This window comes from Ixodes scapularis, unplaced genomic scaffold (assembly GCF_016920785.2).
Source record: "Ixodes scapularis isolate PalLabHiFi unplaced genomic scaffold, ASM1692078v2 PGA_scaffold6__148_contigs__length_123643588, whole genome shotgun sequence".
Taxonomy (NCBI): Eukaryota; Metazoa; Arthropoda; class Arachnida; order Ixodida; family Ixodidae; genus Ixodes; species Ixodes scapularis.
The window spans coordinates 68,994,828-69,066,314 of record NW_024609881.1 but is presented as its reverse complement, the minus strand read 5'-3'; the positions used below and the strand labels follow the sequence as shown (position 1 = coordinate 69,066,314).

General features: G+C 45.7%; 2 protein-coding genes across 2 annotated transcripts; one reads left to right on the top strand and one right to left on the bottom strand.

Annotated features, from left to right (window-relative positions):
* Positions 1–16,751: 16,751 nt before the first annotated feature.
* Positions 16,752–43,120, bottom strand: LOC8038816 (WD repeat domain phosphoinositide-interacting protein 3). The gene is made up of 10 exons (XM_029977608.4): positions 42,968–43,120; positions 38,639–38,713; positions 36,829–36,930; positions 34,752–34,839; positions 32,581–32,675; positions 30,487–30,677; positions 29,538–29,623; positions 25,326–25,427; positions 22,351–22,472; positions 16,752–18,193 (listed from the first exon to the last, which is right to left on the bottom strand). The coding sequence occupies exons 1-10, from the start codon at positions 43,032–43,034 to the stop codon at positions 18,081–18,083; spliced, it is 1,041 nt and encodes a 346-aa protein (XP_029833468.1). The 5' UTR covers positions 43,035–43,120; the 3' UTR covers positions 16,752–18,080.
* On the top strand, positions 42,941–69,877 carry LOC8038817 (enoyl-CoA hydratase, mitochondrial-like). Its single transcript, XM_029977609.4, has 8 exons — positions 42,941–43,623; positions 45,811–46,005; positions 54,165–54,292; positions 56,302–56,401; positions 61,281–61,385; positions 66,305–66,424; positions 68,005–68,072; positions 69,711–69,877. The coding sequence occupies exons 1-8, from the start codon at positions 43,533–43,535 to the stop codon at positions 69,774–69,776; spliced, it is 873 nt and encodes a 290-aa protein (XP_029833469.3). The 5' UTR covers positions 42,941–43,532; the 3' UTR covers positions 69,777–69,877.
* Positions 69,878–71,487: the final 1,610 nt, after the last annotated feature.

Sequence of the window (71,487 nt, the reverse complement as noted above, 5' to 3'; positions counted from 1 at the left end):
TGCCAGCCCATGGATTTCCAAGGTCATCGTATATCAGGATTAGAAGGCAACCCGACTGAAGAAAATGAAAATATGAGCGGTGGTTTCTTTTCACATTTCGTGTATACGTTTTCAGATGTATGGTGCATACTCGTTGTAGCAGCTTTGAAGAGAAGAATCGTCGTTGTCCACGGACTGTTTCCGTTTTGCGACGTCGCGCATGGATAAGCCATAATGTACGCACTAATAAGAAACGAGAACGTTGACTCTAATTCTTAGTCCCCGATCAGACGAGATCGGAGGAGGATTTACAGCGTCCCAGTGGGTTACCGACCTGAAGGCAAAGAACCGATATCTTTACGTATATCTCCAAACGGCAGATAACTCCTCTCTTTGACCGTATTAGCATTGAAAAGACGAAGCAACACGAAACGACGATAGGTCAAGGATCTCAGCGAAGGACGCTGTTTGAGAAATGCGGCGCTCGAAACTCCCAAGGTCGCAATTAGATGCACCTGTTGGTGTCGGGCGGGTTAGACGCAAAGGTGTTTTAAACAGTATGACATCCTGAGAGGACGTCGCCTTGCTAATAACGGGCCTTTTACGTAACCACTTCGAATTATGATAAGACAAGTTCGATTGCTCCGATTATTTCGCTAATGTTCCCATTACTAAACCAGTTATCAACGTTTAGTGCGATTTTGGACATTGTTCTCAAACTCAGCCCCTGCTGTAGCCGAACCCCTAGAGGGTCGAGGACCATGTGCATGGAGGGACGGATGAATGGCATTAGATATACCCTTTGTAGCGGATGGTAGCTTGCGCCACCAAGAGGAGAAAATGGAAGGATTTTTCGTTGAAACTAAAAGGAAAATTAAATATCAAAGTTTTATGTCGCATCAGAAAGCTACGAGCGCAGTACAAGAGATCTTCTCGGGCGTAGACCACCCATTCCCAAGGTACGAACGCTCGCTCTTCGGAGTTCAAGACACACCTCCGCGTCGCGCACGCTGTCACGTGCCCTAGGTAATAAAAGCATGCTGCTTCGTGATTTTTTTTTTTTTCTTGGGTAAGTCTTTTCGAAACATTCATGCACTTAACTAATTCTCGAGCGACCGTTGATTATTTGCCCGGCTTCTTGGAGATTCTCCTGTTTTGTCGGCTTTGAATTTCTTTAATCACTGTTGTTGCCCATGATTTGATCAAATTTAAAATGGCACCACGAACAAAGTGAGAACGATGTCGAAAAATGTTGTCCTGCCTCGAGCGGGACATCAATTTCTACATTCGACAGCGCTTGGCATCTCAAAAAGTGAAAAGTTAAATTGGACGTTTTGGTGTTTATACAGGTTAACGTCGGTCTGCAAGGATGGGGCGACACTGGTTTACACTGTAAATGTGCAATTCTGCCAGTGGTACGACTGCTAACCTGGGGTCTTTAACGTTCTCACTCAGTAGTGATACACGACCGCACGCCGGTACGATGCTCATCCAGATCGAAAAGGGCAGGGTTGGGGGTCGAACCCAGGATTCCTGGGTTATGCAGCGTGAGTTTTCGCTCCACGCGCGTCGAGCTCGTAAACCTCGAGCGCGCACGCGTATTAAAAGCTCGGTCATACCCTCCAATAAAATTGACAAAAGTCTGGCATATCTCCACAAGAAGCGACCGCCGAAGTGGAAAAGGTGGAGCGGCAGACAAAAATGAGAGGGGAGCCACGTGACTGGCGCCCCGCTGCGGCAAGACGCCGAAACACACGTCTCCCGAGTGAACAAGTGTGTTTCGGGTCCTCACCACTGCAAAAGCTGTGCGCTGACGTCCAGGTTCCCCGAGAAATGGCTCTTTGATGCTCTTTACGTTTTCGCACTCTTATAACAGTGCCCAATAACCAGGGTAGAAAAACAAATCAGGATTAAAGAAAACTCACCTAAATCAGATGATTTTTTTTATTTAAAACAGATTTATTTGATTTCAATACGATTAATTTCATTTAAGTCACTGTAGCTAGAAAATTGTTATACCTTATTTCTAGATGTATTTTTAAACATGGCAGTGTGATTAAACATCCGTCCAATAACTGATAGTGATAACAATGCAGGATAGATAATGACCGTAAATTAAAAGTAATTTTGGTTGCCAACTTTTTGTTGATCTAGAACTTGTCATACTAGAACAAAAACAACTTGATTTCTTAAATTAAAAAGCGTTATTAGTTGTTTTTTTTTTGTTTTTTTTTTGGCATTTTGACTGGTTTCCAACAGGACGTTGCATTTCTTTTTTTTTGTGTATTTTTCTTCCGCGCTCTGATTTGCTTACAGTAGGATATTATGCGACTGTCGAACGAAGTGTAAGGTAGAAGGAATGCTCAGCGCCTCGTGTTGAGCATTGAGCATAAAGCATCACATGATGAATTAACGGTGAATAAAATACCTTTTGGAGTTTATATTTGCGGGAAAGGTTTGATATAAATCGTTACAGTAAAACTGGTCGGATTTAAGTCCCGACTTAAATCATCATGATTTTTATTCTCCACCCTGCCAGTAACTATATATATAGAGGATTTCATCTAAACGCAGGCAGAAATTTTTGTTCAAATTTTTAATTAAAAAAAAATACGTGGTATCGGGCAATTCCTATAATAAAAGAAGACGCAAACGGCGAGTTCGTAGGGTTTTTTGTTCTCAAGTTATGGACCGTTCTAGAGGCCAAGGTGGAAACTGTCGTTTTTTCATGCTTATGGGGGTTGCCATTTTCACTCCATCCCTTTTCCTTACTTTTTGCGCTACATCAATATAAATTTTTAGGAACACTCTCGACATATGATTTTTTATGCTATTTAAGCGTCTAGGTCATAACGTTCTTAATGTATTTTTTTTTATTTGTCAAACCGCCTCTCTGCGACGATATTTGACGAAGTTCAGGGAGCTGTGCTGTCTGACCTAATCAACATATATTTATGATCTTTACATCACCGTAAAGCTCCAATTAAGCGCTTTCTTCTGAGTATTATGGTCGATATTGTGCAATAAATATATAATGTGCTACATGTGCCTGAAAAACGGATATTTCGCAAAAGGAGCAAGTTTGGAGTCGATTTTTCTAAAAAAAACACCTTTATTTTTTTTTTTTTTTTACTCAGAGTTACGTATTATAGTAGTCTATCAGCAACTACCAACAGATATTGTAATATATTGTTTGCATGGACGCTATTAAGGATCGAATCTCGTGCTATGAGCGTTTCGAACGGGACTTCGCACAGGCGCTCTGCTGAGCAGACATTTGGCCTATGTAAGGTTTTGTACTTATCGTTAGCAGTTCCCTCAATATCCAACCATAAACATTAACCAAATTTGGAGTAGTGCCCTTTAAAAAAGTTACTTAGAAGTCCGTATCCACAAGTGCGGGCACCCAGCGCTTACTTCCTCTCAATACGGGAGAATTAAGAATGTTATGGTGGTTTCATCTCACTTAGGCACGGGGTTTAGGGTCGAAATTTTAATTTTGACAAATAAATTATATGTTTTGGGGAAATCCCTTCTGTAACAGCGAGTGCCAAGCGCAAGTTTGGGCGATTTTTCGTCCTCGAGTTATGGACATTTTAAGCAGCCGAGGCGCAAGCTGACCTTTATCTCGCCTGTCGGAGGTGTCATGTTTCACTCCTTTCTACTTTTGCCATTTTTTTGGTAGTGTAGTGTAATTTTTTTTTTGGGCCACTCTCAGAACAGGGATTATTTATGGTCAATAATTTATTGTAATTATTTATCTTCAATTTTATTTTAAATATTGTCAAGGTGCATCCCTTTGACAATATTTGTCAAAGTTTGACCAGCTCTTCCGTGTGGCCTATTTGAGATATCGTAATATATTTAGTATTTTCAGAAAGCTAAGAGTTTACTCTTTCTATTGATAATAAATTTAGCGTTGTGTGTAAAAAAGAAAGGGTAGTGTATTCTCGTAAATCAAGGACTATTTCAAAATATAGGCAAATTGGAGGTCCATTTTCTAAAAAAAAAAAAATTTTATTTGGCTGATTTTTTTCTCTAGCTAGCTATTGCGGTGCTTTATAAGGTAACATAAATGGAAAATGGAAAATTTTGTTTGTATGGCAGCTATAAGAGCTTGAATTCAGATATTGTTTTGACTGTTTTGTCAGTAAATAAACTTACTTGCAAAAATACACTAATTCAAAATTGCCGCCTCTTGTTTTTTGTTTTTAATAGATACCTGTGACCACACTTATTCTTTGATAAATATATATTAACGCGATTATTTATATAAAATATATTTTAAAAAATTTGCCAATACGACGTTTTTGGAGGATATTTGTGAAAATTCACCAGCTCTTCCGTGTGACCTATATGAGGTGTCTTAACATATCTAATGTTTTCAGAAAGCTTATAGTATACTCCTTCTAATGGCAACAAATTTGATGTTGTGCGTAAAAGAAAAAGGACAGTAATTTTTTCGTAAAGCAAGGACTATCTCAAAAATTGGGGAATAGGAGGTCGATTTTCTAAAAAACCCACCTTTTCTTTCGGCTAATTGTTTTTCTCTAGCTACCTATTGCAGTGCTTTAGAAAGTAAAATAAACAGAAAATGTAATATTTAGTTTGTATGGTGGCTATAAAGGCTTATATTTTGGTTTTTGTTCACTTGCCGCCCAGTAATACAAGTGACTCGCAAAAATACACTAACTCGTAATTAACACCTCTGAAATTTTTAGTAACTCCCTGTAAATGCCTTTAATAAAAGAAGATGCAAACGGCGAGTTATGCTACTAAAGCGTCTAGGTCATAATAGGTTTAATGTTTTTTTCTTTAATTGTCAAACCGCCTCTCTGCAACAATATTTGACGAAGTTCAGCAAGCTGCGCTGTGTGATCTAATCAACACATTTTTATGGTATTTACATCACCGTAAAGCTCCAATTAAGCTCTTTCTTTTGAGTATAATTTCAATATTGTGCAATAAATATGTAATGCGATACATGTGCCTGAAAAACGGATATTTCGAAAAAGTAGCAAGTTTGGAGTCGATTTTCTAAAACCACCTTTCATTTGTTTCATTTTTTATTTACAGTTAGGTGATATAGTAGTCTGTCAGGAACTACCAACAGAAATTGTAATATATTGTTTGTACGGCCGCTATCAAAACTCGAATCTCGTGCTATGAGAGTTCTGAACGGGACTTCGCATAGACGCTCAGCTGAGCAGAATTTTGACCTATGTAAGGTTTTCTATTTAATGTTAGTACTTACCTCAACATCTGAGCCTAGAAGCCAATGAAGCGACATTAATATCCTAACACTATTTATTCACTTGGCACAGGCGTGATTTGCAAGGTGTGTTAGCTTGGCCCTGTGTATTGACGGAGAGGATACGTATACCATCTAGACTCCCGGACAAACTTAAGTCAAGAGGAAAACGTCTAAGTAACCCGGCATGAATCACTGAAAATATAAATGAAACCTAAACACATGACTAACACATTTCAAGTCTTGCACGCTACGAAATGCTCATTATTTCACGAAAGAGTCCGTACGTGCACAAAATAAACCGTACTTCCTAAGCGTCAGGTAACAATCATACATATGGATATGCACTGCCTATCTGCTTGACATAAGAAAATATGACACTTACATATCAAGTTCGGTATTTACAACTCAAAGCGGAAAGCAAAAGGCCCCAGAGGAATTCTCTAACGATCTGCATTCCCCCGTATTGAGAGGAAGTAAGCGCTGGGTGGCCCGCACTTGTGGATACGGACTTCTAGGTAACTCTTTTTAAGTACACTATTCCAAATTTTATTAATGTTTATGTTGGATATTGGGGTAACTGCTAACGATAAGTAGAGAACCTTACATAGGCCAAATGTCTGCTCAGCAGAGCGCCTGTGCGAAGTCCCGTTCAAAACGCTCATAGCACGAGATTCGATTCTTAATAGCGTCCATGCAAACAATATATTACACTATCTGTTGGTAGTTCCCAATAAACTACTATATTATCTAACTGTGAACAAAAAATTTGTTCACAGTTGTGAACAAACTGTGAACTCTAACTGTGAAACTCTAACTGTGAACAAACTCAAAAATACTCGCACACAACGCCACTGGCCAAGAAACTCCTTTGTTGCGGTGTAATTTCAAGGACAAAAGCGATCACTTGCATTCACTTTCTCCTTTGCAAAATTTGATGACGTAACGTGGGGATCGCAGTACACCCATATGACGATATTTGAATGCGGTTCATAGATTGGAGCCGAGAATTGCGTGGGCACTTGATTTGGGCTCGCGATAATTACTAGCTCGAGAAGCATTCGGGTAGTGGCCCGTGTCCAATCGCTGCAACGACGACAATAGCCGAGCCATAACAATGTCTAGAACTCAGCGCGTGTCCTGTGCTTTGCCAATACCAGCCAATGATCAACATTGGCGGCATATAATCGGCTCCAGATCACGTGGCCGCTTGTTCTGGCTGCGAGTTGAGGAGGCGAACGCTGCTCGTTTTTCTTTCATTTTTTTTTTTCTGGGACTTCTATTGCGTGGGGTGAAAAACGAACGCGTGTTTTATAGGTCCTTAACGTCAGGCATCCGTTCTAAGCGCTATTTGCGCAAAGTACAAAAATTGTTGCATCGCCCCTTTAAAGGAACGGCCCGAGAACATGTTTTTTTTTTTTTTTTTTTTTAATTAGAAATTTGACCGAAAATGTTTGCCTGAGTTTAGATGAAATCACCCATATATATTGGTGAAGTAAGAAGAAGGATTCTGAATGCACCGCCGGCCACCATCGGGTGCCCGGCGGGCATCGGGGGGTGGCCGAAACGGCTTCGGTTTCGGTCATCGTTGGGGGCCCGTTGACCCACACTTCCAGCTTCGCCTCTGATGACGTCATATGTCCCTTCCAGAAGCTTCTTACGCCCACGGACTAAACCAATCGCGCACAGTGAAGGCGCTGTGATCTTGAGCTTTTTTTTTTCTCGGTGCGTCATTGGTTTAGCCTGTCACAGGAAACCCTTAAAGAAAACTAGCGCTGCTACTATTCACTTTTGAAACTGTATTGATTACTTAAAGCGAAAGGGAGTATAAGATCTGTTTTGGATTTCTTGGTTTCTTTAAGGTGCATTCATTTTATTTGCGCGACTGGACACAATAATAAAAGAAGGGTTACCCTGAGCTACTAAGCCCTGAGCGAAAAAAAATATAAACGTTTGTCGCGCGAAAAAAGAAGAGCTCGAGATAGGAAGGGCGTGGGCTAGCAAACGACAAAAGAATTGTTAGGTCGTAGGCTAACGGTTACCCACATAATGCGGTCGGCACACACGCCGGAGCAGGTTAAAAAAGATGGGCGATAATTAAGAAAGGTCGACAAAAACCTGGGAAACGTCCTTGTCCCCAATCCGTAATGAAGACCAAGGTCCAGGTAGTTCCCGTCTGGTAATGGCGTCGCCGAGTCGTGTCGGGCCTTTTTCATTACCTCGTAATATGAGCTGTCTATTCAAAGTAAGACCTCCAAATAAAATGAATGACGCCGTACTTAACAAAACGAAATCTGGCTGTATTTCTCGTTTAGAATTGTTGGAGAAGGAATTGCCCATGTCCATAGACGTTTGCCAGAATCCTCAGGGTACCGCCATTTTTCTGCTGGTGTAGATAGATCGTCTGATAGTCAAGCATTAGTGAGGGCAACTAGGGGTGTCGCGAACCGGCCGCGGTTCGAGTTCGACCAGGTTCGACTTTTTCGAACTTTTAGTGGAAAGTTCGACGAACCTTCTATTGAGGTTCGACTCGTGTGCGCATGCGCGACAAGCTGGCCAGTTGGCTTCGGATTGGATGATAATGGCTAAGAGATAAATTAAGTGCAGCGCTGATTGGCTGTTTCAGTTAATACAGTACTAAAAATTAAGTTATTAACTTCTTCATTGATTTGAATTAGTTTCTTTTAATTGCAGCTGTTCACAATATAAAACAACCCTTTGCATAAAATTTTTTTTTCCAAACCTAGACATGCTTGTATCAAGGCCTGGCCACACTGTCCACAAAGTCGAACCGGTCGAATCTGGTGAAAAGTTCGAAGGTTCGTCGAACCGGTTCGACCCAGTCGACCCCGAAAGTTCGACCAAAAAATCTGGTTCGACAAAAGTTCGCGACACCCCTAAGGCCAACCTCGTTGGGTGAGGCGTACCCACGGTCTCCAGACTGGCGCCCTCACAAAGCGTTTTACGTCCGCGGCGGCCGGACTATCTCTCGAAGCGCCGTTGCTTGCAAACGTCTACAAAAGGGGAGGGGGGAGATGGGAAAGGAGGGGGGTGCAGCTTTCTGAAAGCTGACACGTGGTTACAAACATAGCAAAAAAAAAAAAAAATATATATATATATATATATATATATATACATTTTATAAATAAACAGATGAGAACATATAAGGCCGTATAAGAACGTATTTACGCTTTGTGTAATTTATGCAAGATCTCGTATGCTTATTGAAGAAACAAAAAAAATGTTCTTTATTGTTGTGCGAATAACTCCCGTTTGATATAAATGCAGTGTTGTAAAGTACATTGTTATTAAAGTACTACTTCAAGTAGGTTTAGTAAACTTGATCTTTACCTGAAGTACATTCTCGGAGTTTCTTGTTGTACTTTCTGTGGATTTTGGACACCGAGAACTTCGACGACGATGAGGCGAACGCGCGAGCAGCGAGCGTGGGACCAAGGCACGTGGCGCGAGGCACGTGGCTAGGGAACAGGACAGTTTAGCCATGGCGGCGCAAGCCTGGTAAGCCGCCGAACACAGGGTTCTGGTAACTATTAGACAGTTTTAGTGGATCGTACGCTAAAGCCTTGCGTACGCAATAAAATTGCGGGTCGTGAGTGCGCTTGCGCAGAACGCAATAGAAAGGCTAGCGTATTGCGTACGCACGCAACGCTGGGGATTTTGCGAGGCGGGCTAGCGGGCTTTGCGGGACGCTCTCGAAAGATCTCGGACCCAACGAGAGTGCCAGTTTCAAGATGGCGGTTACCTCGACTGGCGCAGCAAGGGCGACGTGGTGTTTTCGAAGTTCTGTGTTACGTGAAACTGCGTGGCGTTCAGCTCGGCAATTCTTTCTGGGACCTACCGCGGTCAAATCAGATCGTCGTGCAGCTGAAGGAGTGCACAGTGAAAATGTTCGCCGCTCGGAATATGCGTCAACGCTGCGATCTGCTCAACGCTAAGCCTATTCGCACAGTTCATCGCCGACGGACGAGCGACTCTAAAAGAAATCGCCAAAGATCTCGCTATGCACTGAACATCAGGGTCATGAATTTCATTCCGCGATAGCATTGATAAAAGGTGCCGTTTCAACGGGACGATTGACGGAGGCTCCGTGTTCGAATTTGGCTACGCACTCTTAAGCCTGGTTCAGACAGTTGCGTTTGACTGCGTCGCGGCAGCGAGAAACCAGGACATCCCTGCTACTTATATCGTGTGCTAAGATGATTCTTTGAATTGGATTGCACGCTTCATACGAAACACAGATGTGCCGGTGACTCGCTTCGGTTCTCAATGCAACGCAGTCAAACGCACTCAAACGCAAGTGTCTGAACCGGCCTTTAAGGTCCGTTCACACTCTTGCGACTGCTTGCGACCTCTTAAACCTGGGTTCCTTAAAGCGCGATCCAAACCAACGCTTCTTTTTGCGCCTGTAGGTCGTGCGGCTGCGGATGTGACGCATTTTCGTGACGTCGCGCCGCTTCTTCGCTCCTTCCGGGCGCGCACGAAGAAGTTGGATGATTTCAACTTCTCTCTGGACGCGCACAAAAACGCGCGGTGACGTAGCAGGGCGCGCCTGTGTCCCGGCCAATCGGTGGAGGGCAAGCTCGTTCCGGCTCCGCGTTTCTCGCCGTCTGGCTGCCCTCTCCTCCCCCCTTTTATTCTCTTCCAACATGACAACGCGATCTCTCTCTCTCTCTCTCTTTCTCTCGCCGTCTGGCCGGCCAGTCTGTCGCAGTTGCACCTTGCTTGTGCGCTCGTGCCTGCGTGCGCGCGTGCGCGCTCGCCCGAAGTTTCGCCCGTCCAAACCAAAGCGCACGGTTCTGACTCAGAAAGCGCGCCCGGAAACAGCAAAAACGCCACGAAATGCGTCACATCCGCAGCCGCACGACCTACGGGCGCAAAAAGAAGCGTTGGTTTGGATCGCGCTTAAAACTTCTTAAACCAGAGAACACACTGGCGCCATCTATTGGGAAGCAGTGTAAACTCGGCGGTCCGGCATATTTATTTTTTATTTCTCGCGCAATATCCTTTCTTTTTTGGCTCGAAAAGCTTTTGTCAATGTTATAAACCAGCCTTTCTATGGGTATTACGCACATTTGACCTCGGAAATCCCGCAAAACTTTCGCTTTTGTGAAATGCAGTTCTAGGGTCACCGCATAGATGGCGCCACAATGTCAGTGTGTTCCCTCATTCTAGAAACATTTAAAGGGGCCCACCAACAATTTTTTGACCGGTTTGAAGTTCGCGCTGAAACGGAACTCCATGAAAGCAGAAACACCGACGAAAAAAAAATATTACAGAAATTCGCAATATTTTGTGAGTTATTAGAAAACTAAATATTGCAGAAAACAACTTTAAATAAGCAAAACATTGCGCTTCATGACGTAAAATGAAACAGTTTAGCGATTGGAGCAAAGCGGTTGGCCAATGGGAGCAAAGCGTCGGCCCGGGCGATTGGAAAAGCGTCGGCCCGGTCGGCTCGTCGGCCATTAGGCCTAGCTGCAACCATCGTAGCTTTGGGATCGGGTTGCCATCATCGGATTTTTGAGTGCGGAGCTGGGCGTCGCGCCGTACGAAGACACTCCACACAAGCGCCGCGACGCGTCTCTGCCTCAGTCCGCTTCGACTGCCGCGGAAGACTCGTCTCCCGCAACTCCGCCACCGGAGCCAGCTCGGCGAGTAGGAGCTACAAACTGGTGAGCGGTCCCGTTGGGCAAAAGCTGGGACCCGTCGCCGCACTTCACTCGAACAGTGAAAAGTCTGTCACAGCATTAAAAGAAAATAAGGGTTCCCCTGGCTCCTCTTACTGCTTTTAGTTGACCGGGACCGGGGACACACAAGTGAAAATACGATGCGCGTTGACTGCACGGATCACTTGTCGTCTGCTCGCGATGGTACGTCGCGGACGCCGCTGGGAGGCGCGGATGAGCGACAAGGCGTTGTTTTCGCCCTTTTTGAACTTTACTTCGCAACTTTATTAGCTCTATTAAAATGACTTGTTAGAGAAATAATGACGGCTAACGTGTGATATACTTTATTTCGCTTCAAAATTCCTAGGACGGCTCTGGCCAATCACGAAACCCAGAAAATGTGACGTATAGTGAAAGGGAGCGCCGTTATGCGCGTGCATTCGGCACCTCGCGGCGCCACCGTCGGAGGAGGTGTTTCCGAGTTGTCAAATTAAAATATGATGCGCTAATATTTCAAACTCTTTCGTTGTCCACTGGGTTTCCGGGACCACTAGCGTGTAGAAACCGCAAAAAAAAGTCGACGCTCAAATACTGTTGGAGGGCCCCTTTAAGAAGTTGTAAGAGATCTCGTCTCTCTCAAGGCCCGTTCACACTCTTGCGACCGAGTACGACTGAGAGAGACCAGATCTCTCACAACTTCTTAAATGTTTCAAGAATGAGGGAACACACTGACATTGTGGCGCCACCTATTCGGTGACCCTAGAACTGCATTTCACAAAAGCGAAGGTTTTGCGGGATTTCCGAGGTCAAATGTGCGTAATACCCATAGAAAGGCTCGTTTATAACATTGACAAAAGCTTTTCGAGCCAAAAAAGAAAGGATATTGCGCGAGAAATAAAAAAAAATATGCCGGACCGCCGAGTTTACACTGCTTCCCAATAGATGGCGCCAGTGTGTTCTCTGGTTTAAGAAGTTTTAAGGAACCCAGGTTTAAGAGGTCGCAAGCAGTCGCAAGAGTATGAACGGGCCTTCAGTCGTACTCGGTCGCAAGAGTGTGAACGGGCCTTTACTCGTAGCCTCTGTACCCCGCAGAAAAGCACGCTTGACGAGGCAGCTGCGGCTGGGTTTAATTTGAAATAAAATGATTGGACACGTTTTCATTTTCAATATTTCTTTCCAGGAGCATGGTTGCGCTGTAAGCACGCGGAATTCTGCAGCTCTAGCAAATCTAACCAAGATCATGCGCGGTGTTCACTCGAAAACGTAACGCACAACTAAATTCGGTCCGAGCAGGTCATTTTTAGCGTACGCTATACTATTGCGTATTGCGTACGCAAGAGCCAGCAACGCTATACTAAAGGTACGTTTATACTGCAACGTAACTAAAACTGTCTATTAGCGGTGAACTGTTTTGGTTACGCCCTCCGATGGTTCCCTCTGGTTAAGTCATTACCTTGCGAACAACCAGTTCGGTGGTGTTTGTAATTAGCATGGTGAAAACTTGCAATATTTGCTCTCCGAAACCAACGCTGCCAACACCGCCAAAGTTTGAAATTCTTACATTATTCTTATTTCAGTCGATGAGAAATCCTTTGCTGAGGTCATAGTCAGCACATGGCGAATCGTGGAAGGCCGACCACAGCGACGCTTTCGATCGCGCACGTGCTTGTAAGACCAATTAATCGCCTACCTTTTACATCAGACTTCACTGTGGAGATGAAAAGACTGTCGTTATTATCCTTTTACCCGGAGCCCACAGATTTCGCTGTCATAAGCGTGAGCGGGGGACCATGACGTTAATTGCATTGCGTGAGCTCACGCACACCGGTGGCTGCTGGCTCGTGGAAAGTTCGTGCTCCGGCACATTTTATTTTTTCAATCGACGTTCGAATGCTTGAAATTTTCCGATTCGATCTCCAAACACCAGATACAATGATCGCAGCCAGGGACGGATTTAGAGGGGGGTCGGGATGTCCTGACCCCCTCTTGATTTTTACATGTGTAAAATTTAGGGCGTAAAACAGGGGAGAGGGGGAGGAGGTTCCTAAACATATGGTACGCTGACCAACACCTGACCCCCCCCCCCCCCCCCCCCCTCTCAGGAAATTCCTGCATCCGCCCCTGATCGCAGCTCATACTAAGATTAGTCGCATTCGAGCACCGCGTACAAGCTTCAAAATGCCTACTTTTGTGTTTCTCTCACAGACTTGTGTGTATTGCCTGGTGTCAAGCAATGGCTGCCTGTGGTGCCACCGACGGGCCCCCGATCCGCGATATAGACACTTTCAGGCAGCTGTGCAAGGGCGCCGCCATAGCCGACGTTCACTTTTTGTTCCCTCTTATTCCGTTCTCTTCACTTCATCACTACCACTGGAGTACAGGTTATTGCCATTCTAGGTGTTACTGCGTCATTCTTCCCAGCATAGTCCTTTGTGGAGGCTGGTCAATGCCCGCTTCAGTGGCTCGGCATCTTGGTAAGACAAGAGGAGGTCGGCTATGGCGGCTCAATCTAGCGCGCGCTGAAAGCGTCTATATCGCAACTCGAGCCCGCCGCTCGCCCTCACGCGGACGAACGGAGAACCAGAGGACCGGGGACGGCAGCGGCGGCGGCGGCGCGTAAACGGTGGCAGGGACTGTCGGCCTCGATGCGTGAGGCCGTTTGAACGAAAATAGTGAGCGCGTTAAAATAGGAATTCTTGTGCTTCGCCTTGCAACAGCGTTGCACGAAGGACCGGGATGTCTCATTTCATTAGGAACTTTTCGTATATCGCATACGCTGCGGATTTCTGGTCTTCTGCATGGCCGCCAGCTCAATCTGTGCTCAACGTGACAGAAGACGCTCCCGCTAATATTGTAGAGCTCTAGCGCACGGTCTACGAAAAGTGTATTCTTTGCCACAAGTATGGCAAAAACTCGAAACTCAACGGTATGTCGAGCAATACACATCGGGAATGGGTTTCCGTTTTAAGGCCGTTACAAGGAACATGACAATTTATTCCAAGCATTTTAAAAAGACAGAATACCCGTACTTGCTTTCAGATCATTATAAAGAAAATAAAGAAATGTTCGTAGCATTTTAAGCGCGTCTGTGTCAGCCAGCCGTTCGTGACGAGAGCTTAGAACGGGCAGTTTTGGCGAGAGGGGCCGCAACGCCGCAAATAACAGGGTACAAAAAATGTACGGCATATATTTATTTTTGATAGAGCAATAAATAAAACCCCTAAACACGTCGATTATGTTAATAGGCAGTTTTAGCATAGCGTTACCGCACGCTACCGTTGGCTAACGTGAGCACGGCATCGCTCCTGGCGCGCGCTGAAAATTGTGCTTCAAAGGCGCAGCGCGAGCTTCCGGTTGTAATGCTACACCACACGGTAGCCCGCGGTAACAAACTTTCTATCAATAACCATAGAGCAGTTTGATCACGCGTTGCTATAGACTAAAACCGAGACGGCGAGCAGGTGAGCAGCTAGTTGTGAGCCTGTGACACGAAGACATCAATACTGAGAACGCTGCTGTCACCGTGCGCGGGTCACTTTTTAGAGTATACTAATGGCCAGGCAAAGCTTAACCATGATATATTCATCACCCTCAAAAATATTCTGCCACAAACATTGACATGGCCGCTACCTAAAACGCGCTCGCTCTTTAACGTTGAGGTTTCTGCAACTTTTAAATATCAGCATGCTCGTTTTCCTAACGTGCATGAACATCTCCGTCAAGTGTAATATGATCCCTCCCTAACCGCTTCGCATTTGTAGACAAATAAACAATTTTTAGCGCGCAGACCAGCGCCAGCGAGCAGGCACACGACAAATCCTGGAGAATCTATCCCCTTCTCTTCCGTCATCTTGGAACTTCTGCCCTGGGTGCCTTCATGTGCGCTTCGCATCGAGTGATGCCAACTGCCTGTTTCCCTTTCCCACACCCTCTTCCACCGCCATTTTGTTCCTCTCATTGTTTCTCCGTGCGCCGGAAAGTGGCCTTTGTGTCCATCGGTCCTCTCATCCGAGGGGGGAAATGCTAATCCTCCCTCCGTGGGTTCCACAACGCTGCTCCAAACTTGTGAGATAAGGTGCTCGTTTCCGGGAGGGTTATAAACCCCACAAATTATCGCCGAGAACCAAAAGGGCGGCTGGTTTGCCGGCGAGTGGCATTACAAAGGGTGGCAGCAACCTAGCAAAGCGCACATGAAGGCTCCCTACTCCAAACTTGTGAGAAAAACCGAACGTGGCCACACTGGCCACCGTAAACCTACCGACGTCGTAATGTGTCCAGCGGGATCGAACAACTTTTAGTTTTTTTTTTCTTATTCGACTTCCCGGGGGACTACCATCGGGCGAACACCATCATCGGTCGTCACCATCCTGACCGGGCCCCTTTTCCCCCGGAAAGTTGACTGTGCTTGTGAGACAAGATTGGGATAAGGTGCTTGTTTCCGGGAGGGTTATAAGCCCCACGGATTATCGCCGAGAACCAAAATGGCTGCTGGTTTGTCAGCGAGTGGTATTACAAAGGGTGGCATCACCCTAGCAAAGCGCACGTGAAGGCTCCCTAGGGCGTTGGAGTTGCGATATAAACTCCGCCTTCGACGCAAGCTTTTCTGCCCTTGCTAACACAAGTGTGAACGCGCAGGCACGCGCAACCAAAGTAGGAAGCCAGCGAGCTCGTGCCGAAAGTACCGCTGAAGCACCTCCTTCCGGGAGCGTGACGTCATATTAGGAGTTTTCAGAATCTCCGCTCTCACGCATTTTCAGCACCTATTAAAGCTATGCACGCGCACTATTTTCAGAAAGGTTAGAATAAGACGCCACGACTGGTGTCAGTGCGGGGGAATATACACGGCAAGCTTGCAATTACACCTGGAACTGCATTTCACCACAGGGAAGGTTTTGAAGTATTTCTGAGATCCAATACGTGTGCCATCTATAAGAAATTATCGTTCACAACATTCTCAAAAGATTTTCGAGCCAATAAAGCAAGAATAAAGTGGAAAAAAAAAAGGAAATATACAGAAACTGCGAAAGTTCCATGGCTCCCCAACAGATGGTGCCAGTGGGTTCTTTCGTCATAAGAGATCACAAGCTAGCAGTGATTTCCCTAAACACCCCCTCTTGTTTTTCTGAAGGTACCTCCTTAATTCGCAATGACTCCTCTATTCTCAATACCTCCCCCCCCACCCCCTAAAAATTTAGACCCCCCCCCCCCCCCCCAATTTCAATTCCTGGGGAAACCGCTGCAGGTCACTTGGCCGAAAGCAGTCGCATGTGTGCAACCCAACATTTAAGACTACCCAGAATGATGGATAAAAAAAGTGTTAGGTGGAGAGAAAACAAATATGTTGTGCAATGATATGCTGCTGTTGAGCGGTAATTTTTTAAAAGATTCGCCTCACAAATGGAAGTTTGTCAAAAGCAAACTGCAGAGAGCCTCCCGCTGTTCAGTTATCACGAGAGAGTACTCCTGGCAAGCGTTGATTGACCGAAACGGCCAATAATGCCGCATCTGCACGATGGTACTGGCGCAGTGTATGTATTGCTTTTGAAGTGCAACAAATATCTACTGAAACAAAGTTAGAATATGAGAGGTCATTAAATTTGTAAGAAAGCCACCTTCTTGAATGGGATAATCAATTATAGCCAAACGTGGCCTTCCCATTTGCTGATTTGATGCAGATCAGAGAAAGAAGTTCCAATGCAGAAAGGGAAAGTACCTAAGAGTTTCGGTTTCAATTCAAATGTTTTGTTGCCTGTACTAGCTACACAACACTAAGATTCCAGCGCGATAATTCTGCCTTCCCCTAAAAAAAACAAAGTGATCCACAAACGATAAGCCTCTTTGCTATAAATATATATTATGCATAGATACAGAAAAAAACACAACAGAGCAACATGTCATCAAAAGCCTAAAACAACAGAGTTAGAGTACTCCCAAGAATGCGACATGTGTTCCACAATGTTCGAACCCTCCGTGAGGAAAAAAAGCCCGTCCAAAAAAAAAAGAACAAGGAACCCAAGGGATCAGAAGTTTATCAAACATGTGCTTGATTTCTTTCTCCCATTTGGCTCTGACCAAAAAGGCCAGAAACTGTTTCTAACTCTCTGGAGGTTAGCTCTCTACCCAACGGTCCAACAAACAGAACAATATCAACACCCGTAACATTTAGCACGTCGCCAAGGTGCGGACCTAGCTTCGGAAGATGTCCTAAACGTTTCCTGCGGCAAGGAACGCCACTTATTTCGCACCAAACGTGAGGTGATATGGATTTTGTGCACTTAACGTTCCTCTAACCAGTTCGATTTCAGCCGCTCGCTGGGTCAGTGTTTCATGAAACGCGACTCTCAACTCGAAAATTCGGGCGTTGGGCAAAAACGAGTGCTCCTTGAAACCGTCTTCCCGCTTTTTGAGCCTGCATACCCGACAATTTTTGAAATACTACAAGGTCCCAACCTCGGAACGCAGAAACGCCACTTGATCAGTCCGTCCCGAACATCTCGAGAATCCGATGCTGGACACTTTAACCCTAGTCTCGTCTTCGACGTCGTATGCTCACGCAACGCATCACAAAGTCGCGAGCGTCTCACATCCGTGTTGATCCTCGCACCTCCCACGTTGTCGTCCACAAAACACAACGCATCACTTGGGGAAGACGCATCGTCTTCTCCCTGGAATCGAGTCAGTCTAGGTCGACGCACCTCTTGCCATTATTGGGGCTTCTTCGTCTGCACGACACTACTTTTATTTTGGACAATGTAATACGCCATCCCCCAAGTCCCATTTGATGAGGAGCTGACGACCATGCCTCAATAAGCCCCATCCGTCAAAAACGCTTCCCGACTCCTCGCACCTTTTTTCCGATTCCTTGGGTCGCTTATTGGCAGAACGTAGCCCCAAGTCGAGACGCCGCGTCGCACCATCCGTCAAATTCCGCCCGTCTCAAATCTGGTGTCCCAATTGACCCACACGTTGCTGCATCGGTGCTTCGATGCCTTGTCCCGTGGAGTCTGGGCAAACTGTCACGTCGCTGCGAGCGTCCAGTTTGTCCACAATGTCCCGGTCATTGGGGGAGCCTCAGGGTTGACGCTGTTTATCACCGAGTCCGCGGAGGCGACGGTCCGATGCAAGATCTTCGCTCGAGGTTCCTACGTCGGTTGTGAGGAGTCCTAGGAGCGTGGGTCGTCGTCCGACACGTCCAGGAACTGGGCGTAGACGTCTCTTGTGCACTCCCCTTTGGAGTTGAAGACGAACTTGTAGTAGCTGCCGTCCGCGCAGATGGCTGTTGAATCCACAAAGGAAAAACCAGGCATGAGTACTAATGACGCTGCTGTATTCTTTACTCGAAATAGAGTTTTTTCTCTTGCTACGTCTCATGTTTGCTCATTAACAAGGTCTAACATTGCTCGCCTTGAGGGCACTTATGAAGGAAGTGGGGAAAACTACTCTCCAGTCTAGAAATAGCTGCCACGATTTTGTCCACATCTTCTGTTTGGACAGATATTCGAAACCAATTACTTTGTGTTATGGCACTATTAAAAGGCATTATGAAAATGTGTTGCCACATAAGAAAAAGCTGGTTTCGGGCTTAACTGAAAATAGCCCACTTCATTAACTCTTTCCTTACCGCGCCTATCCCAATCGGTCACCGGTGTCCGATGCCATTTTCGATTCAAATTGCGCGGGCTCCGCGGAGTTTACGGGCACGTGGCGACATCTAGGAAGTAAAACCAGAACCAAAGTTTTGTTTTCTGTATAGTTTGTGCGTTTTCCGTGAGGCGGCAATTTATGAGGAGCATCCTTACGCTCCCCACTTGGGAGATTGGTATCTGTCATGGCGTCGACGTCACGTTACGTGCCTCGCCTGAAACAACGCAAATACAGCAAAACAACTGGTCCTGAAGTTGATTTTGCGGATGACAGCTCTAGTAGTGACTCTGAGGAGGACGTTGCCTCGTCAGACTTTAGTTCCGACAGCGATGATGGGGCAAGCCGGCCCGGAACGTCAGCACCTCCTCCGCGGTAAGTTTCGTTTTTACGAGCGTCGAGTTTCTTTGTTTTGTGCTTCGCGTTAAAATTTTTGTGAAGGTCCTAAGCATTTATTTTCGCATCAATAGGGTTTCAACATCACTCGGCGGAGATTCCCTGCCTGTCCAGCAAAAAAAACTGGAGTTCCGCCCAAGAAGGCAACTTGGTGCTCACTTGCCGGGGGTGCTTCACCGCAGTGACTCGCGCCGTTTCATTCGAGCGCTTGACTTTTTCCTGATGTTTTTTACATCAGAAGTCATTCGCACGCTGTGTGACAACACGAACAAGTATGCATGGACTCATATTTTTGAAAAACCATCGTACGCCGAGAGAGACGGTTCTTGGAAGGAGGTGACTGACAGTGAAATGACGAAGTTCATCGGCCTTCTGATATACATGGGAATTGTAGAGTTGCCTCGGCTGCACCTTTACTGGAGTGTGAGCAACATGTTTTCCGGCCTCGTTCCCTCAAAAATAATGTCACGAAATCGATTTTTCGCTCTGCTAGCCATGCTTCACGTTTCCGATCCTGACCGCGAAACCCATGCATCGGGAGGGAAACTACACAAAGTGTCCTGGCTCCTAAAGCACATCAACGACACCTCAGCTAGTTTTTTTCAACCGCACCGGGATCTCTCTGTTGATGAAAGAATGGTAAAATCTAAAGGGCGCTCTGGAATTCGGCAGTACCTTCGAGACAAAATTACTAAGTGGGGTTATAAACTTTGGGTATTGGCGGACTCCACGACTGGCTACACTGTTCAGTTCAGTGTTTACACAGGAAAGCGTGAAAGTCCGAGTCCCAATGGACTAGCTTTTGATGTTGTGACGCAGTTGTGCCAAGCCTACCTCGACCAAGGGTACATAATTTACATGGACAATTTTTATACGTCCACATCACTTTTCCTCCACCTCCTGGAGCGCAAAACACTAGCCTGTGGGACAACGCGGAAAGATCGCCGCGGATTTCCGTCAGCACTCAAGGACACCAGCTGGGAAAAAAAAGCAAAAAGAGGGGATGTCCGTTGGCTACGGGAAAAAAACATGCTCTACATGCAGTGGAAAGACCGGAAAGTGGTGCACCTGATGAGCACAGCTCACACTGCTAACAAGCGTACCCTTGCCATACGCAAAGTCAAAAGTGGTAATACATGGACCCAAGTCACTATTCAGAGACCACAACTTGTAGGCGACTACAATGCTGGCATGCTGGGAGTGGACAAGTCGGACCAGTTGATAGGGTCCTACAATATTCTGATCAAGTCCGTTAGGTGGTGGAAAACCTTGTTTTTCCACTGTGTTGACATCGCCGTTGTGAACAGTTATATTCTTTTCAACTAGCAGTGCAAGCAGCACACTGACATTGCTGAGCTCAAAAGAAATGCTCGATTCGACCAGCTTGCTTTTAGAATAGAGTTAGCCCAGCAACTGCTTGAACTAAGTGATGGCGAGGTAAATCGTAGCGATTCTGCTGCAGAAGTGCCACAACTTGAGCCCGAGAGGCACAACAAGCGGCACAACTGCAAGAAATGCTATACTGATAGAAAAGTCGAAATGAGAACGAACGTCTTCTGCAAGAGGTGTGGGATATATCTTTGTTTTACGAACGCAAGAAACTGCTTTACAGAATGGCATGATTCTCAGCAGGGTTAATGTTTTTAGCAATAACTCTAAACGTTTTAGAGACACACTTTTGACATTTGGATATGTTATTCACTGATAAATTTGTGACATTTTGTATATTCTCCTTTCTTGCTTTTCATATTTTTTGCCACAATGCAAGTACATCTTTTATAAGTACCTTCTTTATTTTACAGAATTTTTCAGATTTGATTAATAAAATATATTATTTAAGAACAAAAACCTTGTTTGTCTCTTACGCTGTTTGATAAAGGTTTTATTTAGCTTCATTTTGATATAGAATACTGCGTTCTTAGTGGAATATTTCCCCCTTAAAAAAATCTTAACGAAGACCGTCTAAAAACAAGCGTTTTTCCGCGGTAGGGATTTTGTAGTAAAGGCATTTGTCTGTACAACAAATTACAGTCGAACCTCGATGTAACGAACTTCAATGTAACGAAATCCTCGATTTAACGAAGTATTTTATTTTTCACAATTTTTTGCCCATAGACCCCATGTATTTTTAGTCTCTATATAACAAGTCTATTTTGCTGCTATTTCAATATAACGAAGCGCCATTGCCATAGAAGGCAATAAATAAATAGACTCTAAAAAACAACTTCGCAAAAAAATTGTGGTTAAAAAAAACATTATGCGCAAACGCGAGCGCTTGATAGGTTACTTCACGGGGACAGGCCTTCCAACGTTCCTAGGCTGCCCGAGGGTGCGGCGCCGGTAGCGCCGGCGAGGCACCCGGCAAAGCAGATTCCGCGGGGCTGGACAGAAAATGTCGAGCAAAAAGTTAACATGGCATAACAGCATCACCACTGACATTCACTGATCATCATAGTCCACTGTACCGCGGGTAGCGCGGGAGCCAACTTCAGCGGGGGAGCGACGTGATGGCGCGACCGCACGGGCAGTGCCATCTAGGAGAAGACCGAGAAGACCGATTATCGCTGGATTATCGTCTTGCTAGCGTGATGTAAAGCAAAGGCGCAAGCACACTGTGGGCCCTGTGGGTGCTGTGGGCGCAAGGGGGCAAGTAAACTGTGCGGGCAAGAGTGCTGTGTAGGTTGGAAACATTGGCACCGCCTAAACTAAACAGCTTTATTTTTTAACTGGGCGGTTCACTCACGTGCTTGCTGCCATAAGGAAACGTAAAGTTCTTTCTTTGGATGAGAAAGCAAACGTTTTGGACGCCATCCTGAAGAAAGTGCCGAGATCACGAGCACTCGGGAAGTGCTCGACGCAATGGACGTACTGAGGAGGTACACGGCGTCGCATGGGCAGCAAGATGCCGTGCAAGCGCTCTGGGCGCTCGAACGCCGTATGACGCCGCTGCTACTGTCGGACAAGGCGCAAGCAAAACTCGCGGACTACTTTGCCCCTAAATAAATGTCATTTTTGGTGAGTTTTCATACCCGTAAAATGTTTCGAAATTTGTTTTTTTGCATGCTAAAGCCAAATTTCGATTTAGCGAAATTTCAATGTAACGAAGTAAATTGCGAATTTTACCGACTTTGTTACATCGAGGTTTAACTGTATACCTATCCGACTGCGGGAGAGAACCTGGAAGAACCAGCAATCACTTGTTCCGGCCAAACTCTGTCACATTCTGCACAAGTTTCAGTAAAAGTAATGTGATCAGTGATCCAAAAAGGTTGTGTGTGATTGAAAGTATACAGGTGCTACGACTATTCAACTTGTGTGTCCAGGTAGAACATGAAAATTACGATTTGCACACACCTAGAAAATGAATGGAGAAAAGATTAAGAAAAAGAAGCGTACCGATGACGGAATTTGGCTCGGAGCCGAAGGCACAGATGCAGTGCGCACCACCAGGAACCTGGAACTTGCCAAAGCTCCACTTGGAGCTGAAGTACTTGGGCAGGAACGATGCTGATGCCCAGCTTAAAAGTGGAGAGAGAGAGCAAATAATGAAGTGAGCACGCCTCCTTTTGACACCTCTATCTTTCTAAGAGCCCTTGGTTCCAGTATAAATAACACACTCCGTTAGTTTTCCATTTAACATGCATGGAAAAAGCATGTCCCACACAGTTTCTTTCTACTGATATGCAATAAATAAGTGTCAAAAGTGCCCAATCAGTGCCGACTAAAGGTTACCGTCAGTTCCTAAGCTTTTATTTGAGAGTTTCATACATTCACCATATGAAGCTAATCACATACAATATTTAACAATGTTACTTGAACGCAGAGCACTGGGGGACATAGAAGGATGTATAGTGAGCCTTGCCACAGACAAGTACTGTAGGGTTGTGCAAATATTCGAAATTTCGAATAGTAGTTCCGAATAATGCACTATTCGATATTCGCTTCGAGAAGAACTGCACTATTCGCGTTTTTTTAAGTGTTGATTGCGGCGGGTCAGCCCCGTTAAGTGCGCTTCTTACCAAGCACCGGTGCGCTGCCGAGAAGCAATACCCGCGGAAGCGAGCTCCGCGGGTGTTGCTTCTCTGCATTACATCGGTGCTCGGTAAGAAGCGAACTCAACGGGGTAGCCCGCCGCGATAAACACTTGGAAAAGTAGGAATATCGTAATCGCATGCTTGGAGGAAAAGCATACATTCAAAGAGGGGTGGTGCACCCGTGCCGACTGTATTTGAAAATAAATGGAAACTTTGTGAATTGGTATATCTACATTGTAGTAACAATTTCAAAATTAAACTGCACACTATGTTAGGCAGAGAGGCCCTTACAAGCTGCATTCATCATGCGCGATTCATTCTTTTTTAACTCGAGATTAAATAATGGATATTTTATAGAGCAAGATTTGTAAATTCACTTATTTGGGTATAGTTGGCCATCTTTATAGGATTCATTTTATGTCAAATCCGTCGTTTACTTGCCATCCCAAGACACCAGGCCTTCCGAGGTCACAGTTCATAAATATAGATAGATTAAACTTAGCTTATAAATGAACAAGTGGAACAATCTTCACACGTTTAGCTGGGTTGTCATCTAAGCATTATGCAGTGCTTGTGAAAGCAACTATAAAAGCGCCAAAAAAAACAAAGACCAGGAAGTAGACAGACAAGAGCACACTGTCTACTTCCTCGTCCTTGTGTTTGTTTGGCACTTTTTTAGATGATAATGGACCAACTGGCTTAAATCGCTACCTTAGGGGTAGTGAAAGGCATGGAAAAACTATTCAATATTCAAATCGAAAATATTCGGCCAAAACCACTATTCGCTTCGAATTTGCTTCAATCTCAAAATCCACTATTCGCACAAGACTAAAGTACTGCCAGATTACTATCGTAATATTCCAAGTCATCGCCCACCCGGCCACGTGAAATTTGTAAAAAAAACTGGGGTGGGCCATGTCTCGGTGGGTAAGCACAAAAAGTTTAGAAAAAGCCAACAAAAAAACCCCATTTTTCTGTATGTATCTAGCGTGGCTGCACAAGAGATACATTAAACTCAAAACTAGAATTAGTTTCATTGTTTTATGCAAGAAATGCTATTGAAAGAATGTTTTCCTATCGCAAAGTTCGTCATTTGCATATGCGCGATGAACACCGCTGATCGGCATGCAGCGTGAATCTATGTTCCACGAAAGCACGTTTCTAACACTGCAATGTTCTCTTCGTTAGTGAAAAAAAGAATCAACAGTAGAAAAATTTATTTGGTGCAACGAGCGAGTGAGCAGGCAAACGAAGCGAAGGAGAGTGATGCTGGGGAAGTGGAAAAGCCGGGGATTGCGTTGGCAAATACCTTGGCGTCGGGCCAAGCCGGGTCCCTTGTCAATCCCAAGGAGCAAGCTCTTGTGCAACTTTCTTGCTTGGTGCATACATGCGCGCCTCTGTGCATGCCATACTATCAACGCAGTTTGAGGCGGCGTTACTGCGTGGCGTGGACAGCACCATGAGCGCAGAGCTCGAAATGGTACGCTCTACTAATGTCTGTGTGCCGTGTTCCAGGAAATCTTTATTTACCCTTTGGCCTTGTCTTAAACATTGCACGACCTTACCGACCACGGTCGCGACGTTCCGGGAGAAGGAGTGGGTTCGCGGTGACTTCACTTCGGTGGAGATGAAGTTTGACCTTACACTCCGTCGTTACATTCCAGGATATGGGGGGCGTTCGCCGACCTTGTGATCCCTGAATGGGTTACTGCTTGTGTTATCTTTCTGACTTTGCTTTTTTTGTCCGAACAGAGTTTTTTGTAAGCAAGTAAAGTTTCATTCTGTTATCGCCATCGTTTTCCTGTTGCACACATGCACGACTACAGCGTCGCGGAAGTCGGAGAGGAAATGCGTAAACAAAGAGACGTGTCTTTCCCTCCTTCGTGTCACTTTCTCACGGACGTCCTCTAACTGTAAGGTCTGTTCGGTTAGAATGAATGTTTGCGGATAGCGGAGTTTGCGTTGGGTATTTTTAGAGGTCAGCGATCACTTGGCGTTTTTTTGGAAATCGATATTCACCCGAAACGTGGGGTGGGCAACGACTCGGGATAGCTTGGTAAATGTTTACTAAATTTTGCAAGCAAGCAAAAAAACACTTTTGTTGCTCTACTTTCTAACTATTTAGGTATGAATCAAAGTTCAAGGCTTATAACGAGAGGTACTAGATGTTTGCAATTGGGCATTATTTGCACAGAGAAGTACTAGTAGATGCTCTATTAAAAAAAAATGTTTGTAGAGAAGCTCTTTGGTTTCCTAGCAATGTTCCTTCGTGCCCACGAACGTCCAGGAACTAAAAGGGGCCGTCCAGGTTTCATGCAAAGTGGCTTTTGTTTGTACCTTGACTGCTTATTCCGCTTGGAGTCTTCCACGGCAAAGATGTGCACAGTGCCGTGATCGCTCGAGACGCACATCAACGAGGAGTCCATGTTGAAGTTGATGCTGCGAATGAAGGACACACCGAGCAAGGCGCAACTTTAGCACCACTGTTGCCAACTGCAACACACAAAGTCTGCCTCGGCAGGCCCCTCACCCCCTCCCACGAGAGGAAAACACGCACAAACAGAAAAGTGTTTTAACAAGAATCGACGATGCATAAGCGCGAGACTGAACTTGCGCACCACATTGTATACGCACTTGAGGGAAAAAGGAAGCGATTTCGGCGCCACATTTTAGTCCTCGCACGGAACAACACGCACACGAGGAAAGTGCCCAGGAATTGGCAGTGAAAACGTAAAACAAACAACCTGTCACACAAAAGCCGGCAGTGGACGACTGGGCGACTCTCCTTTCCCTCGACCGATCACCTCGTCGTACCACGCCAGTTCCTACACACGAAGCGTAATGCTTTGAAAGCAGTTACTGACTACGGCAGTTTTTCCTGCTTCGTTTGCTGTACGGCTCACGGTCCACTTTTTGCAAATTCTAGTGTGTGTAAACAAAAACTAATTCCTGTGCAATGGTTTAAAAATGGGAAGAGTTTATTCTAAACGCTCGATGACAAGAGTGAAAAAATAGTGGTCCCATAAAAACTGTTTCATGTTTCCACTTTCACGGTTCCTTTCTAAGTGTTTCGCGGCCCCTTAAAGTGACACTGACAGGGTATTTAAGCTCGCCGAGGTTTTAAGTTGTGCATGACAAATGAGAGCCCAACTACCCAAAACACGATTTGCGGCTCGAAATTCGGTTTCTTTCCACCGGAAAACCGCCGATCAAGAAGTGGGCAGTTCGAGTCTTGCTCACTTTCTTCTCCACGGTCACGGGCCGTCTTCTAAGGTTTAGACACAACCACCAAATTTAATCAAAGTCGTTGGTCACTGAAAGCACACACTCAATATTAAAAATAGAAAAAAACATGAAATCCATTTTTTGTGGCTTCTAAAAAGCTGCAAATACGTTGATTGAAAAAAAAAAAAAGTTCCACAGAGAACCGGAAGCATTCTGTGCGTTCGTCGTTTGGCGTATCATGGGACTCGCAGGGACGGCGATGGCAGCAGACGACGGGCGTGAGACCTCTACTTCAGAACTGTCATTTGCGGTACCAGCGAATTCTGTCTGCCCTTGAAAGAGAAATTTGAGACCGATCAAAAGAAATGGTATTCATCCCGTACGACACGGCCGACCACCAAGCCAATTTGCACGAAGACGTCGCCGAGCCGTTGCTCCCTTCTCGTGGCTGAAGACATTGCTCGTGCAAACGTCAAGCACAAAGTGTGTACTTCGAATTAATACGCATGCGTACGATTTCTTTTTAGGTGCAAATGTCGCCGATGCGTGGTGCTTCCCGCCTTCGACCCGGGAGAGCTTTTGCTGGAGGAACATCGGCAGCAAACGTTCCAACTTACAGTTGACCGGCTGCATTACTAAAAACGAAAGAGTTCCCTCAGTAGCTCAGAGGAAAGACGTCCGCCTCACACACGGCGGGACCGGGTTCAATCCCCAGTGTAAACATGCCGTTTTCTTTTTTTTTTTTCCTTTTTCAAACAATTTTTGATGTTTACATTTCTTTTTCTTACAATTATCACTGAAGAGAAAAAAAATGTTGTGGACGAAACCTCGCTGATCTAAATGGTATGGGATTTCCTTTTTGACACCTGCAAACTCAATGTAATCACTTTCCACAAAATGCAAGGAGCATATATAAATCGGGTGGCATCCGCTTTCCGAGGTGCCCGTAAATCTTCTACAGGAGTCGCAGCCAGCCATTGGTCCCCATCCCGTTGATCTTTCGAAAACTCTGCCGCACAATGACACTTTTTTTTGGACGCAGGACCATGTGAGCTAGCTCTTCACGCAACATCTTGGGGGTATTCTTTTCGGAGCCGATCACAGAAATTCACCACGGGCACTCACTACTCATCTCAACTCCTCAATGTACAAAACAACTCATCTTGAAGTACAGAACAGCGAGCGGAACAAACATAACTGCAAAGGAATCGCATGGCAAACAGTTTCTGCCACGCATGTAATCTGCTGCGCAGAAAGAAAAAAAAAATTATTGGAGGGGGAAAAAAATTGCATCTCCACGTGGTGAATGATGTTGATTGGGGCGAAGCTCTGGTGGTGCTTGTCTGCGTAGATGCTGAGCCGCAGCATGCCGAGCCTTTCGTTCGTTTTCATCTATGTCACGCTGCGGTCAAATGCTCAAATGCGTATATAACCACGTTCCATACCACACATTCTCTTTCTGACATGGATGAAAACGAACGAAAGGCTCGGCATGCTGCGGCTCAGCGTCTACGCGGACAAGCACCACCAGAGCTTTGCCCCAATCAACATCATTCACCACGTGGAGATGCGTTTTTTTTTTTTGTTGTTGTTGTCTTTTTGCCTTACAGGAGCGCTGGAGCACGTGCTCACGTGCTCGTGACCCGACGGCGGAACGACATACGGACATGGCTAGCCCCTAAGGAGCTTCGCTCCCTAAAGGTGTGCGGTCGGGTGTAACCACTTGACTTCTGCCACTCACTCTATTCTCTCCACTTCTCCGACCTCCGTGCGCGGGTTTCAGTTTCGAGCAGTTGCGTTTATTGGCTTTATTAAAAATATACATGATTCTGTTGCAAAATATTAATTGGGTAGTCCTCTGACACTATAATGAATCACCTGGCAAAAAATGAAAAAATATTTTTGGGGGGTGTCAGTGTCCCTTTAAGGGGGCCACTACATGGGAATGTCCACTCTTGAACTGCTCACTCAGTCGGCGTGATATTTGCGGGTGGTCTTTGTAATGATATAGAAGGAGGGCATGCAATGTTTCAGCCCTCTGAACGAATTTTATGAAGTACTACACCCCCAGAACGAAGTAAAGCTCAATGAATCTATTGAGAAATCGTGTTGATACCCACATATTTTTCTGGTGGAACGCATACTGGAATATACCTGTTGCCGGTTACTATGAAAAGAAATTTCAAAAAATATGACTTTTGCAAATAAAAACAAGTTTATTAAAAAAAAATCTTTTTTTTATTTACTAAGTTTTGCTCATTACAATTTTTTATATAAAAGAACATGAAAATGCAAAATCTAAGTTCATAGTAACCGGTTCCATAAAATTTTGGTATATAAGCCGTAAAAATGAAGTCTCTCGATAGTTTCACACTTTCTGGGAATACCCTAGATGTTGGCAGATGTAAATATTGCATTTTCCAAAATCAACATTTTTACAATTTCATTTTTTTTGGGCAGTGTGCCCCCTTAAAGGGCAACTCCGCTTCTTTTCCAGTAGTGCAAAACTATACAGTTCTCTTTGTTATCATCTACAAAACCCCCATGGCGAATATTACGACGAAATTCCGCCTAGAAGTTCATTAAAATCGCTGTCAAAGTTTGACAAGCACGAATCCGCTGGTTTTGGATGAGACGTGCGGGCCAGACAACACTGCCCGGCTGCATTTCCGCTTCTTCCAAATTCCTTCTCCCGGCACGTCCGCGACGTCATCAAGCATGTACAGCTTCTTTTTTTTTTTTTCAATTTTGTTTTCTTTCCCGGGGAGAGCACGGGTGGCGCCAGCGCCGTGAAAGACGTGAGTGACGCGCTCGGCCGGCCCGGCGCTCGACTATTGATACTACTGATAAGCCGATCGCCTCGTTGAGCGCGGCTTGTGTTACATCGCATACTTTTGAACACCAAGTAAAAGGAGGAGAGGGAAGCTGCTTTTGTAAGAATTTTGAGTGAAAGGTTAATCTTCTATAATCTTCTGGGAGGAGAATAGCGACGCCTGGTGTTAATCCAGGAGGCACAAAGGAGGATCCTGATAAGAGGGGAGCTCCTTCTTCCCCTTGTATATCCTGTGGGTGTACATGCTTAGTGATGCCGAATATACAATGTTGTCCGGCTTTGCCACCGTTTCGGTTTCGGTTTGTGATCATGGCTAGAGTAAAATTACATGAAAAATATTTTATTTTTCGCGAAACAAAGGATTGGGGATTGCTTTTGAGTGCTTCAAAAAGCAAAATCGGCCACTATCTCAAAAATTTTGAAATTAAGCGGAGTTGCCCTTTAAATGGGCTGCATCGCAAGCTGCATCCCTCAAAAGGCACCGCACTCACCAGTAAATGCTGGCTGTGTTGGCACCACGGCGAAGTTCATTGACAAGCTGGCCCGTGGACGTGTCAAATACCCTGATGAGCGTGCCCTGCGTCCAGACGGAAAGCATTGTAGAGCTGAGCAAACGGGAATCAGAGTCGTCACCAATATCATTCCATCCCACGTAAAATCCGACTATAATAGAGACCTTGGTCAACAAACGCACTATGAACTTCACACTGGCAGAAGTTGTTCTTGTGGCTGCCTCTCCCACTCAAAAAGCTCAAAGTTGCACAAGTAATTGGGCGCAACGGTGACACCTCGAGCCAGTGCGACTCACAGTTGCTGTCAGTGCAAGTTTGAACTTTGGGTCCGTGTCGGCCTGAACGCGGAGTTCTCGTCAACCCCTTCAACAGCTGTAGGTTACACCAACAAATGGTGCAACTTGCAGCTGCAGTAAATGCAACTCTCAACACGAAGCATTGTTAGCCAGCAAAAAAAGTTGTCGCCCCCCCCCGTTTCTGCATCCCAAAGTTACACCGATAATGGGTGCCACTAACTCTAGGCCATACTGGCCAGCGGATGGAGTCGTTGTCACCCTCCTCGACAGCTCAAGGGTGCACTGACAAATGGTGCAACTCCAGACTGCAACCTGAAGTTGACGCAACTTGCAGCTGCGGTCGGTGTAACTCAGAACTTCGAGATCTGTCGGGCAGCAAAATAAATCGTTGTCCCCCCCCCCCCCCCCCCTCCCTATCTCAAAGTTGCACCAATAACAAGTGCAACTTTGAACGGCAACTTTGAGCCGGTGCAAACCGCAGCCGCAATCGGTGCAATTTAGAGTTTTGACTAGAGTCAGGCTGCAGAGGAAGCGTGTGTCCCCCCTCTTCCAGAACAGCTTATAAACCAACAACCGGCCTGACTCAGGAGATAACGGAAAGCTAGAGAGTCGGTGCAGCTCCCCGACTGCACCTTCTCGGAGGCCGTGGCCAGTCGGCTGCCCAGCAGGTTGAGGGCGATGCAGCTGAGGGGGGCTTCGTGGGCTTCCACGTCCAGCGGGGGCTTCTCCGTCTGCCCCAGGTCGACCAATTGAACGTGGCCGTGCTGCCTGCCCGGGAACGCCAGCAGGCTGTTGTTGCTGTTCGGGCACAGCACGCACAGTCCTGGAGACACGCGCAAAGACAGAACTCGGGGTCACGCGGCTGCACCGACATTCCAACGCTGTGAACTTGTCACGCGACCACGCGCCATGTTACACGATGCTCGAGCGGATCTGGATTGGCTCTGACGGTTCTTACCGTCCGCTGCAATCCGTTGTAAGGTGAAATGGTGCGTGCCAAAAGCGAAACTCTTATGTTTCCAAGCTCACGAAACAGAAAGCAGGTGGCAGAGATGCAAACCGTCGGACGTGCAAGCGTGCAATTCTAGATGTACGGGCTGCCACCCCCAAAAAATGTACAGGGATTTCTTCTATTGAAAAAATGAACTACCGTAAAGTTCAAAGAGAAGGCCCACCACATACATTGCCCATCCCGTTTTTCTGGCTAAATTTCTGTAACATAAAAATTCCGAAACATCGCCCACCCCCCCGATTTCTGTCGGACATCACGCAAAGTCCGACAGGAATCACATCAACCGCGCAATTTTCTGTACCGGCACATCTGACAAGCGAGTTCATAGCTGGTTCCCACATTTTTGCCCAGAATCTGTGCGTCTGATATTGACTCCCGCAACATGCCAGTTGTTCCCACGTGCATGTTGCACCAGAAAATGCGAATCTGCTGTGTCTACCATCCGCGGTATCCATTCCCACAATATAAAGTTTGTAGCGGATTCTTGCGTTTTTGTTCGTGATCTGCACACGCGATATCAGTTCCCGTGACAGGCAAGTTTGTAGCGGGTTCCCGCATGCTTATTGCACTGTAAAACTTGAATCTGCCGCGTCCCTGATCCGCTGTCTTCGTTCCCGTGTGATGCGAATTCTTGGTGGATTTCCGCAAATCTTTCGCACCGTGAAACGTGGTGCAAATACCGCACCGCATTTCAATCAGGAATTTGTAGCGAATTCCCGCGTGTTTATCACATCATGGAACGTAAATTTGCGGTGTCCGCGATCTGCGGCATCAGTTTCCATGTCACGCGGTTTGTAACCAGTGCCAGAGTGTTTATCATAAATTTTTTATAAAGTTTTGCTGTGGCATCCCCAAAGATAGCCCATCCCATGTTTTTCACCACTTATCTCTTCATTTGTGGGTGGACATTCTTTCAGAACTTTACGGTATGTATTGCCAAACGCTCATTCCCTGTCCAAGTATAGTGCTACCGGTCCAAACCAGGTGCCAAACTTTCAGCATTAACCCTTATCTTATTCAAAATTTACGTTGTGATTATGTGAAAGTTTCAAAGGGAAAAATGTATGGCAAATTTCTAGACGACTGTATTGCAAACGTGAAACGTTCGAGCATAACAAACGTTTTAGGACGTTCCAAGTTTCACGTATGCAGGGATGATAAACTTGGTGATGCCTTCCACAGTCTCGAGCTCCTCTCCCTCAGTGCGCAGAGGTGGTTCTCCTCCTCCCTCTCATCACGTGACCTCCCCCATTAACCAATCAGAGTCGAGCTTCGTGGCTATACTTGTCAGGCTTTTTGAAATGCTGAGCACCTAGCCAAAGAACGTTGCACGTTAAAAGGAAGGCTGACGTTAAAAGGAAGGCTCTTGAATACATGGAGCTCTACAGCACCAGTTACAGAAAACAGGCAAAAATGCAAAAATGGATCCCATTCTGCCATTAAAATTTTCAGAATATCACTTCTACCTTTTAACGGTTAGCAATGGTACTCTAGTGTCTGGTTCGGACCACTAGTACTAAATTTGGGCGGAGAACGAGCAATCGGCGATGCACCGTTTATTTTTTCGGTGAAAAAGGATACCCTATGAATTATTTTTATTTGAGGGGACAGGCTGTGCTGGTGGCATAGCAGGCAAGTGCCACAGACCCAAAGGTAAGCAGAAGGAACCCATAGAGTCACCGGAGCCAATAGACAAATGACTAGAGTTGCTCACCTTTCTCGTTGGGGCACGTCTCAAAGACGTGCAGCTGTTGAGGGCTCTGGGTGAACGTGTACACCTTGATCATCGACTCAAGCACCACCACTATCCTGTAAAGAGAATACTTCGGTATAAATTCGAGCTGATGTTATAGACTGAATTCACACTCCTAAAATGCAGACATTTATCCTCATAATTAATTTAACAACGGAGCTGTAAAAAAAACAAAAAAATACTGTATTAATGAAATTGGTGGGACTGAGAGAGAGGCGGGGGGGGAGGAGGAGGGGGGGTTATATTTTAAGCACATTAGGACTGCCTTTCAAGCACGAGAGAATTACGTTCTAAGTGCAAGAGGATTTCATTCCAGGCACGGTTACGTTCGTCTGCTAGCTGGTTTTCTTGTGCCTGGTACTGTAAAAACGAAGGACGGCCGAGAATCGCGTAAGTATGGTAATTAAAAGCATGTGTAAGTGATGCCCTAACACGCATGAAAAGGAATCAAAATGCAAGTTATCACTTTTTACCAGTAAGTGCACCTCTAAACACATGCAGCGCATTTTTTCTCCAACTGTAGCTCTAGGTACAGCATTTTTTCCCCAGCCTCTACCACCGCGCAAATGGCAAATAAACAGTTATTGTTATTATTGACCCCATTGATACATTCTGGGCTCATACATTTTTCCGACTGTTACGATCTCTAACACCGGTACCACTGAGTTCCGATAGGGATATGTGCATCGATTCCTCCAGTCTCACGTTTGTTTTTTTGGCTTTTGCATCCAAACACAGGCACCCAATGCAGCCGACGTGATGCATTGGGTCGCCACGTCGTGAATTCCCTCTTCCCTTTGCTTTGTTCGCCCTACCTTTCGCCCCTTTGCCTCCCCAGCTGTGCTTCACACCCCGAGGGGGGAGCCAGACGTAGACCAGGATTGAAAGGGAATCGGGTCTTCGCTACAGTTCGTTCCACCTTTCCATCTCTTTCGTTGTTCCGAAATATTTGGCATTTCGAAATTCGTTTTACTGAAATATTGTTATACTGAAACTGTAGAAAGTCGGAAAGGGATACTGAAAATTTTTTTGCAAGCCTGAAAAATTTGTTATCTGATGTTCACAATAACGAGGTTCGACCGTATCACTTTCTACAACCGCCGTGGCCTTCGGCGTCTAAGTTTCGTTACGTGCAAGTTTAAACTCCAAACTGCACATCTGGCTGAAGAGATATCGTCTCCAGACAGGTAAGCACATTTAATCACCCGTGTGCACATTTTGAAACAATTGATTTATATTGTGAAAGGCTCAACTCTCGCTCTTTTCTATCTGAAAAGTCTGCTTTAAGCGTAAGTTTGCAAAAAACACCTGTTCCCTAGCTCTGCAATACTCTAAACTCAGAATTCTGCGGGTGCTGAACGAAACCTTCGAAGAGCTCCAAATTTGAGGCAAAAAGTCCAGTCAAAAAACAAACCCTCCAATGGTTCTTTACAGTAAAGGGTTGAAGTTTGAAGTTTATTTGGGCTTTCATGGGCCATGTCCAGCAGAGAGGTAGAGACAAAAGGCACTGCCTGACTGGGGCTTCTGCAGTGTAACTTTAAAAACACGAAACCCTTACTAAAGCATGTCCCTCCCAAAAATTATTGGTGTTTCTTTCACCGCAAATATAAAATATGCGTCACCAAATGCTCAGCCTCCGCCCAAATGTAGTGCTAGCAGTCGGGACCAGATGCCAAAGTTTCGGAATAAACAGTTATGTTATTCAAAAGTTATAAGTTCTTGTCTGGAACTTTCCATCAGGAAATGGGGTCCGTTCTCAATGGTCCACTCCATTCAGCCCCACATAGTATTCGCCCCACCTTTTCCCATTCAAAATTTCCAAAAATCCCTTATAATTTTTCAATAAGATGAAGGTCTCTTCAGAAAGTTTGGGTTCGACGAGGTTGTTTCTTTTTGCGATGAAAAACACCGGAATTTTTAACTTGAGACACCCTGTCTAACTATATTAACCTAATCTAGGCATACAAAAGAAAACCTCCCTTCAAAAAAGTATTCCAGAAAATAAAGACATAGATTTTCCGAGATCCTCTACCTTTGTGTCTCGTCGGTCGATACCATAGGGCACAAACTGCTCTAACTGCATCGAGATCAATAGAGTCGCTAAAAAGAAAAAGAGGAAAAGCAGAGCTCACCGATCCCGCCGGAGCTTAACTGCCTTGACCTCGCCCGTGAACTCCAGCTCAATGACGTGCTTCTTCTTGAGGTCATCCCACACCATCACTTCGGCGACCGGGAAAAATGAAGACGGGGCAGAGGGAGACGCGCCAAAAGGGGAAGGTCAGCTTTCAATGATGGGTCATTGCAGAACCGTTTAAATGAATTTCGACTTCGCATTCACCTGGTCGATCGACTGAAATGCGTTGGGCATTTCAGCGAAGACTAAAAAACCTATACAAATAGGGTGTCTGAGAAAATAAGAAACTTCTCCGGGAACAAACTGCCAGCCACTGTGAACATTGGAGAGTGCAAAAATATACTAATTATCTCAATAATTCAGTAAAATTTACAAATTAACTTCTTAATTAGTGAAAACAAATGTATGGTTCCAACAAACACCTTCTCAGCATCCAGGAAAACTACTAAATGAACTTGTTCCAGAAAGCTATAAGGTGTGCAGACCATTTTACGGCATTAAAAAAAAAACTCAAGTTGCACGCATTCCTAGGTTTAAGCTTCCTGTCTGAGCGCATATTTGCGCCAGCGGTTTTCCTCTCCTGTGGCCAAAGCATGAAGCCACAGGCACCTTGTCTCCACAGTGGTGCACGTGCGTTGCGCGCCTCGGCCACTGTGGAGCAGGACCACTGGTGCCAAGACACGCTCCGACGGAAAAGCAAAACCTAGAAACGTGTCCAAATTGCGTGATTTTAGAAACCCCGAAAATCCCGCACCCGCCTTAAGGACCTTTCGGGCAGCGGTCTCGAAATGCGCGATTTACAGCGAGCTTTCCCAAGGTACTGAGAGACTGGTCAGTGTTGCCTGACCGCACCGGGCCGTGGGTTTTCTCGTCAGGGGGGCTTGGCAGCCTGCGTAGGCACAACTCCCAATGCCGCTAATGGCTAAATTGCTGCATTCTATCGATATCTGTGCATTTTGTGTCAAACGGAATGTCTCGAAGCTTTCAACAAGGCATTCCACCATCTCTGGGAACAAATGCGAACAAATAAAAGCTGGTTTTAGCGAGCCTGTGTGAGACAAAACAAATACAACTAAAATTTTTTTTTTTTTTTGCATTTTAAGCAGATTTTTTGTGCTGCCAAACGCTGAGCAGTGCCAATCTGCAAAGGTCTCGAGTGTCGAAGATATATGATCACTCGAGATAGCTGAAAGACACGGGCCTTCTCGGCTCACAATGTAAAATTCGCTGACTCCCGTCGACCGAACAACACATGGAACGTACTCCACGCTGTCGCCTTATCTGAACGGGGTTCGTTCAAGAAAGATCTCGAACATTGCGGCACATTCAATCTACGGCGTCAACGATGGTCGCTTCCCAATGACCGGATGGAATTTGGACTTGTTTGGGCATGTCTCAAAGAGAGCTTGTTTTCTGCGCAGTACCAAAGCGAGGAAACCGGCGTATCTGAACTGTTCCCCATTCCGCACCCGACGAGCCATTTTTCGCAACAACCGTTGAGGCTTTTTGGAAATTATCTCTGTAGAGTTAATCCCTGAAAAACAGCACTAAAACAGACATGGTCATGGCATCCCAGCGGCAACTGCACGGTTAACAGCACAATTCACCGGTGCCTCTTCCCTCGCCGCTCTCCTTTTCCAAGCTGCAATGGGTGATGTAAAACGGAAAGGCGGTTGTGAAGCACTTCATTCAATAACATATTGCTTCACTTCTTAGTAAAAGCAGGATAATAAAGCCACTGCCTTTCAAAACTCTCCAGATGCTAAGACAAAGAAAGCTCATGCTCCTGAATTGGGACATCTAGAGATCCACCGTTTCTCCTACTGAATTTGAAACAGAGAGACGTTGCACTGGCATTCATCCATTTACTACAATCTATAGACCCCCCCCCCCCCCCCCCCCCGAGTTCCCCAACTCAGTAGCCACACTAGACTACCACTAGTCACATTGTCCATTTGCAGCGAAGATGCAAGTCGCACATTCCAATGAAAACTAACTTGCTGCTTCATCTATGCTTATTCGAACGACTTGAGCTGTCTGGACAGAGATTTTCTCGGTTGAAACCGAAGGCTTACCTTTGTTTGGAGGGTACCTGGGCCGCTTACCGCCCCCCACCAGGGCAAGGTAGTTGCAGCGGAAGAGCATCTCCACTGACCCTATGCCGCCGTCCGAGAAATCTGCACATAAGTGCACCCGTACAAAGCATGTTTCATAGCTCTCCCAAGACCCGAGGAACTGCTGTCTGGGACTTCCATGTTTTCAAGTTCAAACCAAAATTCATTGTAACGAAACAAACAAACTTAGGTAGGGACAAATATGCAGGGCACGTCTTCGTAGTGGTGCTCGACCGACAGGCTCCTTCTGTTTTGTCGAGGGGATTGCAGTATGTCGGTGTTTCTCAGACTGCAGTTCACAACCCCAAAGCGGGGTCGCGACATATTCAGCGGGGGTCGCAAAAAAACTGAGTAGCTTAAAAAAAAAAAGAAAGTTAACGTGGCTTTTCTGTGGTGGTATCGATGAAAACAAGGCACAGGTCACGGCCTGGCATCAAGCAGGACCGAAAGTTATGGTGTCCAAACTCTGCCCTTGTTCTGGAAAAGTGTGTCTTGAACCAAACAAGCTTACTTCAGTCATCATCAAAAATCGTTCCTGCTGGCGCGCATTTATTTTTTTCTTTGCGACGGTTTACTGTCAGTATATTATTTGTCAAATAAAATACCAGCCTCAATTTTGTGCATCCCAGTTTGTGCGCTGAAATCGAGAAGCTTGCGACACCACGAAAAGCCGGGGATGCACAAAATCGAAAAACTTGTAGCACCGCGACACCATTTTTATATTTTTTGTTGGGTTGCAGGGTAGCAAAGTCTGGGTACCACTGCAGTACGTCTACCGGGATCGTCTCGCACTATTTTTTAATATGTTGGTGCGATGCATGTTAACATGTGAAAGGTGCAAGCCCCACGCTTACCACGTTAAGGCCCGTTCACATTCTTACGACCTCTTAAAACTGGGTTCCTTAAGACCTCTTACAACCAGAGGACACACTGATGCCATCTATTGGGTAGCGGTGGAAACTTGGCGGTCCGGCATATTTTCTATTTCTCTCGCGCATTATCCTTTCTTTCTTGGCTTGAAAAACTTATGTGAATGTTATAAACAAGCCGTTCTTATAGGTACTACGCACATTTGACCTCGGAAATCCCGCAAAACCTTTGCTCTTGTGAAATGCAGTTCCAGGGTCACCGCATAGATGGCGCCAGAATGCCAGTGTGTTCCCTCGTCCTAAGAAATTTTAAGAAGTTTTAACAGGTCTCGTCTCTCTCAGTCGTACTCGGTCGCAAGAGTGTGAAGGGGCCTTTACCATGTCAACAGCAATGCGTCAGAGCAAGGACAGCAGACAAACTCTGCAGGCAACTACCCGCTAACGGCAACCATGGAAGCACAGACGCCTTGCTCAGGGACAGACAACGATTTTTGTAATTCATCTTGCACACATTTCCAATGCCGACAAAGGCCCGTGCACAAATGCGTGGTTTTAGAAAGTGCTTTTTGCATGTTAATTCTTCTACAAACCACATCATTCTGCTGAGCTAGGCTCACATACCTCTAAGTACATACCTTTGCCTGTGCTGTAGACATTTGTGAGATGGAGTAGACTGATGCTTCCTAAAAGCCATGCACCCATGAGCTCTAAAGAATCTTCTGCCTGCACGACCACTCGTGCAAGGAAGGCCCAAATCTATTTTGTTGACCTAATATTTGCCATTTCACTAAAAACTAAACAGTCCTTTAAAAAGAATATCTGGTGTTTGTCATTTTTCTATAATGAAGTTTGCTCTGAAAACCTTCAACACACCCATGAAACAGCGGTATAAGACCCCATACCTTGCTTTTCCTTCTCCTTCAGAGGGTCGCAGTTGTACACTCTGAATCCGGTCTCCATGCCGCAAGCAAAACAACCTGCGACACCAAAACGAGAACAAATTAGTCGCACTCAAGAAGAGATGCAAGTGACATCAGCAAGACAAGGAGATGGGCTAGTTGGTACATTGCAAGAATACTGAAAGTGCAAGTGAACAAACACTAGTTTAAAAACACAAAAGAATAGAACATGTAGGGAGATAGACAAGACAGTAGAGTTCTTTCAACTAGCAACCAGCATATAATAATGCCACCCTCAATGCGTCAGCCCTTCCCTTCCCTCACCCCAACCAACGTTACTGGAGCAAGCTCAGTTTTGCAGCTCCCCATTCTCGCCTGCAAAGGCAAGTGGCTCAGGTGGCGGTCACGAGAACTAGAGGCACTGCAGTCGGATCTTACTTCCCTGTCTCGTGCGCCGTCTAATATACTCTCTTTCCCCTTGTGTTGTACCGCAGGAAAGGCTACAAGCACGAGCTCCTTGCTCTCGGGCACATCTCGGCAGCACAAGCTCTTGTGCACCAAGGGCAGCTGCCAACGCTATGAGCTCCCGCTTCTAGTCTTCGCTGCAGTACAACATAAGGTGAAATGGAGTTTACCACCGCGTTGAGAGCTTCCTTTTCTTTTTCTTTTCTTCCTTTTTCTTTTTTTACTTCCATGTGTATAATAGCAAAAAAAAGATGATGAAGATGAAGTGTAATACACCACAGTGGTCAGAGTCGGTGCACTGTGTTCTTTCTTTGAGTCTGAGCTTTATTTTTGTGTGGGTCTGTTTCCTTGCCCTGCGAAGTGTTAGAATGAATCACCAACTGGCCCAAGCTCAAGTATTGCTATTCAAACTTGGCGGGCTAGACAATCCGGAAGCAAGACTCGACTGCAGCGCTGCTAGTTCTCGTGAACGCCACTGAGCCCACGTCGCAGGCGGAGCTATGAAACTGAGCTTGCTCCAGTAACGTTGACCCCAACATCCCTCAGAAAATGAAAAAAAAAAACCTTCGTAGAAAAGGAAGAAACACGAGAAAAAGAAGAGTCTGATAAGGAAAAAGAGGAAACAGATTATAAGGGAACTGTGAAAGAAAAAAAAGGAAGAAGAATAGAAGGAAGAAATAGAAAAAAGAGAAAAGAAAAGGAGCTGACTACTTTCACTCCTGCCCCAGAAACTCCATTTCAGTCTTGGATAACTCAAGGCAAGGCGAGGCAAAGTTCAAATGACCACCGGCAAAATATTGATGGTCATTGATTTTTAGAAAATTTTCACCATGCACTAAATATCTGCCCCCGAGTGTGTCTACAAGATATCTCATCAAAATTATAATTTTCTTTCGATAAAACTAATTTTGAGGCTTATCCATACACCTCTGAATCTCCAGCTGCCACTCTACTGGCAACGAGCAGGGGTGGTAGCGACATGTGGTAGCTAACACGCCTTGGTGCTAGCGTGTCACTCAACTGGGTGACACAAGACAAGCTTGATCTAAAACCATGTTGGTAAGATGTGAAATATTTGTTAGCTTCTAGATGTTTCATAATGTTAGAATAAACAATATGTTCCAAGGTTTTACAGCACACGCCGGTGAACGAGATAGGCCTAAAGTTCATGACACAGTTTTTAGGACCTAATTTGTGTATTGGAACAACATTGGCAGTCTTCCTTTTGCAGGTGAGTTTATTGTTTTCTAATGATTTATTAAACAGTATAACCAGAAAGGGGGTCAATGTCCAGGCACAATTCTTTAAGACATGATTTGAATTACTGTCTAATCCAGGCGTAGTACCTGGATTTGAGCCCTGTAGTAAGGAAAACACACTATACCGAAGGTTTGGTGAAGAAAGCCAAAGCACAGTTGGCCACCTTGGATTCACTCTGCCAGTCAATCGCTTCCACTCATTCTTTCTATGTCACGAACATCAGGGGCTCATGAACCCCCTTTTTTAACATGGTGCGCACTGCTTTCAACGTCGTTCTCGCCGAGGGACACCGACCTCTAAGTGACCCAAGTTTACGTCGCAGAGCACTGCCGGTATCTGCTTTTGTGCGTGGTAGTTTCTGCGCAACAGTGTGGGAATTCAGCACTCATCTCGCCGTCCAACTTAGTTGCCGTCGACGTGATAAGTGCTACGGATGTGTAAGACTCGGACGAGACTAATGAGACAGGCGAAAGCAGTGTCGATCGCTTCATTTTATTTGTATAGTGTTCGCCATTGAGACAAGCCGCGTTGCAAAATCATGGCGATGTGAGCGTTTTTCGGTGATAGTTTTTGTGTTAGTCCTGTTCTGTGCTGTGTGCCTTCGCTTGGAAAATCGCATCCCGTCGAGACCAGCGCAAGCTTCCTCTACGCCGATGCCTTTACTTCGTTTGTTTAGCAGTCACCCTTGTGTCAAAGAGTACCGCAAAATCGTTGGATGTACGCGTTTCTTTGCAATGGCGTAATAATGCTGCGGTCATACCCCTATCGATTGGATTCACTTCGTGAAATACTTGAGTGATGCCACCACCATGCTGCCTCACCGGATGTGGCCTGCATTCCTGCTCGCTTTAATATATGAAGGGTGACAACTGTTATGGCGCCCCTTCAAAGCATTATTTATTTATCTGCGAAGTTGGCGCCCTCACTGAGTCTGGTCATTGTGTTCAGTCGGCGGTAGATCAGGTAAGCAGCAATTGCCTCGTCCTACCAATATCACGCAAGATCCTGCCGTCACTTTAAACATAAGGTGCTAAATCTACCAGCATCTGGCCTCATGCGAGATAACAGAGGTACCTTAGCTACCTCGTGGCGATGTTGTCCCGTTCCGTTAAAGAGCCACAAGCTCATGCCTGAAACAGACGTTACCAATATCGCCATGTTAGCCAAGCCGCGGAGCAGACGACGCACTACGTCGTCTGCTCCGCAATATCCCGGTGATATGTTATGGCCCTTGGGCATTCTGATTAAGCGAGGCAGTAGCGTGTCGACGTCACCAAGTGTCAACGCTCGTAACTATGGTATGCTTGGCCCTAGGAAGGCCAATGACTTCGCAGGCAAGTCACGGGCGCGATGGATATCCCAAGACGCACCGCGTTTTTCGATGGCTGATCTTGAAGCAGATGCCAGAATCAAACATTTAGAAAGAAAGAAAGAAAAATAGCCATCCGTTCGAATTACAAGCACGCAATTGTCATTAGCAGATAGAGTTGATCAAGTTTAACATATTTCTGAACGTGAGAGGTATATTTTAAGTTTCGATTTAGTGCCCCTTTAACACTTCCCTTACATTCTTCCTTTTCTTTTTTTTTTTCTCTTCTTCCTTAACAGATCCTTCTTTCTCCTGGGTTTCTGTTGTTTTTCCGAGGGTTCTCTTATTTGTTTTTAGAGATTTCGGGGTCGGGGAAGAGAAGGGCTGACATATTGAGGGTGGCATCATTAAATGTCGGTTACTAGTTGAAAGAAATGCACCGCCTGTCTTCGTCCCACACGTTTTACTCTTTCGTGTTTTTCAAATCACCCTTACCAACCCGCTCCAAATTCATTTTCGTGTAAAAAACACTACACTCGCGGGCAACTTCGTGGCATTTCCGACGAGTAGTAGTAGGGCCCGCGTGATGCACGTAAAGACTCCAGGCTGGCGGTCGTATTGCACTGGCATAGCCTCCTCGATACTCAGTATAGAGGAGGCTATGGCACTAGGTATACATTCCTCGTCCACAGCGGAGAGACGAGGCATACGTTGGGGTTGACCAACTTTCCGTTGCCTAGACATACAACACAATTACTTTTCTACAAAGACGGCACACAGCGCACCGCCTGTCTTCTTTTTTAGCCCCGGTTCGCATTCGGTATTCCATAGCGCACCGGAAGACCGTAGGTCCGTGTCAAGAGGCCCGCAGCACCGACCGATTTTATTGCCCGCATCGGGGGCCCCGCGGATAGACCAAGCGAGTACTTCAGACTCCCGCGTACGCGTGCATCGGTCATATTTCAAGCCTGACAGCGCTGGCAAAGACACCCAGGGCAAGTGACCTCGTTATCAACGCCTCAACGCGTACCTCGCGCGATTCCAGGGAACCCAAGACGTCGGCTCAAAGCGGGGCTCCGTTTCTCTCCGAAAAAAAATTATCCACTCTCCGATACCTCGAATAAAGGATGTCTGCACGCGCGAGAGAAACGAACGGCGATGACGAAGATTCGTAGGCGCCTGCTGCGAGCTGCGCGAGACACGGGAGGGACATGGGTACGATACCCTTCTTTTTGACACGCCTGCAGGCTTGTTTACGTCGAGGCGGCGCCGTGTCGGCGCCGAGTCCGTCCGCTTACCTTGGTCCTGGTTGAAGCCTGCAAAGAGGAGGCCGTTGCCGTACCGGTTTCCGGGCCAGATGTTCATTTTGACGCGTGAAATTGTGGGTTATCGCTCGATTCCAGAGAAAATCCACCTCGACAAGCGCTGAAAAACAACATCCGCCATCATTTCTGCCGAGCCGACTTTTTGCATCACCAGAAGTATCTGTCTCGTATCTCAAAGGATGTTTAAAAAATAAGAAAATTAGCGAATATTTATTTTAAATAGACGGTTTTAAAATGCAAAAAATAAATTACTTAAAATAATCATTTATACTTGTGACAATAAGGAAATATTTAAGACGACAAATGCGCTTCGGCTGACTCTGCATGAGCCGGCCCTGCGAGATTTACAGTTTTACCGATTTAATTTGCAGGTGTTTGAGCGGCCAGCTGCGGTGCTGCTTGTGCGTGCGTGCAAGATATCTCAATTTTTCAGCCCGGTGGCGTTTCCGGTGGCAACGTGGTTGCGTAGTTGATCTAAAAGCGCGTTGCACATAATTCTCAACTTCATACCTCTCGTAAAAGTTAAAGCCAGGTAAAGATGAACACTGCACTCTGCTTGAGAACGCTTCTAGCTCCTAGGAAAACTGGCCTCAGCGGCCTCGAAGTCCTCAAACGAAGACTAGCGAGTGGTGAGTGGAAAGCTTATCGAGTTATCGTTTTTTTCTTTTCGTCTTTTTTGCCGTCTTTTCAAGGGCATCAGCGTGGATGAACTTTTCAGTCTGCCTTCAATCCCTACCCCTGCCCGTTTCGATCTGGATGAGCATCGCACCGGCGTGCCGTCGTGTATCACTACTGCGTGGTGCACGTTAAAGACCCCAGGCCAGCGGTCGAACTGCACTGGCTCAATTGCTCATCTACAGTGGGTAACAGTGTCGCCATGTTCTGGCAGATGAAACTCCCCCTGAACAACTACCAACTATTTATTTTTTCAGGCCGCTTTGTAGTAATTTATTTTTTTATGCATTTATTGAGGTTATTCTGCAGCGTGCAAGGCACCCTTTCGCAGGAAAGTGGTGTAAGTGGCGTGCATGATCATCAGTACGCTCGGCTACAGTGACAGTACCAGGTCCGGCCTCACACCATCTGTCCGACTGTGCCCCACCCCCCTCTCCTTTTAAGCGGCCCTATCCACATCACATTGTTAGTAAACATGATGGCCAAACACAAGCATGATGATGGATGGACATAAGGTGCCCCAGACGCTTCCCGGTTTGCTCTACGTTGATTACATCGTGCTGACGGCGAGCTCGAGGTCTGGTCTACAGGAACTTTTTTGATGTGTACACGTGACATGGGAGCCGGCTGGGGCTACGTTTCAGTGCACAGAAATGTGCCGTGCTGCGTTGGGGGAGTCTGGGATGGCGGACGGAGAGCGAGCGGGTGATCCTACGAGGGAAGTACATGCCGTTCGCGTCCTTATACCGCCACTTGATAGTCGTGGGCACCTAGGTCGGACATTTACATGTATGTTTCAAAAGGTTACGAAAGTGTAGCGAGCCTGTAACGGCTCGCTACGGGAATTAGAGTTGCGAGTCTGTTTCTCACGCGCCGCCGCGCCGCTATTCGCCGAGATTCGATGATGTAAGGAGTTGACTCAAATGCCGTGCAGGAAAGTAGACGTTGCGCGCGCCCCGGCGTACGTTCCCCTGCTATTCGCTGAATACAATAACACGAGGAGCAGATTCCGAATGCCGTGCAGGAAAGCCGGCACTACGGGGATGAACGTGCAACTCTGGCTCCCTTAGGGCGCCAAAAGTCAAATTGGGCGTTTAGTGTTTATACAGTGTAAGGTCGGTCTGCCAGGATGGGGCGTCGCTGATTTACACTGGAGATGAGCAATTTCGCCAGTGCAGTATGACTGCTAACCCGGGCTCTTTTACGTGCTTACGCAGTAGTGATGCATGACTGCACGCCGATACGATGCTCATCCAGATTGAAACAGGCAGGGGTGGGGCTCGAACCCAGGATCCCTGGGTTCTGCAGCGCGAGCTTTCGCTCCACGCACGTCGAGCTGGGTGTGTGCTTTAGCCCACTCGACCACCGACCCCCCCATAGGGCGCCTATTCAGGAACTCTAAACACTATGAGCTTCAAGCACCATCTTGTATATTGATAGCATGGCACATTAAAAAATTCCGTGTCTGCGTCCTGTTTTTTTTTTTAAGCATGAGCTTTGGTAAATGTTAGCTTTCTCGTTCAACCGCGACAATTGGGCGCAAAAACACGCCAAATCTGCGGGAAAGAAAATGAACCCCAAAAGTAAACTCAAGTTACAAGCAGGGAAATTGTTGTGACCCGATGTCGGGTCAGGCAACGTCATTTTTTTCTCTAAATTTAGCAGAATGCACGTCAAGTTCATCTCACATCTGGGATACAACCTTTTCATTTTTGACAACATTTTTAGCCTGTGTGAACTTTGAGCGAGAGTCTAGACACTAATATGGCTAACTCACGCAAGAGGCAGCACGTCTAAAAGCTGCTCCTCGGCAGTTCTATCCTGCGACACAGTACGCTGCTCGTTGCGTCGTCACATTGCGTCTTGTCATGTCGTTCCTCGTTGCATCGATGTTGGAGATAGGGAATTCAATTGAGCAATATCATCGACTCTGTGGTTAATATTGAGATCATGATTAGATTCATCATCGCACTATGGTACGGCGTACTAGCGCTTCTGCCATGCTGGGCTCTCCCGAACCGAAATAAATAAGGCTAAATGTTTTACCTTTCTACATTGGGCAATGCGACTGAGCTCGTGCAAGCTTGATTAGCGCGTCCGATGCTTTCATTTGATTCCGAACTCGCTGTTTCTTATGGCAGCCTCGTACCAGCACATCCTGGTGGAGAAGAGGGGAGCCCAGCAGAATGTGGCGCTGGTCACGCTGAACCGGCCCAAGGCCCTCAACGCCCTTTGCAGTCCCCTCATGAAGGAGCTGGGTGATGCCATCGAGGAACTCAACAAGGACTCTACTGTTGGGGCCATCGTCATCACAGGCAGCGAGAAGGCCTTTGCAGGTACTCCTAGAGCCTCTGAGTACGCCACACCTGTGGCTGCTTCACACACTTGCTACTGCTTACAATCTTGAGCCTCAAAACCTCTTAACAAGCAACAGCCTGGATGGAAAAAGAATGTCATAAAATAAATTTACACCGAAAACAATTTTAGAGCTATATTTACGATGCGAAAATAATTTGTAGTTGGCGCCCGCGGGAGCAAGCAGAAAAATGGCCGCTATGGTCTCGTGACTGGTTGCTATAGTCACGTGGTGCTTGCGCTCTTTTGGGAGCTTCCTATGGGCTCTAAAAGTTCATCTTTATTTTAAGTGCAACAAAAGAGGAAGATTAATAAGTAAGTTTTAGAGCCCATAGAAAGCTCCTGAAAGAGCGCAAGCACCACGGGATAGACCTGTGTGTCGCTCAAAAATTGACAGCGGCGGCGGCGGCGTGGAGAAACGCGTTCTGCTGTTGGCACGCCACGCTCAGTGTGTGGCGGTGGCAGGGGGGATCAGGGGACTTCAGTGGCAGCACTGAATGGCTCTGGCGTAACTTGCGCCGGTGCAGCGCGGCGGCGCACAGGTTTACCACGTGACTAGTGGCGGTTCCCGCGGGCACCAACTACGAATTCGTTTCTCGCCGTAAATCTAGCTCTAAAAAAAATTTATTTTCGTTGTAAATTCATTTTATGATATCCTTTTCCCATTCAAGCTGTTTTTAAAAAAGCATTTTTTCCTTTTCATATGTCCCTTAAGATCTCTTACGACGAGACAATACACTGACACCACCTATCGGGCTGCCGTGGAACACTTGTGGTTTCCCGGTGCTCGTCTGTTGCCTACACGTATCTCTCCTCTATTCCCGTATTTCTCTGTGTAACTCTTGCCGCATTTCATCGGTACTGACTCGTCCAGCCGACCACCTCACTTAGTTTCTATACATTTCCTTTTTTTCATTTACACTTCATTCGTTCCTTTTTGGCTCGAAAAACTTTTGACGACGTTAGTTTCTCGTGGACTGTATGCATGTTTGACCTCGCAGATGCTGCAAAACCTCCACACTAGTGAAATGCAGTTCCGGGTCCACCCCATAGGCGGCGCCGGCATGCTAGCATGTGCTCCCATCATAGGAAATCGCAAGAACTCGATCGCGAGCAAGCGCAAGTGTTTAGGACTCTTGCCTCTGGGGCAGGGGTCCTCAACCTCGACAGGTTCTTGCTTGCCTCGAGCGATAGCTGTGGAAGCCCTCCCAGTGACGACATTGACGCAGTAGAGCAGTTCAGGAGCCTAAAGAGCTTTTGTTTTTTCAAATATAATGAACATCCTGGGGAGCATCTGGCTCATAGTTATGCATAGACTGGGAGAGGGGTGACTTAGATCTGCCAAAATAGTGCTTAAACTAGGAAAACGCTTTACTTGCGGGCAGGAACGGTCTAGAAGGTTTGGGAGCTCAGTTAACCTGCGGTGGTACTCTGGGGATGCCCCGTGCTCCTGGGAACCCGGCTGGAGAACCCATGGCTTCGAGTATAGGCATACCGGAACAGGCCCAATGGACCCTTCCGCAAATGCAGTGGCGTGTGGTGGTTCAGATGCCGGTCTGAACTTCTGCATTCTAATGGCGGTCAAAATTTACCCCATATTTGTCGACCGCAGACGTACCAAAGTTGCCGTGGTGTTCGCTGTGCAGATTTTCCTACTCATTTCAGTTTTGGTGGTGTCAAGAAACAACTACTCTTCGAGGTGCTTAGTTGAGTAAAACTCGATGAAATTCCGAAACTTCTGAAATTCTGAAAAGTAGCAATAAAGACGAGGACAAGTAGAAGACACAGACACGGACAGGCGCATCTGTGTCTTCTACTTGTCCTCGTCTTTAATGTATAACCAACTAGCTTGTCACATGATCCTCGATGAAATTCACCACGTGTTATTGTGATGATCTGTCTGGGGCATGCCTGAGCCGAGCATTCCAAGGATTTACACGACGCCATCAAATGCGTAGCGTACAGCAGCTTGTAAGTCTCGTCGCAGTGACATCAAACAATTAGAGCAAACTATTGTCTAGAGTGTTTGTGTCCCGCATCAGTGCCAGTTTTCAAATACCGTATCTGCAGGAACATAACGTGACCACGAATATAACGCGAGGGCAGGTATTGATGCCTTCAGAAAGAGAAAAAGACATATATCACTATTATAATGCGAGCCGAGGCCGCGTAAATTTGCCTGACTCAAGGAGTGAAAAGGCAATGGAAATAGAAAAAAATATCAGTTTATGTTTTGACTCCTTTCATCCTCACTGCTCAAGTCCTTTCGTTTGCAATCCACTTGGCGACTATGCAGATACGCAGCAGCACAGAGCCGCTTGTCCGGTAGTTCGTTTTTCTTCGGTCCTGAGCTCCTCGGTAGCCCGCAAGCAAAGCGAGGCGAAAGCAGAAGCACCAGCACACAAGCACCAGACCACTCTGGAGCAGAAGCTAAAAAAATGCGCAGGCAGAAAAAGACTGCTGAACCCGATACACGATCACACTCATTCTTGTTTTGGTCCCTCCGCATAAACAAACACTTCATGTCATAATTAAAATAAGAGCACCGACTTGACACAACAGAAAAAGCAATTTCATTAGACATTTCGCCTCCCATGCGAGAGGCATCTTCAGCAGTTACAAAGCAAATGCAAGGTTCAACTTCAAGTCAACGCTATTTATCAGGAATGTCCGTGTAAGCTTCGTGTAGAGGGCCGCGGTTTTTGTTACACGTGGATGTGTCCTTGCGGACGAACCATGATTCTAGGAGTTTCCGGGGCCCCCATGTGTCCTCCCTCGCCAAGGTCGTCGCGGCCGCAAAGTCAAAAGAATGCCCCATTGCCCACGCATGGTCCACCAGTTCAGTCTTCAGTCGCGTCGCGTGGGATGCGTACGTGACGCCACGCTTGTGTTCTTTGAGTCTGGTCTCTCTCCTCCGTCCGGTTTCACCAATGTAGGACGCTGGGCAGTCACTGCAGGGGATCTTGTAGATAACGCCTCTCTGGACGTTCGCCGGGGTTGGGTCCTTTGGTTTGGAAACGGAATTTCCAATAGTTCTGTATGGCTTGTAAACAGTTCGAATACCAAGGGGCCTCAAAGTGCAACTGAGAGGTTCGGAGACTCCTTTGACATAGGGGATGCACACTACATTCTTATCTCTTTCCGTTTCGCACGGTTGCACATTTTGTTTCTTATGGTTGTGCTGACTTCGTCAAGAAAACGCTTTGGGTTCCTGTAAATGAGTGATCTCATTTACGCCATGGAGCTCGTTAGATGGCACGATATCTGATCTCCGTACAAACAATCGCACTACTGATATTTTGTGTTGCACTAAGTGATGGGACAAAAAATCCAAAAAATTATCTGTTTCACATGGTTTGCGATACACACCCATTTCAATACGTGGCCTAGTTGCTAATAAATTCCCTCCCACACACCACTTCTTTTCCCATCCAATCTCCTGCATTGAGCCACAGGGATGGCTTTCTCGAGACTCGCGCATCTTGTGACTGAAATCGATTCTGAATATAGCGCGAGGTGCGTCTTGGAGCGCGTCTCGCATCTTGGAGCGTGCAAATACGGTACTTCCTTCACCAGCCATCAAAAGGTCGCCATTAGCACTCGGAGATGATGTACACCAACGTTATTAGATTAGCTCAGTTACGGAACTGCTCATAGACACTGCATGCACAAGCAGTACCCCTTCACTCACCACGACTCGCCTGGCGTCGCGTGCCAGACGGCTGCTTTGGTGATTGCAGTGTATTCTATGGGATACGTACGTTTCGAAGCACGGCGTCTAGATGGCGTTTTTTTTATAACGCACAGTTATGAAACGAAAATGTAGATGGCACTTCGACCGACGGCAGGCTGATTGAAGTGAGTGAGGGGCCCGGTACCCCCTTCTGCGGGAGTTCCACAACTGAGGTAATCTAGTAACGTTGATGTAAGCTTAGATAACAATACTTATCAATGTGGCCAGACTGAATTTCAGAAAGTGTCCATTGGCCATTCTTACGGCTCAGAAATGCCACTTTCTGAGCTTTGGATACGCGGCGTTAGGAAACTCTGGCAAAGAAGTTTCGCTCCGTCGCGAACTGTTTGAACATTTCCGGAGGACGGAAGAACATTTCCAACGACTTCAGGCGAAACTTCGAACATCCGGCAAAAGTGATTTTAAGTGCCGCTACAACGTAATTGGTTGTGTATAATTGATATGTTTAGTTGCATGATGGTATGGCATGACAAGTGGTGCGCTAGCATGTTGCAAAAATATACCGCTGTGACCAGCGCGCACGTTAAGGTGTCTGATCTTAGCAGTCATATCTGCCTAGTGGGATCATTGATGGGGTGAAGGGAACGAAACCGTTTAGGAACGAAAACTTTTCGGTAACCGTAACTGGAACAAAACAGTTATTTGAAATGTATAAAACCCCTAACCAGAACTAAATTTTTTTATCAATAACCAATACTAACTGGAAAATAAAAATTTTAGTTTTTCTCAAGAATGACCTTGAGCAAGAGCCTTTAAATGTTGGGGCCATTTGCAGAGTTACCGTCAGCGAGTGGTGCTTCTGGTAATGCATTTTTATTCAACCTAAATTTAGGATTAAGAATACTTACCTAGTTGGAATCAGTGGCCGAGCTTATATTAAAAAGTCTCTATTTCAAAATCTGCCACTCCTACAATTACTACATGTATTCAGTATCAGTTGCCTTCAGGGTATTAAATAATAAGTTAGAATTCTGAGATGTCCATCCAACTCAATTCTGTCAAAACCACCATTGTTCCTGACCTGCAGTAGCCAGTATGAAAAAACGAGGTAAATTGACCGTAAGGCAGAGCTGGCAGAAAACAACACCTGGTATTCTTTTCATCTGAAGCGTGTCACAAGTAACAATTTTGGAAAAACACAGAAAAAAAAAAAGATGTCGATTGACGTTTCATATAAAGTCACTGTCAGGGTGTTTCACGTAAGAGTAACAAAAATTACTCAAATTAGTGTATTCGTGGTAAAAGGATAATTTTCTCGGGGCCACATTGCTCGTGGTGGCGGACATCAGAAAATGCGTGATACTTACTAATTAGTTTGCTAATTAATTAAAAATGACTAGTAATTAACTTTTTAGTTAGTGAGAATAGACATATGGTACCAATTAGAAACCTGCTGAGCGTCATCGAAAACCACTAAATCAGTCAGTTTCATGAAGACTTTGAGCGCGTGAGAAGCATAGTAGTGTGCTAAAGTTACCACTCGTGGAGCAGGTACAAGGCTGGGGCTAGATAAGAGACGGAAAAACGCACGGGCATCTTACTGCAACTATTAGCCTTGTACCTGCTCCACGAGTGGTGACTTTAGTGCACTACTACGTTTCTCACGAGCTCAGTCTTTTTGAAAATGACTGACTTTAGTGGTTTTCGATGACGTTCGGCAGGTTTCTAATTAAAACCATATGTCTATTTTCACTAATTAAAAAGTTAATTAGTCATTTTTAATTAATTAGCAAACCAATAGGTAAGTATCACACATTTTGTGACGTCCGTCACTATGTGTAATATAGTCCCGAGAAAATGATTTTTTTACCTGGAATACACTAACTGTAGGAATTTTGTCACTCTTATGTGAAACACCCTGTGTATATAAGTATATTTATCTTATCCTTTCGTGTCCACACTTTATTTTCATTTTTTACAACCGCACCTTTTTTATATATTTTTCTTATATATAAATGCACAATTTTTCTAGCATCACGGAATCGGACTACAAGAAACTTGCGCTTCTATAAACACATGCATTTGCTTGAAAGTAGCAAACGACTTAGATGTAGCAGCTCACAATAACGAGGACTGGGGAAAGGAATAAACAACACAGGACACATTTTTACAGCTTTCTGTGTTGTAACTAGCTCAGCTCTCAATTTTATTGCTTTATTCTACTTAGCAGTATTTTACTAGAGGAGGACAATAATTTTGCTCCTTCCTTCAGTGTGGGTGAAGTCTCTTCGGCATATCTTAAAGTCTATTCACACAATGTATCTTGCTGGTAAATGTTGTGTCGCCAAACAACCAAAAACGTGGCGCACCTCCGAAAAAGGTTGTGTGCACTCCTCGCTTCTGGAGTGATATTTTGCTGAAACCTCATCGAGGCTTGTCAGTCACCTGAAGGAGAAACATGGATGCTGCTAGTGGCTGCCCAAAATTGCTATGATGTCTGATCTTTAAGACGGAGCGACAATTTTGAAGGAGTCTGATTTTTAGCCGATTCTGTATCCATGCCAATGTTGAAATGAAAAGACAAACATGGCTGCGAGCGACAAGCGGAGAAGTGGTGTGTACGGGTTGCACACGGGCGATATGGGTTAGCGCATGAATTGACGGTGCTGCGCAGATTTATCAACAGTCACGACGAGTGCAAGCACCACATATAAACATGGTAGGATAACTTATCTTTTAGCAGTGCAAAAATGTCCAAAATACTTTGAGATGATCCGCTTGTTCTTCGTCGTTCACAATCTTTCCCGGGTTTGGCAGGCCTAGCAAACCCAGTGAGCTGAGTTTATGGAGTAGTATTACTAAAGTAGACTGTCTTTTCACACAGTGCATACCTCATATCCATTCAATGCGAAGCGCTTGATATTCTCGGTGCAGAGGCAGCGTTTGGCGAAATTCTCGTTACTCAATACGTCGCAGGTTTTGCGCTTCAGACTTCATGTGTGAACAGGCCGATTTCGTGGAATCTCGGTTTCGCTAAACCATTGCGCGTTGAAAAGATGCATCGTGCGAATAAGCCTTTAGGTTGCATGGAACAAACTATAGTCCGTTGCAACCTAAGAACGAAGGGCGAGGGTAAGACGGGCCGGGGAGGAGGAAGCAGACGGAACGCTAAAGAGAGGAGGAGGTTTCCCTCTCTCTTCTCCAGCGTTCCGTCTGCGTCCTCCTCCCCGGCCTGTCTTATCCTCGCCCTTCGTTCTTAGGTTGCAACGGACTATAGTATAGTGAATGGAAGGAGTGAATGGTTCTTCAAGCACCCAGTGGGAACTTTCTGAAAGTTGTTTACCAACACTGCCGAACAACAAAGTAGCAATGTTTATTTTTATTATGTAGAATGCAATGATCCCCAGGTAGCGGGGGTAACATGCATGCTTTGGTATCAGACAATATTTAGTGCAAATAGATGTGGTGAGCAAGCGTTGGAGCTAGAAACGTGTGCAACTTTTGACCAATTAGAAGTACTGAGACATTTTTGAGTTCCTTGTTCTTGTGAATGTCTTGTTGTTGGATATCTGGGACTACTTTAAACCATTTATTATAAAATGCATGTCTAGCATTTCAATAAAACATATTATGAGAGAAACCAGAAAATAAAATGGTGTTTAGGAACATATAGTTGGTAACCGAAATTGTACAACTTAAAACCGTAAAAAAACCGAAACGAAACCGATGTCAACAAGAAATGGTAACCGTGACCAAAACATTATATTTTTAGGTGTGAGTCTCTGGTTCCACAGTCTGCTGATTTTGCATCACTGTTGCAACAGTTGTAATAAATGTTTAAACAACTGTGAGGCAAATGCTGCGATAGGGAGAAATGTAGCATCATGTGTAGTATATATTGAAGTAATGCTAGTGAAGGCTTCAAGAGTAGTGAGGGATGTTTGCAACAGTAGTGTGGAACTCTGCAACTATAGGAAAAAGCGTACCAACGCTAGCTAGATATGTTTCAAGAGTAGCAAGGAAAGTTTCAAAGTTTTTTTAGTTTTTTTAGGAGAAGGAGATTTTTAAAGCCTTGGAGGTGTTTGCTGGAATTATATTAGAGTGTTTTATTAGGTTTTATTAAGTCAAGTTTCTTTGCAACCAAGTTCCATATACTCTTGAACACATTTTAATAATGAATGTGTATAGCCCCCTGTAAAAGGACCTACATAAACTCGGTTTAAATTTTTCAGGGACAATGAGTTTGCATCCTGAAACCTATTTACAATCTAACAGATTCTGTGGCATGTTTTACGACATTCTGATGACTCATAAACCAAGAACGTCATGTTGAGCATGTCAAAACATTCAAATAAGGCCTTCTAGTTCAAAGCGAAACACCGAGCAGTGCAGGATTTTGGACAGGCGTTTGAAAATTGGGATGTTTATTCTGGCTTCATGATGCAGCTGGTGCAGACATCAAGGAGATGCAGCCGATGAAGTTCGCCCAGTGCTTTACCGGCAACTTCCTCGGCGATTGGGACAGAGTGTCACAGTCTACCAAGCCCACCATCGCAGCTGTCAATGGCTACGCGGTAAGCCAGGCTGTAGCCTCTCAGTTTATGCGAGTCTAAAAGTCGGTCAAAGTAAAGTTTGGGAAACAGGTCTAGATGTGAAAGATTGAGAGGGCCTGTTTCAAAAATGAGTGGCGATGCTGAGTTTGAAGAATTCGCTTCAGGGTTACACCAGGTTGACAAGCAATGTGAAGCACAATGCATGTGATGCATTTTGCTTTGATAAACAGCTAGTTCAACTGCATTATCAGTCACGCAAGAGAACATAGTAGGTGCAGTTTGTGCTCTATTGTTTGTTTTGAAGCAGTAGAAGCCTGATGTACGATCACAAAATGCACAGACCAAATCAGACCACCTTGTGTGCCTTGCTGCAGCATACCTTCTCCACTGCAGCCTTTTAAACAACATCAGTGTCATTGCCCTTTCAGTCTGTGATGGTAATGAGGATCAGGATTGGAAGCTTGGATGTCATTACATTTTTAAGGCCGCAGCTTTATAGGGCCAACCTACTTCAGGAGCCACGTAAGCACGAAATGTGTAGGTCGGTTAATCCGTAACCACTAAACAACCTTGAAAAAAAATAAGACATTTACAATCCCCTGTAACGCCGTGTAAGAGCGCAGCTCTTGAGGAGGAGGAAGGGAGGTACGGAGAGTAGCGTATGCCCCTCCTCCTCATCCCTACCCTCCCCTCCTCCTTTCATGCTCGCCTCCCATTTGGTGGAAAATGTTTGCTAAATCTCCTGCTAAATTTAGCGGGGAAATTTTTTTGCTAAATGTAGCGGGGAAATTTACCCATAATGCAACGCACAGTGACGTCATGAGTGATGTCACTGGTGACCTTCGTGATGTCACACATGACGTCATGTGTGACATCATCATGGGAAACATCCCATAATGCACCGCGCAGTTACGCCGACAGTGACGCTGACGCCGCTCATGCCGGAAACGGGCGCCTAAGAGCTGTGCTCTAAAACGGCATTCAGTGCCAGGGATTGAACCCCGGTCACCGGCGTGAAACCGAGCATGCTGGTGACTGAGTTACGAACCCAGCATGCAGGAATGGGAGGAGCAGAAGCAGGTGGTGTGCAAAAGCACACAAAGCGGAAAGTGGTGGAAAGGGGAAGAAAGAGATGAGCAAAAACAGGGGGTGTAGGAGGAGCGTGCAGAATAAGGAGAGGTGTAAAGGGTGGGAAAGCACGCTTCCCTTCTTTTGGTGACCCAGAAAAATCTAACCAAAGGCTTTGTATCCGGGTGGCGCTGAGGGGGAGCACTCACGGCGTCACAGAGACAATGGTGTGACGTATCTGTTAATTTCTATACAAAACCTTGCCCTAGGCACAGCTTAAACTAAGAGCACCACAAGCGTGAGCCTTCTATTCTCGGCAATGCATCACCGTATCTAGCCAAATCAGGCCAAAAGGTATGGCGCACATACTAGAGGCCGGGTGTTCGAAAGACATGCCCTTCCGTTCTTGCCTTGTCAGTGATTAAAGTCCCCTCTTGATGGAAAGTGGTGCAATTCCTCCATCCACTCGACTTTCCCAGTTTTTCCCCCTGCCAGCCAGTACCTTCCCTTTCTTTTTAACAGCAACACTGCATATGGCTGCTGGCAGGCACTGTTCAATGGGAGAGGACTTAAATAGATTGTGCCTTAGTGGGGAGGAGCGGCTCAGACAATGAATTGCATCGCTTGCCACCACCGTGGATGGACCACGCCGCCACCACTCCGCAAATAAATGCGAAATTCCTCTATCCACCATTTCGGAATCGCATCTATGGATGGTGCCTGCTCCGCGAAGAAACATCTTCGATGTCCTCATCGTAACGTTTGCCAGCCGAATTCTTTTACGAATCGCAACAATTCACAGTCGTACGCAGACTAGGAAGCGGTAAAGACGCCAATTGATCGGAGATGACTCCTGGACCGAGTAACGGAGAGGAGGGATCTAACATGTGGAGCAGATTTTCTCCGCCGGTTAAGATGGTGGTTACTCGAGGTGAGCGCCGGCTGCTCGTTTTTTCTTGCAGTTGGGCGGCGGCTGCGAGTTGGCCATGATGTGCGACATAATCTACGCCGGGGAGAAGGCCAAGTTTGGCCAGCCGGAGATTGCCCTTGGCACGCTTCCAGGTGAGGATGCCGCCACGCGTTCTGTATTTTGGTGGCTTTTCAAAATTTTTCCCGGAGTCATTACTGTTTTATGTGCCACGATTTGATGGGTCATATGAATTGTTTGCGTGACGGCACACTGTAGCTTGTGCATTCTTATTTTTGTAAGTGTGCGGCTAGTAATGTCCTTTTCCTTCGGATGGTGCCCATTTCTGACCCAGTCGCAAAATTTAAGAGTACTACGGTATAAACTCTTTATAACAAACCTTGATATTGATGAAGATTTTGGTCTGTTGCAAAAGGAGTATGCAGAATGCAGGTGCTGTTACTACAAACTTTGGGACGGACCACGACTGGAATCCGTTCTGTGAGACTGATGAAATGAGAATGGATATTAGAAAAGAACTGGTATATTGAAACTTCTGAGCTTTGAAAGGTAGGGCTTTTTAATCCAGCTGTGCTGATGATCGTCATCACTGTGCACTTTGGGTCGTACAAGGCTCTCAAGGCGCCGAGCGCGATGACAGCAGTTCGCAAAATGGATGCCACTCCTACCGAACCAAAACTGCTTAATGTCCGAACTAATGACTGCTGTCAAAGAGTGCTATAATGGGATGGTGAACTACTTAAAAACTCTCTGATATAGTTCATTGTATACAAGTGTAATGTTGCAACAGAATCTGTAATGAGCAAACTTGACTCAATGGCATGGATAGGAAAACCACCAAACTTTACGAATTGGTAAGTTATAACCGAATGGCTGCTGTAACCAGACCTTTTGTTACGAGGTTATACTTACTGCAGACTGCTGTGGCAGTTGCTTTGACAAGATGGCAGTGGTAGACCAGGTACTGCCTTTGTCAAAAGAAGCGCTCCTGTGGACCAAAGCGTAGTTCCCCGAAGAGCCGGGTTGGACGAGAAGAGAATGCAGACAACACTTTCGTTGTACCAAAATGCGCTTTGTGTCACTTGCGGCCATACCTCGGCAAACCTCACTCATGAGGGCCCTCACTCACCCTCACTCACCCTCATCGTCACAGGTGAGGTGAGGGTGAATGAGTTTCTGAACCAGGAATATTCATGATTGTGAGGGTAAGTGAGGGCCGTGAGAGCTGTGAGGACTGTGAGGGCCGTGAGGGATGTGAGGGACATGAGTGCGTGAGGGGCGTGAGGGCCATGAGTGCGTGAGGGGTGTGAGGGCACTGAGTGCGTGAGGGGTGTGAGGGCCATGAGTGCGTGAGGGCGGTGAGTGTGTGAGTGGCATGAGGGGCGTGAGGGCTGTGAGGGTGGTGAGTGCGTGAGGGCCGTGAGGCGTGAGGCCCCCTTCAGACGGAGCAACTTTGTCAGCAATTTCGATGTTGATGGCGGGTTGTTCCCTAGCTTTCCTCAGATCGACACGAATTGCTGAGATTCGGTCCGGCTCGAAACAAGCAAGCAACTCGGAGCAATTCGAAGACGCTTGAGAAGCGGGTGCATCCAATCAGGGACGCAATATTTTCACGTGATACCTCGTGCCGGTGATGATAACAGAAGACTTGGTTCGGGTTTGAAGCTGATCGCTTTTGGAAATAAACTGTTTCAGAAAGAGGCACTAGTATTCTCAACAAGATTTAAATGCTTAAAAACATGTTTATAGCACGTAATTGTGTGTCTAAATAGTGCAAAAAAAAAATTTCGTGATGATGATGGCAAATTGCAGCAACTGGTTGCTGCGTGTGAACATGGGCGGCGCGTGTTGCTGGTTTTGCAACGTCAAGTTTCTGGTCGAAATTGCCCCATCTGAAGCAGGCCTGAGTGGCGTGAGTGCCATGAGTGCGTGAGGGCTGTGAGGGTGGTGAGTGTGTGAGGGGTGTGAGGGCCATGAGTGCGTGAGGGGCGTGAGGGCGGTGAGTGGCATGAGGGCCATAAGTGTGTGAAGGGTGTGAGTACGTGAGGGTGGTGAGTGGCGTGAGGGTTCTGAGTGCGTGAGGGCGGTGAGTGCGTGAGGGCCATGAGTGAGTGAGGGGCGTGAAGGCGGTGAATGGCGTGAGGGCCATGAGTGTGTGAGGGGCGGTGAGTGCGTGAGGGCCGTGAGGTTCAGTGAGGGTGAGTGAAGGGCTCAGTGATGTGATTGCTGCGCCAATTGCGCCAAACTGCGCCAAGGGGCTAACCCTGCTACATCCTGCTACATTTTGCCAAAATATGGGTAATCTGCGCCAAGCTTGCGCCAAAGGACCATTTTGGTCGCCTCTCAAAACTGAAACTAAACTGATAACCGTAATTGAGCATGCGTGAGCTGGGTAGCGCAAGCGGCCGCCCGACACATCGTCTATCCGGTCTTGCATGGCCTTTCCCGTCGTCTCGCGTTTCGCGCTCTCGTCGTCTCGGGAATCTCGTTTCGCGTCTTTTTTTAAAAAAATTCAAGGATAGACGTGGGCGAGTGCGGACGCTCTGACGTTAGTGTGCCGGGAGTGTCGTGCCAAGAGTGTGTCTCCACATCGCTGCAGATATGGCGCTTTCTAAACTGAAAAGCATCGACATTACTGTTCTTTTTAGAATGATACGCTGCTACAAAAATCCCTATTTAACTCAAACATTGCCTGGCTCAGTATTGATTATTTAGGTTTCTCTCGGTGGGCTTTCTTTCAAGAGGGACCCCGGTACGTTAAGAAGTCTGCCGTGACAGAAAGTTGGTGATGTGAGCTAAAGCAAAGATGACAATGTCTGCACGCTGAACCCGCACAGCGCGCTTGTTTGTTACGAGTTCAGTCGTTGCACAAAGCGTTCCAAGAACGTTTTGACCCTGGCTCGCGATGTCATACACCGATGCACCCAGGTTCTTTTTTTTCTGTGTGTTTAGCCTGTACTTCGCCTGCCGGTCTGGCAAGCACTGGACTGTTTATTGTACTGTGCTGGACAGTTACATTTTGCATACTATTTTGGGAACCAGTTGGCGACGGAGCGGAGTTGCATGGCTTCGGTTGCGATTGAGCAGCCGTTGCCTCCGGACGCGCGACGATGCACGCGCAATCGCAAGCCTGCCGAAGTTGCCCTCACATGCATGTGAACATGATTGCACGAAAGAGGCACCATCCGGGATGCTTACAATTCATTGTTTTACTTTTGCTTACTTTTTACAAAAATCTGGCACGTCGGGAGCCAGTAAAACGGTGGCAAGTGTTTTTTCGGAATTTCTCTGCAACGCTTACAGCACTGTATACTTGTGGGATGTCTCAGCAGTAAAAACACAAGCAGCGAGTTCCGTCACAACACGTCAAAACACAACACAAACTGCCCTTCGTTTGTCCAGCACTTAAAACAAATATTTATTTTTCTGAGAATATCTGCTCCAAAAGCCAGTTTTTCTGCACCGAAACATTGTTTTGGCTGCTCCAAAAGTGGCTTTTGCTGCTCCAAAACACTGTTTTGGCTGGGCCAAAGGCCACTTTTGCTGCTCCAAAACACTGTTTTGGCTGCTCCAAAAGGTGCTCCAAAATGGCTTAGGCCAATCACATCACTGAGGGCTGAAGGTGAGTGTGACTGTGAGGATAAGGGTGAGTGAGGGGCTGAACGTGAGTGTAGCTGTGAGGGTGAGGGTGAGTGAGGGGCTTAGGTAAGTGTGGCTGTGAGGGTGAGGGCGACCTAAAATGCCGACCTCTGCCTGCAGCCCTTTTGTGGCGGTTCTCTCGAATCTCGCCAGATGGCATCTACGTGTTGGTCAAAAGTGCAGATTATCTGCGAGTTGGTTTATTCTCAAAGGTGCTAGCATAGCGCTTACCACATGGCGGTAGAACCTCATCGATATGTTCTCGGTTAATGCATTCTCCCAGCTCTTACACTCACGACTGTTGGTCCCATTGAACTACCATTGTGATACGTGTATTCCTTTCCAGTTTGTCTGCTTTCCCGTTTGCTTATGTCCAAAAAGTAGCACCCAACATGGAGGGCACGACCGGTTAGTTTGCCCGATGTCGCCTTGCTCCTTTCTTTTTCCTCTCTGCCAGCAGCATAGCCAAATATTTTTGTCAGGGGCTGTTTTTACTTTTTCGGTAGAGTTAAAGGGAAGGAGGAAGGGAAAGAGAAATAAAATATTAAATTTCTTTTTCTAATATACAGACATGAAAAACACTTGCTCAAGACTGCACTTTGACGTCTATAAAAAGACCTTACTACTTGACTTGCGCAACAAACTGCAAAACTTAAAATTAACTATTTTTAAAGCATGTTATGAATTGATGTGAAAGGTGCTGGTGCAACTTCAAGTCGATGACAGCAGCAAAGAAACAATGTCAGGCCAGAGCCAGGGAAAGACAGTGTGATTTCACTGCACAGTCTTTTCACGAGGAATGGTTTCTCAAAACAGGTCGGTGACGGGCTCCTCAACCAATACGTGTGATCTAGCTGATGGTGCGAAACTCCGATTTCGCAACACCAATGCACGTAAACTAAAACACTCATCGCGTGAACCGTGCAAAGGGGTGCAACTTATATTCCAACTTTTCCACGAAAACGGTTCAATATACGGATGTGCAACTTATGCAAGGGTGCAACTTACCGTCCGAAAAATATGGTAATGCTTGCGCATTAAAAACACAATTTTAAAAAAACTTCCAACCACGCCCTGAAATTTAAGGGTCACAATGGTTCGAGGCTGGCTTTTTTTTTCATTGCTGTGCTATACTGTGGGAGAGTTGCTTCCTGTGTCATCTATAGGCCCGAAAAAGCATTATTGGCTGTTACGGTTTTTCAGATCTTCCAGTTTCTCACCGCAGTCCCCCGAAAAATATGTCAGCTAATTTCCACTGTAACACAGAAGTAATGGCTTGCATAATATACCCTTTGCAACATTATTATAAGCAAGATTTGAACTGGACTCAATATTTGGATCACAAGCGAGGCACGGTGTCTTTTTGGCGGACAGGTGGTGGCGGCACTCAGCGTCTGACCAAGGCCATTGGGAAGTCGAGGGCGATGGAAATGATGCTGACCGGGAACCAAATCACCGCTGCCGAAGCTGACAAATACGGTGAGTCAACAGATAAGCAATCATGGATCACCAAAAGTGAATTTTGAAGATGGAGGACGGAGAAGATATCATTGATGTGGACATTTGTACTTTCGCAACTCCTCGAGAACCACCATCGGAAAGGAATGATTTTTAAGACATAATGGAAAAGGGTACGCAACGACGGGGATGCAGAAAGGGAACACTGGTCCAAGCGGGCACCGACTCGCGGCTGTTGAATTATAGTTACGGGTCAGCGCAACTACGGCATAATTCTGTGTGTCTGATGTGTTCTTTTCCTGTGTCTTTGTCCTTGTGCACTGTTTTTCTCGTTATGTCTGCTAGCTACCAACTTGCCCAGCTTACCACCCTACTAATCTTTAAATGTTGTGTTTGTACGGATGGTGCAAATTTTTGTTGATGACTTGGGAAAAGGTTGTAGTTAGTTGGGCTTAGAAAACTTACAGTGATTTTTGAGTCTATGATATCTCTGTTTGTGTTCTGATCGAAAGAAATTATTGCTCAACAGAAAGCGGACTGATTGTACCAGTGTCACTGGGCAAAAAGTGGATGGCAGTAGAAGTTTGTGTGTGGCATTTCAGTTTCCCACAGCCTAATGCTCCGAGTTTATCTGAACCATCTCCTTCCCCTCTCTCTTTCTACTGAAGGGGCACTGACACATCAAAATCATATTTTTTTTTTTATTGTTTGAAAGGATTGAAAACAATGCCTGGACATTACCCTCAAAATTTGAAACTTGGGAATTCAGTATTTGTGAAGTAAAAAAAAAACAATTTCCAAATGCCGAATTTGAAGTTCCCACGCGATCCGCGCCAGTGGAGTCACGTCAACGTTTGAGGGCTCCTGAGAGTCCAGTTTCTTTCGCGCCTCCGCTCCAAAGCAAGGAGGTGAGAGCGGGAGAAGGGCGTCGCGCGCTGGCGTTGCGGGAACCACCGTACCAGGAAACCAATTTCCTGCGTGGGTGCCGTGCTGCCCATCGTTTCGAGCAGACGACGGTGCCCCGGCGGTGTCACAACCGAAACTATGATACACAGACACCAAGCCCAGTTGTTTTGACCGTTTGACGATTTGTTTTTCGAAGTCTGAGAGGTCGTCGGGCACGTAAAAGAGACCACTTTGTCCGATTCTCCGACTCACCGATCACACTCTGCTGCATGCGTCGAGCGCTGCCATGTTTTCTGAGGAAGGATAAAAATCCAGAAGGCGACATCACAACGGACTCTGATTTTTGGTATTTAAAAAGGAAGGGCCGTAGTGCGCTCGCAATTGCGTTAAAAAACATGTTTTACGATTGCCGTTATTAAATGTTATAGAAATGTCGCCATAAAGCTTCTAAATTTCATGATTCTTGACGTCACAAATCAAAAGAAGCGAGGAGGCAAAAAGCGGGAGAGGAAAATGGCAAAAAAAAAAAAAAAGGTGTGAAAAATTTTTTTTTTAATGCGTTTTTTTTTTGCATGTTTATGACTACAACGTGCATCGTCTTAGACAATAAAAAAATACGACCTTTGGGGTGTCAGTGCCCCTTTAATTCCCATTCTTAACATGTGGGCTCTGCAGTTCCTGCTGCCCACCAGTTTTTGTGTTTTCTGTTTTGTCAAGAGATATTCTTGACAAGAAAAATTGGGTGGTATTAGAGCTGTGGAGAGCAAAACATAATTTTTTTAAGGCCTTCCAATTGGCGTCTTTAGTGTTCCTTTTAAGAACAGCCGGTGCAATGCCCAGACCAGCGCAGTCATCTTCTGTAGCTCTGTGCAGCCTTTGGCAGTCTTACTGTGAACGCATAATGTGACAAAATATTATTTATTTATTTAATCAAATTCCCTTAAGGGCCCTCGTTTGAGGGAATAAAACAGTAACGACATTATGAGTGAACACATGGGGTGTTGGAAGACAATGCGGCCATTGCCACGGGCAGAAGGTAATGACAACAGTTAACAAAACTTTGAGTTATACTAGCCCAATTCTATTAGCCAAGCATCCCATTCAGAGTGCTACTGCATTTGTCTTGTCTTGGGAAATAATTGTTAGGCTCTATAATTGACAGTGTCTCAAAATCGTGAAGGTTTTATTTTCACTCTGAATAGATTTCAACGACTGTGCCCAGTATAACTGAGGTATTGGCAAGCCTATGGGTGAACTTTGCTGCATGCATATCTTACACTTTTCTCTGCATAAAAACTTGTCTCTTCTCATGTACTCTGGAAGTTAAAGGGGTTAGGACATGCCAGAAATAAAATATGAGATACCTACACTGCTAGGATGCATTGCATGTTCCTATATCTTTGCTAAATCTGATGCTTAGATGGCATAATACCGTAAAGCACAGCGGAAGCACCCACTTTATTCAAGCGCCAACTATTAGCAATTTCCAAACTTAGGAATTCTCGAAAGTATACGTCAGGCACACCCAATTTGACCGGACAATCACCCATGTATAGATTAACCCAGTTTTCGGTGAAGGTGGCATGGGCACTCCCCCGATATTTTACCATAGGTTCGTAGATAAATCGCCTTGCATGTGGGACCCTCCGACCCATCCCATTCGAGAAGGCCGCCTTGTTTGACGGGTCGACGACATACCTCGCCCACCGTCCCTTGCAGTGCGGTGTCCCCTCGCACCCACTCGCAAGCTCGGCTCTCTCGGCGCCTCTCGCTTCGGCTTCCTCGTTTACCTTCCGCGTTTCGAGCGTGCGGTTTCAAGACGACTTTGTCTACGGCATCGCTGTATTCTTCGTAGTCTTCGACACTGATCGCAGCAGCGACGAGAGTGATTGTTATCAAGAGGTGTTGGAAGCTGGTCGTTTTGACTTCGACCTGCCGGTGACCGGGCGGGATTACATTGCCATGTTTTCCATCACGTGACGTTCTTCGGAATGGGAACAACGAAACCAAGGGCTGCTTCTCCCATACATTATGTAGTCCCACTGCACAGCAGACTTTGCGTGACATCTGGAACTACTCTCGTATGGGGAGTTACGCAAGCATCCCTTCGACATCCAACACGCGCGATCGGAGAGGAAACCGGCGTGTCGAGGCGGAGAGACCGAGGGTAGCTTTGTGCCGGTCGGGTGCACGTGCGCGCTGGACAGATTTTGAGGGGGCAAAGGCGAAAGTAGGGTTAAAGTGGATCGTAGCGGGGAGAGCTTGGGCAAGCATGGGGGCACCTAGGGTAGGATGGAAGAGTGTTCGACTACATGTCATCATCGCATAGTGTTTGGCCACTAGTAGCAGCTAGAGTGCGCTTTAACTGCTACTAGCAGCGCGGGCTTCCTCGCGCCGCATGCGTTGAGTGAGCAAAGATAGTGGTGATAGCTTTCAGCGCACTAAGAGGCGCAATGCCAAAGCTTGGAGAGCACCGAGTAAAGGGCGTAAACACATCGAGGTAGGCCACACACCCTCGCCTTGCGCACTCCTCTGTTCGCACTTCATTTTTCCCCGATAGTACCCGTTTAATTTCCGTGTCCTAACCCCTTTAGTCTGCTCCGAAAATTATGAGGCATTGTTTTCTTGTTTTTTTTAAATATAGGCCCAGACATTTGATTGCCATTTTTGTTTGTCGTGTATTCATGCAAGGCTTAAAGGCATGCATAGAAGAGTGCATAGATGGTTGAAAGCACAAAAGACTGCCACCAAAATCCCTAGCATATGCAGTTTTTTTTTTGTTTTTTTTTTAAGCTTAACGGATTTTTTTATAAAAAACCGTGAAAGCTACATTTATGTGGTTTGTGCAGGTGAGTTATGTGGCTAGGGGGACATAATATAGAGGGATGACCGTAATGATCGTCGGCTAATAAAGTAAAATTTGTTAATTAACTTTTTAATTAGTGAAAATAGACCTAGGGTTCCAATTAGAAACTTGCTGAACGTCATTTAAAACCCCTAAATCAGTCATTTCTAGAAAGACTGAGCGCGTGAGAAGCGTAGTAGTGCATTAAAGTTACCACTCATGCAGCGGGTACAAGGCTGAGGCTCTGATGAGAGACAAAAAAATCACGTGGGTACATTATCGCACCGGTAGGCTGTAGCCTTGCTCCTGCTGCAGGAGTGGTAACTTTAGCACAATACTGCACTTCTCACGTGCTCAGTCGTTCTAAAAATTGCTTATTTAGTTGTTTTTAATGACGCTCAGCAATATTATAATTGTAACCATTATCTATTTTCACTAATTAAAAAGTTAATTAACAAATTTGATCTAATTAGCCAACTCATCGTTACAATTAGCCTCCTATACTAGTCCCCCAGCCATGTAACTCACGTGCACAAACAGAAAGTATAGCTTTCGCTTGTTTTTTTTAACAGTTCTGGTAAGCTTAAAGGGATAGTGAACCAAAATTTGGGTTTCAGGAAGAAACAATGCAGGAGGTGTAGGCGGGGCGCTACAATCCCTACAACAATACTCGTAAGGCGATATCTCGAATGAACGGCCGTATTTTTGGAAAAGGAGGTCGAGATTGAACCAGGCCGACGAGGCGTGTGACCGTGAAGATACCTAGTTTCCTCCTCTCTTCGCTTCGCTCCCTCAAGGCGGCGAGGCGGAGAAGACGCGAGGCCGTTCCCTCTCCTTCTCGGAGAAACATGACGTGAACATTTCTGTCAAATGTGCCTCCTTTTCTTGAAAAATACGGTCATCCTTTCGAGATATTGTTGTACGAGTGATGTTTTGGTGTTTGTAGTATCCCATTGCACGCTTTTGCCGCGTGTTTTGTGGAATCTAGATTTCGGTTCAGCGTCCCTTTAAAAAAACGCCCTCTATATCGTTGAATGTGCTCATCTGTGGCACAATCTTTTGCAGCATAATGCTTTGTCTTGCGGTAAACTCTGCGACACGAGACAAAGCGCCGGTGTGGTTTTCGGGCTGACACTGTCGTGCCATGTATTCAACAGACAAAGGGTTTAGTTGTCTGTCGCTTACGTAGGGCTCGTGAGCAAGGTGTTTCCGCCTGACCAACTGGTTGACGAAGCGGTCAAGCTTGGCGAGAAGATTGCAAGCTTCTCACAGGTGTCTGTCGCACTGTGCAAGGAGAGCATCAACCATTGTGAGCATGTTTACGGTGCCACTCCTCTTAATCTATTTTTGCGTTCCTCCCTTTTTCCAGCATGATTTGAGTGCATTTCGAGCTGAAAGTGCTTCTCGATACTGACAAACTGTTTCGTCATTTGTGAACGCTTAGCTTTTTACCCGCAGCGGCTGCGTCTTAGTGAGACGTTTCATGCCATCTTGAGGCTTGGCTCTTTTTCAAGTTTTTCCTACCAGATTCAGCTATCTTCATGTTTTGTTTGTACCGTGTTTACACAAATTTAGGTCGACCCATTTTTCAATTTTTGAAAATCTGAAGTTGGGGGGTCGACCTATAATCGAAGCAAAGCGTTCCACTACTCACAAAATCGAAACAATCGCAATATCAATAACACCTCGGCTCGTTGCGAGTTCAGCCGGCTGTACCTGTAGCGTTGTGCTATTCTCTGCATTTATTTTGCAAGTTATAATTTTTTTTTCTTTGCGTATACGAGTGTTATTGATAACGATTTGCAAATTAGCCCAAACGTACGGCGGTGAATGGCGCACAGTGCGCCCAACTCCCAGGGGTGGCGGCACTCGACGTAAGAGCCACTCCGGAATGGCCTCTGCAACGGCCTCACTCCCCGCTGCTTTTGTTTACGGCTTTTCGCACGATTCACGGTCGCACGTCATTTGATTGAGTGTCGGGACCACGCTGGAGTGCCAGCTATGGCTGTTTTTCGTCCAGAAGCAACCAACAACTGTGCCGCTGGACGCAAGTTTGACCCGCTGAAGCTGGTGGTGCTCCAGCGGCGTCTGTAACAGCGCAGGATCTTAACTGTGCCGGCAAACGAAGAGGCTTCCGCGGGCCAAAGCCTTGATAGGTCGGGATGTCTTCCAGAGTCAGAGGTCAGGCTTGTAACGTACGCCGCATAAGTGCGCAATTGGTCCCTACCCATGATGTGCGACGCAATCACCGAGCAAGCGCGGAATGTGCGGATGGAGTGAGGAGGCAATGTAGGAGCAAAGGCGAGGTGAGAGAAAAGTGCGCTAGAAGGTTCTGAAAGATCACCAGGTTTATCATTTCAACTGTACACATGCCGCGCACTAAATTATTTGATGAAGAGTGCCGTGAACATAGGCGTCTGGCTGAACGGACTAGACGTGCTGCATAACGATGATGTAGATGTTTCTGATGCTAGAGTGTTTCACATATGAAACACAATTTTCTAGCAATTTGTCATACTTTTGCGAGTTTTTGGCCCTTACTTGTGCGTCAGTGCATGACCGAGATATGCTAAAACGAGACTTAACCTGGGAAAACACTCTACTTAGGGGTAAAGATGATTGAAAAAATTTGGGTGTCTAAGGAACTTCTGAGGCTACTTACGTATACACATGAAGACTCAAATGCCTATGGCAAAGATTTTTCTAAGAACCTGGATAAGGGTGGCTCTTCTGAGCTGTATTGCACTACTTATAAAGAAAAAGCAAACAATTTACAAGCATTTTCTAAAAAAGAAAAAAAAAAAAAAGTTCATTATTTTGTGTGCATTGTGTGGAGACCACCGTCATCTGCTGTTTGTTTTGTTCTTACGGGTGCTCTTGTCTGTGCAGCTTTTGAGACGACCCTTCAGGAAGGAGTCAGGGTGGAGAAGAGGCTGTTCCATGCGTCGTTTGCACTGGTGGGTGTACTTGTTCTTGCGGACGTTTTGGCCATCTACATTTCGTCAAATATAAAAGTTCCGCTTGTTCTTTCACAAAGGCTTGAATAAGATTTGCATGACTTTGTACTGCAGTTGGTTATTCATTTTCTTTCTTTAGTTTTGTGTATGTATGCCACTCTTTAGGTCAATTACTTCCATTGACGCGAAGAAGCACCGACAACTTTTCAGTTTAAAAAAGAGGTGCACACAGGGAAAGCCGAGCATAACATTTACATGCTTGGAGCCAGGGCCCTTTACCTATTTTGAGCCTTTTTCTCATGAGTTTTTTTCCATTCCCTGCATAAATTGCAGCAGTTGGTTCTCAACATGTTTTGTGGGAATGTAAATGCTACATTCAGATTAGAACATACATTTTTTTTTACTATCTATTGCAGTCATGTGCTAACTATTCAACCAGTGTTCCCTAAAAGTAAAAAAGAGCCAGAGAGGATAGAGCGTAAATGATTTTTTGGAGAATTTATGTAGGCATGTGCGAACAGTGGATTTTCAGCTTGAAGCGAGTAGTTATTTTGGTTGAATATTTTAGATTGCAAGAAGTGTTTTTTTTTTTTCCAAGCCTTTAACTACCTACTTGCAACATGCTTAAACTAAAGCCCAGCTGAACTCATGAAGGATGTTCCCAAGCTTCTACTTGCCCATTTCTAAGCTGAGCTATTTTTAATATAACCATGGTACATGGACTGTGGCCTCGAGGAGTCCACTGCCTACATGGGATGGCAATTAAACAACAGATTTGACAGGAATTGTACCTATGGAGATGCCCAGCTATGCCTAATTGAGGGATCAGTAAATATTTTTGCTACGTGCAAATGTCCTGCAATCCCAAATTTTAAGAAAATAAAAAAGCCGATCATAGATGATGAATGCAGGTTGTCAGGACAGCCCTGCCTAACATATACTCCTGCATAGTAGCTAAAGTGTAATCTTAAAAATTGTGCTGCTGTGTAGATATAAACAGTCAGAAAGTTTCCATGTCATTTTAGATACACCATGCGCACGTGCGTGCACCATCCCACTTTGAAAGTGTGCTTTTCTCCTAAACATGTAATTCATGCTTTTTGCAGTGTTGATTGCAGTTAGTTAACCCCGTTGAGCGCATTTCTAACGGCGCACCGTTGCCCTGCGGAGATGCGTGGAGCTCGCCTTAGCGGGCGTTGCTTTTCTGCAGTGCACCGGTGCTCGGTAGGAAGCATGCTCAATGGTGCTAGTCTGCACCCTGCCGCAACCAACACTTAAACTGTATGAATATCTCAAATTATCTCGAAGCGAAATATTGAATAGTGCATCATATGAGTCTACTATTAGAAGATCTTATTTTTGCACAATACTACATTTATGATTCTCGGTCAGTGACCTTCCCCCTTCCCTAATTTTTTTTAACAGTTCAGAAATAGGAAGCAGAACTTTCTAGCAGCCTCATAGCTGCAAGAACGTTTTTTTGTACCCCTGGCATTGCAAGCTAGAGGGTTTGAACATTTGGTGTTCCAACCTGAGAGATTCTGCAGGGTGTCACCCTTACTTAGCGTTAAAAACTGTACGATGTAAAGCCCTAATATTTTCTTTTTGTCTTTATTTTGTTTATTTTTCAATGTTCAGGAAGACAGAGAGGAGGGCATGTCAGCCTTCGTGGAGAAGCGGCCACCCAAGTTCACCAACAACTAGTGTCACTAGGTGTCTAGGCTTTGAAAACTTGGATGGACCAATCGCAAGTTTGATGTAATGACTTCTAAAAACATCAGTAATAAACATGGGCATTTTCACTACTTTTCACGCTCATCTCTGCTCCCATTTCTGCGGAGGTGCCCTAATTTCTGGGCCATAGTTAGTTTGTCAATCTTCCAGATTTTGACCGAAAAAGACAGATTAACATCTGTTGGTGCTGGAGGCTGAGAATGATGCGGCACTATTCGATTGGAATAATTATTCGCATACCTCTAGTTTGTATTCGTTTGCAAGACATGGGGGGTGATGCAACAGCAGAGTTTTGGGAACCTGGCAGGTATGCCCATAAAATATATAGAGCAAATACTTAGCAGAAATGATAATCATGGAAAAACTGGGAGGATGAGCACTTGTTATGCCCATGAGGAAAGCTGCAGAAGGGGTGGCACAAGGTAGGGTGGGCACCACCGTTTAGCATGTCGGACTTCTTTTCATAGCACACGCGTGATCGGAGCATCAGCGGCCGTGAGGAGCCTTTTGATTGGCGACATGTCCTAGCAAGTCTGGTCTAGGTGTTTAATTTGTCCTTCGCATTTTTTTTTAACGCTCTAAAAGTATTAGATGTGCACTTATATGCGTAAAAGGCCAAGCATGGGTGCATGCTTGGTCTTTTACGTTGCACTCGAATTACAAAACTTACAAGGCAAATAAATCCATAATATAACGAAGATCCAAAATTTCTTACTGGCTTCATTTGCTTCGATAAGATAAGGTTACGTGTTTAAGGGTTACTTGTACTGACGATGTGAAAAATGCATCAAGATAGCTGGCAAAACTGCCTTGCTATCGTTGCACGGGTAAACTCCAAAGTCAATTCAAATTTCAGTTGTAACGACTTTTCGAGGGGTAATCTATAGAATATTATAGGTGTTAGATATTTGCCACATCTAGCATTATTGGTGGTGCGCACAAACTCCAGGGGGCGCTTCTTTAGCTATCATCATCATCGTTTGTGACGTCGTCGGATGGACAGACCGCGCAGATCCTGGATCCCTCGCTCATCAGCTCGCTTCACGCGCTGTTTGGGTAACTCACGGCAAAGCCTGTTTCACACGTATTTATTTGGTGAAGTGATATCTGAAGTGGGACATTTTACCAAAGTTTGATACCGTGGTATGCATAGTCGTGCTAACAAACACTTTCGGCGCTGAGGTGTCGAAGCGCTAGGATAATGTTGTGTTGTTCTCTATCCCAATACAAAAAGCTGAATGATGAAAATAGAATATCCAGCACTTTACCCCACTACAACATCTACCATGGTGAATAGGGGGTAGTTTTTATTATTAATTTGGGCAAAATAAATCTTGCCAAGGAAATGTCTCATCAAATTGAAAACAGGAAACCAAAATTCGAGAACCTCTCGCGTGTACTTCTGTGAAAGTGACTTTGTGTTTCCTGTTGATTCCACGGTTTTGTGAGTGCTGGTCTCTTATTAGTTTCAAATTCCTTTTTTGAATTTTGTAAACCAGTAAAGAAACATTTCCTCAAAATAACTGGCAGGAAGAAGCGGTGTATGACTTTTGGAGTCGTTTCAACTAAATCTCTGCTTATTCACCCTGTGGATGCGAAACGTGTGAAGGCCCCCTTGCAATCGAGGTCTGTTAAATCTAGTAAGGCAGTGACATTTCGACGTCCCCAGAAATAAGGTATT

What these genes read in the sequence shown, in the direction of transcription:
- LOC8038817 (XM_029977609.4), top strand. Translation starts at nt 43,533, where the DNA reads ATGAACACTGCACTCTGCTTGAGAACGCTTCTAGCTCCTAGGAAAACT. An exon ending in TGCCCTTGGCACGCTTCCAG is followed by an intron (nt 56,402 to 61,280) that starts GTGAGGATGCCG and finishes TTTGGCGGACAG; the next exon opens with GTGGTGGCGGCACTCAGCGT. An exon ending in TCCATGCGTCGTTTGCACTG is followed by an intron (nt 68,073 to 69,710) that starts GTGGGTGTACTT and finishes TTCAATGTTCAG; the next exon opens with GAAGACAGAGAGGAGGGCAT.
- LOC8038816 (XM_029977608.4), bottom strand. Translation starts at nt 43,034, where the DNA reads ATGAACATCTGGCCCGGAAACCGGTACGGCAACGGCCTCCTCTTTGCA. An exon ending in GTTAAGCTCCGGCGGGATCG is followed by an intron (nt 32,676 to 34,751) that starts GTGAGCTCTGCT and finishes TTCTCTTTACAG; the next exon opens with GATAGTGGTGGTGCTTGAGT. An exon ending in TGGCCACGGCCTCCGAGAAG is followed by an intron (nt 29,624 to 30,486) that starts GTGCAGTCGGGG and finishes GTCTGGACGCAG; the next exon opens with GGCACGCTCATCAGGGTATT.